This window comes from Schistocerca serialis, chromosome 2, assembly GCF_023864345.2.
Source record: "Schistocerca serialis cubense isolate TAMUIC-IGC-003099 chromosome 2, iqSchSeri2.2, whole genome shotgun sequence".
Lineage (NCBI taxonomy): Eukaryota > Metazoa > Arthropoda > Insecta > Orthoptera > Acrididae > Schistocerca > Schistocerca serialis.
In genome coordinates this window covers 304,606,205-304,678,293 of record NC_064639.1, presented here as the reverse complement: position 1 = coordinate 304,678,293, position 72,089 = coordinate 304,606,205, and the positions used below count along the sequence as shown (strand labels likewise).

Below are 72,089 nucleotides of genomic sequence, written 5' to 3'. Positions count from 1 at the left end.
CTGGTGTGAACCTGTTTTCCTCTACGGTCTGCTTCCGTGGTTCCCGCCATTTTGGTGTTGTGCCGCGGTCCGCTCAGTCGTCTGATGTCCATCGCCGCGGGCAAGAGGGCCGCACAGGAGGGCCCCGTCAACGACGCCAGGCGCTGCACGCGTCTTCCGGCTTCTCCACCGCGCACCATACCTCATCCCTCGGCCTGCATCTCCACACGCAACAGTTGTCATCTTAGTAGGTCGTCATAAATGCTAAAATAGGCGTTATGATTGAATTCGCTTTGCTCGTTGAGGATTAAATCCGGTTCTTTATTTTTGTGGGTGTATATTTCAATCTCTTCCAAAATGTTAAAAAACCGTCCCTTATGAGCTCTATGCAGGATGTCTAAATTGTGTTCAATGTTCGTGACTGAGTGCTTTGTCGCAGCCATATGCGCCCCAAAAGCTGTTTTGTTTTGAGAGTAGGTTTGCTCCCTGAATCTGGTTTCAAAGTTCCTACCAGTCTGCCCTATATATTGTTTACAGCAGTCATTACATTTGATTTTATATACACCTGAATCCTGAAATTTATTCCTACTATTACATATTCTATGCCGGAGCTTAAATTTTAACGTGTTATTTGTTCGGAACCCTATTTTAAAGTCGGATTTACGAAAGCATCTTTCAATTTTGTCTGTAATTCTTCCATTGTAAGTGAGAGCTACATATTTTTTCTTGTTGTTCCTCTTAACTGCTACTTGACTTCCTTCTATTTGTTCCATTTGCTTCTTCTTTATCTTCCTATAAATGTTCATCACCTGCTTACACGTATATCCGTTCGCTACAGCCACTTGTTTCAAAATACTTAACTCCTTTTCTACTTCCTGTTGGTTTAGTGGCAATCTTAGTAGCCTGTATACCATCGAAGTAAAATATGCCCATTTGTATCGCGGTGGGTGACAAGAGTGCTCATTTATAACTAGATCTGTACACGTAGGTTTTCTGAATATGCTAAATTCATGCTTCCCATCTTTCTTTATTAGTGTTAAATCTAAGTAATCTATACGGTTGTTTTCTTCAAATTCCATGGTGAATCTAATTTTCGGGTGTTGAGAGCTCATTTTTTGTTCTAAGTTTTCGATATCATTTTTATCTCCTTTGTATAATGAAATGGAGTCGTCAACATATCTCCTGTAATATACAATTTTCTCAGCGATATTAGGATTTTCATCAAGGAATTTGTTTTCTAAGTGATTTCCAAAAATGTCAGCCAGCGTCCCAGCTAAACTGTTCCCCATTGCCAGCCCGTCTTTCTGTTGATAAATTTTACCATTGAAAGTAATGTAATTGAACGACAAGACTTGTTCCAACATTTCCACTAGTTCAATCACTTCCCCCAGTGCCAATTTACCATGAGTAAGGAGATTGTTCTTAATGATCTCAATCGTTTCTTTTACGGGAATGTTTGTGTACAGATTGCTGATATCCAATGAAGCTAGTGACGCATTCTGAGGTATAAGTACGTCTTTAATTTGCTCGACAAATTCGTAGCTGTTGCTAATGTTGAAAATCCGACGATATGTATATGCTGCCTTCAATCTGTTGTTTAGCTCTTTGTTTAATTTATAACTTGGGCTGCCGGTGTTATTAACGACTGGGCGAATCGATTTTTCAACTTTATGGAGCATTATTTGTGACCGTAATTCGGGCATTCGCAGATTCATTACTTTGTTTAAACTTCTCCTCCTCTGTGAATAGAAACACACTTATCTATTTGTTTCCTTATTTCTGTTTGAAATTTCTTGGTTGGATCTTTCTTGACTTCTACTATTCCGTTTTCCATAAAGAACTTTTCAGTTTTCTCTATATAGTCTGTATCATGTATTAAAACCATAGTGCCACCCTTACCTGCCTTTGTGACGATAGCCTTAGGTGATTCTAACTTCTTATTCAAGCCCTTAAGAGTTAGTAGTTCGTTTCTGTTCTTGTGAGCAGAGTGCAATTCATCTATAATCGACTTCTTTACTTTAACTGCCGTGTTTGTCTGTTCGTATCTATTCATATTTGCGATATCACCTGCAATTTTCATTTCTGCGACAGTCTTTTTTATTGTATTTGAGTTAATTGCAGGATTTAGGTTATACGGATATACGTGTAAGCAGGTGATGAATATTTATAGGAAGATAAAGAAGAGGCAAATGGAACAAATAGAAGGAAGTCAAGTAGCAGTTAAGAGGAACAACAAGAAAAAATATGTAGCTCTCACTTACAATGGAAGAATTACAGACAAAATTGAAAGATGCTTTCGTAAATCCGACTTTAAAATAGGGTTCCGAACAAATAACACGTTAAAATTTAAGCTCCGGCATAGAATATGTAATAGTAGGAATAAATTTCAGGATTCAGGTGTATATAAGATCAAATGTAATGACTGCTGTAAACAATATATAGGGCAGACTGGTAGGAACTTTGAAACCAGATTAAGGGAACAAACCTACTCTCAAAACAAAACAGCTTTTGGGGCGCATATGCCTGCAACAAAGGACTCAGTCACGAACATTGAACACAATTTAGACATCCTGCATAGAGCTCATAAGGAACGGTTTCTTAACATTTTGGAAGAGATTGAAATATACACCCACAAAAATAAAGAACCGGATTTAATCCTCAACGAGCAAAGCGAATTCAATCATAACGCCTATTTTAGCAATTATGACGACTTACTATCGTTGACGGGGCCCTCCTGTGCGGCCCTCTTGCCCGCGGCGATAGACATCAGACGACTGAGCGGACCGCGGCACAACACCAAAATGGCGGGAACCACGGAAGCAGACCGTAGAGGAAAACAAGTTCACACCAGCACCATAGATATATAAATCGCCCTATGTTTTTTAGATCGTATAAAAATGATAATTTTACTGTTTTTTAATTTTGACAAGTACAGATTTTAACCTTGACATCTACATATTTTAATTACGTATTTTTAATACAAAAAAAGATCTACTGAATACAGTATGTGCAAATGGAATGTAACAAATGTGCCAGACGCCACCTGTCGGTTATAGTGTTATAATTAATATAAATGACGTGCACTCTGCCAACCAATTTTATGTGACGTAGCATGTGAAAGTTGCTGGATATGGACGGGTTACTCCTGTAACTGAAATATCAGGTACGTTCTGGTACATTTGATGTTGATTAGATAGGATGAAAAAGATTTGCTTCCGTGAAATAGTAAATTAGTATAATTATTTTTACAGATCTGAAGATGGTTCTGAATGAACCGAAACAGGTCATATGAATAAAACAAAAATTTGCAATCAAGACGTATTTTAAGTAACAGCTGCTATACTTGCTACACCCACTGCAGCACCCGGCGCCGCCAATGGTCTGCAAGAATCGCTTTGCGCCATGTAATCTTGTTCTTATGGCAATCGTGGGCGCTGGGAAAGAGGCGTGTCCAGTAAAGCATTGTCCCTTCTATGTATGTGATTGTAGGTCCCGATGGTTTGCAGCGCCGACATCAGGACCAAATTCGTGCATATCATTTCCCCCAGATTCACGGCTTCAGAGGACCTCGCAGCCTTCGCAGCCGCCCTCTGGTGCCACCAGGGCACCCCAGGAGGAGCAGATGGACGATGCGCCCTCGCCCCTGCCGTCCCCTCTCCACGACCCAATGGACCTGGACTCTCCATCGCCGTCGCCGTCGCCGTCGCCGTCATCGCCCCACGACACGTCCTCAGGTATGGACGTGTGCCCTGGCTGCTGTTTTCCGGAAGATGTTCCTGTTTCCTCGCAAACCAGATGGCAGGATATGGTTGGGAGTACGCCGTCCTCCACAGCTATGGCTCCCAGCTCATCTCTACGTCCAGCGTCCTGCCTCCCTCCCCATTGTCGTTCACAGCCTCTTTGCACGACAGCCGTGTGACATTATGGGGGGGGGCGTGGGGGTGGGGGGGGGGGAGGACTGTGCTGGCGTAAGCTGGCGCTAGCACACCAGGTGGCAAAGAGGTTGCGAGAAGGTCGGTAGTAGGCGCAAGCAAGGCGCCTATCAGGAGAGAGAGCAAAGACAGAGTCGCAAGAAACGCACCGCCAACGCCCTCTCGTCCGCCAGTATTTAGATCGTCGCCGTGGACGGGAGGGCCCAGTCAGTCATCCAAAGAGTAAACGAGCTGAGTCATCAGTCGCAGCCCATTGGAAGTCGCAGTCGCAGTTAGCTCAGCCTCTAGCTCAGTCAGTACCTAGTGACCAGAACAGTGTACATAGCGGGACTTGTACTTCACCAGCAGTGATGCTAACGTGGACTATTGTGGAAGAGTTTGTACCACAGCACCTGGACTATCTTAAGTAGCTATCTGTTCTGGTTATTAAAGAACCCAATTAACATATGCGTGCAGTTTGAGTAATAGAAAGAGGATACCAGCCACAAAACAACACCCTCTCTTTGCTTCCCATGATACAAGTCTACAGTGACAACACAATGACACAAAACGTAGCGTAATTTGTACTGGTGTATTTACCACCCTTTACTATTTATATACAGTATCTGATCAGGGATCACCAATTTAGTATTGGAGGGGAGCGTGGAGGGTAAAAATCGTAGAGGGAGACCAAGAGATGAATACACTAAGCAGATTCAGAAGGATGTAGGTTGCAGTAGGTACTGGGAGATGAAAAAGCTTGCACAGGATAGAGTAGCATGGAGAGCTGCATCAAACCAGTCTCAGGACTGAAGACCACAACAACAACAACATCTGATCAGTATCAAAACATGCCTATGTAATGCAGAATTGACCACTACATGTCTCGAGAGGCGCGCCTACCAGTATAAAATGAGTCGGGGAGTACAGTGGTGTCAGCAGAGAAGCAGCAACAGCTGAATGGATCGATAAGGCAGAGCTCAGTAACTTCAAACGTAGACCAGTTATTCGATGTCAGTCGAGTAATAAATCCACCAGGGACATTTCAACCTTCCAACCTGCCAAAATCGAGTATTACGATTGTGAAGTGCAAAAGCAAAGATACAACCACAACTAAAACAAGACCCGAAAGAACTCATGTACTAACGAACAGGGAGTGTCGATGATTGCGGAGGGCAGTTGTAAAAAATCGCATGGAATCAGCGGAAAGAATCACTCCAGATTTTCAAAATGCTACCAGCAGTCCAGCTATCTCAACGTTCGTCGGTAGGCAACTGAAAGGAGTGGGAAGCAACGGTCGAGCAGCTCCTCTTATACCAATCGTTTCTATACTCAATGCTAAGGGACGCTTGCGTCAGTGTGAGGGGTGACGGCACTAAACAGAGAATGACTGGAAATGAAGGATGTGGTGTGGTGGGCCACGCTGTACCCTGTGGCAAAGCGATGGAAGGGTTGGAACTTGGCAATAATCTGGAGGACGTTACTTGTCATCTCGTGTAGTTTTTCATCCTTAGCAATAATTATGAGATTATACCAGCTGAACTGTGTGCGTCGTACAATGATATATTTTTGTTGGTACATTGACCAGCCTATGTCGATACTGTCTGTGAAATGTTTTTGCGAATAGACGTAGTAGCATAGGAATAATAAATCTGAACGTCATGCACGATGCTGCAGTTTTTCTCGCATCTCACAGTCAGTGTTTATGATGTCATACTCCAAAACTGTCGCGTCCATTAATATAACTTTGTAGGTACATTTAGTGGTAGATGTGAACACTGTCTGCAAAATGCGTCGTCGATGAAGTTAGTAGTGAAGAAGTAATAAATTAAAGCATCATGTCTGATGCGGCAAATTTACCCCATGAACAAAACAAAAACAAAAAAGGAAAACAAAAAAAATTGCAGTAAACGGTAAACTTTTTTCCTTTCATCATTTTTTGGAGGTTGTCAAAGAGAAACAGTTTCGCAAGAGTGTGTTATGATATACAGTGTATTTGTAGTTAGGATGTGATCCCCTATTGTGCTTAAGAAAACGTTGAACGTGGAAGGATATGAATACAGTTTACAGGTCTATGAATGCGAACATTAGAGGTACAGACCGGAAACGATTATTGTATCAGAATGCCAATGCACCCTGTCATAAAGTTGCATCTGTAAGGCAATTGTTTGTGGACAGTAAATTACCAGAAATGGAAGGACTGCGAAGTGTCCCAACCTGGACCCTGCAAGAAAATTGAATTCGCTCCCTCCCTAGCGTCCAACATCACTACTTTGTCTGGTTTCGTCTCTTGGGGCAGAATGGGATGTATCACTGTTGTTGTTGTTGTTGTTGTTGTGGTCTTTAGTCCAGAGACTGGTTTGATGCAGCTCCCCATGCTACTCTATCCTGTGCAAGCTTCTTCATCTCCCAGTACCTACTGCAACCTACATCCTTCTGAACCTGCTTAGTGTATTCATCTCTTGGTCTCCCTCTACGATTTTTACCCTCCACGTTGCCCTCCAATACTAAGTTGGTGATCCCTTGATGCCTTAGAACATGTCCTACCAACCGATCCCTTCTTCTAGTCAAGTTGTGCCACAAGCTCCTCTTCTCCCTAGTCCTGTTCAATACTTTCTCATTAGTTATGTGATCTACCCATCTAATCTTCAGCATTCTTCTGTAGCACCACATTTTGAAAGCTTCTATTCTCTTCTTGTCCAAACTATTTATCGTCCATGTTTCACTTCCATACATGGCTACACTCCATACAAATGCTTTCAGAAATGACTTCCTGACACTTAAATCTATACTCGATGTTAACAAATTTCTCTTCTTCAGAAACGCTTTCCTTGCCATTGCCAGTCTACATTTTATATCTTCTCTACTTCGACCGTCATCAGTTATTTTGCTCCCCAAATAGCAAAACTCCTTTACTACTTTAAGTGTCTCATTTCCTAATCTAATTCCCTCAGCATCACCCGACTTAATTCGACTACATTCCATTATCCTCGTTTTGCTTTTGTTGATATTCATCTTATACCCTCCTTTCAAGACACTATCCATTCCATTCAACTGCTCTTCCAAGTCCTTTGCTGTCTCTGACAGAATTACAATGTCATCGGCGAACCTCAAAGTTTTTATTTCTTCTCCATGGATTTTAATACCTACTCCGAATTTTTCTTTTGTTTCCTTTACTGCTTGCTCAATATACAGATTGAATAACATCGGGGAGAGACTACAACCCTGTCTCACTCCTTTCCCAACCACTGCTTCCCTTTCATGCCCCTCGACTCTTATAACTGCCATCTGGTTTCTGTACAAATTGTAAATAGCCTTTCGCTCCGTGTATTTTACCCCTGCCACCTTCAGAATTTGAAAGAGCGTATTCCAGTCAACATTGTCAAAAGCTTTCTCTAAGTCTACAAATGCTAGAAACGTAGGTTTGCCTTTCCTTAATCTATCTTCTAAGATAAGTCGTAGGGTCGGTATTGCCTCACGTGTTCCAACAATTCTACGGAACCCAAACTGATCTTCCCCAAGAACGGCTTCTACCAGTTTTTCCATTCGTCTGTAAAGAATTCGCGTTAGTATTTTGCAGCTGTGACTTATTAAACTGAAATTTCGGTAGTTCTCACATCTATCAACACCTGTTTTCTTTGGGATTGGAATTATTAATTCTTCTTGAAGTCTGAGGGTATTTCGTCTGTCTCATACATCTTGCTCACCAGATGGTAGAGTTTGGTCAGGGCTGTCAGTAGTTCCAATGGAATGTTGTCTACTCCCGGGTCTTGTTTTGAATTAGGTCTTTCAGTACTCTGTCAAACTTTTCACGCAATATCATATCTCCCATTTCATCTTCATCTACATCCTCTTCCATTTCCATAATATTGTCCTCAATATATATCACTATCAGATCAAATGTATCTGAAAGACCTATTCGATTGGGTACTCCCACCACGCTTCACCTTCAGGGCAGCTTTAACCTTACTGGCGACATTTTCAGCGAGGTGTCTGAGTAAGAACGGTAGCCATTCTTCCTCACGAGCCGAAACCAGAGAAGGCAATCACGTTGGATGCCGAGGTTTGCAGCGAAATCGCCGTTCAAACTCATCCCAAAGATCTTCCGTTGGGTTAAGTCCGAGCCTCAGAGCAGTGCAGTCCATGCCATGCACTCACAGATACCGCTTTAAGAAAAGGTGAACTATCATATTGATGCAGTCATCACCTTCGAACTCTTCCACTACTATAAGCAGTGCTGAATGTTGTAAAATATGTTCATATTCTTCACAATTTAGGGCTTTCTTAAGAGCAATATGGGAACCACGTACTAATGACGAAAAACGTCAGCATAGCGTAACACCACCTCCTCCGCACTTCACTGTTGATACTGTACGTTACGGCAGGTAACGTTGTCCAGAACGTTCTCCAGGCAACTGCCAAGCCCAAACACTTCCACCGGATTGGCACAAGGCACAGCGTGATTTGTCACTTCGAAACACTCATTTTCTGTCGTCTGTTGTCCTGTCGCGTCGTTCTATACACCATCCTCTGTTGGTAGAGAAACGCTGTGAGAGTAAGATCCACGTACCTACCAAAGGCGAGGGGGTGGGTGTGGAAAAGTAGTGTAGCTCGCGACGTGCGAATTTGCAAACTTTATTTATCCAGTGAGGTGTCACCGCCAGACACCACACTTGGTAGGTGGTAGCTTAAATCGGCCGCGGTCCATTTAGTACATGTCGGACCCGCGTGTCGCCACTGTGTGATCGCAGACCGAGCGCCACCACAAGGCAGGTCTCGAGATACGGAAGAGCACTCGCCCCAGTTGTACGACGACTTTGCTAGCGACTACACTGACGAAGCCTTTCTCTCATTTGCCGAGAGACAGTTAGAATAGCCTTCAGCTAAGTCCATGGCTACGACCTAGCAAGGCGCCATTAGCCTTACATAGTTTGATAGTGATCGTATGAAATGTCTCATCAAAACGTTGTATTCACAACAAGGATAAATAAAAGTTAAGTATTCGAGGAGCTGCATACTTTTCTTATTAGAATTCACTACATATCCTGTTCCAGAATTCACGCCCGTCTGCGTTAGATAGCGTGCATTTCGGCCTCCTCTATCTACAAGGTGTTGGCACATTTGCCAACACATCATCCAGTATCTGAGAATCGGAGTAGTTACTGGCTGCATCAACCTTTCCACATAATTTCAAACCAAGTGAAACTGTTTCTCGCTGACCAACCCCACAAAATTATGAAAGGAAAACATTTTACCGCTGACTGCAATGTTTTTGTTTTCTTTGTTCTTGTTTTTGTTTTGTTCACCTGGTTAATCTGCCGCATCAGGCATGATGCTTTAATTTATTACTCCTTCACTACTAACTTCATTGACGACACATATTGCAGACAGTATTCACAACTACCACTGAATGTACCTGCAAAGTTATATTAAGGTACGACACGTAGTTTTTGAGATATGACGTCATAAACACTGAGATGCTTGAAAAACTGCAGCATCGCGCACGACGCTCAAATTGATTACTTCTCTGCTACTAAGTCTATTCGCAAAAAAAAATTCGCAGACAGTATCGACATATGCTGGTGAATGTACCTACAAAAATATAGAATTGCACGACGCACACAGTTCAGCAGATTATAATTATTGCTATGCTTGAAAAACTACCATAGCATGCATGGCGGGTTAATTTATTATTTCTTTTATACTAACTATATCATCCGCACCTCGTGGTCGTGCGGTAGCGTTCTCGCTTCCCACGCCCTGGTTCCCGGGTTCGATTCCCGGCGGGGTCAGGGATTTTCTCTGCCTCGTGATGACTGGGTGTTGTGTGATGTCATTAGGTTAGTTAGGTTTAAGTAGTTCTAAGTTCTAGGGGACTGATGACCATAGATGTTAAGTCCCATAGTGCTCAGAGCCATTTTTTTAACTCTATCGGCTGTCAGTACTCCCATATATCACTGAATGTAGCTACAAAATAATATCATTATACGACCATAGTTCAGGAGGAACGACGTCATAAACATTGAGTTGTGTGAAAATAAAACTGCAGGGCGAAATTCGCAAGGGATACAGGTGAAATACAGGGTTATTACAAATGATTGAAGCGATTTCACAGCTCTACAATAACTTTATTATTTGAGATATTTTCACAATGCTTTGCACACACATACAAGAACTCAAAGTTTTTTTAGGCATTCACAAATGTTCGATATGTGCCCCTTTAGTGATTCGGCAGACATCAAGCCGATAATCAAGTTCCTCCCACACTCGGCGCAGCATGTCTCCATCAATGAGTTCGAAAGCATCGATGATGCGAGCTCGCAGTTCTGGCACGTTTCTTGGTAGAGGAGGTTTAAACACTGAATCTTTCACATAACCCCACAGAAAGAAATCGCATGGGGTTAAGTCGGGAGAGCGTGGAGGCCATGACATGAATTGCTGATCATGATCTCCACCACGACCGATCCATCGGTTTTCCAATCTCCTGTTTAAGAAATGCCGAACATCATGATGGAAGTGCGGTGGAACACCGTCCTGTTGAAAGATGAAGTCGGCGCTGTTGGTCTCCAGTTGTGGCATGAGCCAATTTTCCAGCATGTCCAGATACACGTGTCCTGTAACGTTTTTTTCACAGAAGAAAAAGGGGCCATAAACTTTAAACTGTGAGATTGCACAAAACACGTTAACTTTGGTGAATTGCGAATTTGCTGCACAAATGCGTGAGGATTCTCAACCGCCCAGATTCGCACACTGTGTCTCTTCACTTCACCATTAAGAAAAAATGTTGCTTCATCACTGAAAACAAGTTTCGCACTGAACGCATCCTCTTCCATGAGCTGTTGCAACCGCGCCGAAAATTGAAAGCGTTTGACTTTGTCATCGGGTGTCAGGGCTTGTAGCAATTGTAAATGGTAAGGCTTCTGCTTTAGCCTTTTCCCTAAGATTTTCCAAACCGTTGGCTGTGGTACGTTTAGCTCCCTGCTTGCTTTATTCGTCGACTTCCGTGGGCTACGCGTGAAACTTGCCCGCACGCGTTCAACTGTTTCTTCGCTCACTGTAGGCCGACCCGTTGATTTCCCCTTACAGAGGCATCCAGAAGCTTTAAACTGCGCATACCATCGCCGAATGGAGTTAGCAGTTGGTGGATCTTTGTTGAACTTCGTCCTGAAGTGTCGTTGCACTGTTATGGCTGACTGATGTGAGTGCATTTCAAGCACGACATACGCTTTCTCGGCTCCTGTCGCCATTTTGTCTCACTGCGCTCTCGAGCGCTCTGGCGGCAGAAACCTGAAGTGCGGCTTCAGCCGAACAAAACTTTGAGTTTTTCTACGTATCTGTAGTGTCGTGACCATATGTCAATGAATGGAGCTACAGTGAATTTATGAAATCGCTTCAATCATTTGTAATTGCCCTGTATATGTACACATAAGTGCGAAATATGTTAACAACATGTGAATTATATTTGTCATGAGCGCATGTGCGCAAATCCACTTGTAAAAAGCTCATCCTAAACCTCTGGAACGATTTCAACCCAGTCTGGTACACATATTGGTTACCGTCTGGAAAGAAATACTGTGGATGTTAGAACTACCAGCTTCCTGTTAGGTGAGGGTGATAACGTGTTGAGAGAAGGTGGGAGGAGGAGATGGACAGACAAAGGAGGAGATGGACATAGATAAGGAGGAATTGGGGGGAGAAGATGTACACAGAAAGTGGAAGACGGAAATGGACAGAGAGGTGGGAGAGCAGAAGATGATCAAAGAAAGGAAAGATGAGATGGACAGAGAGAATGGGGAGGAGGAGATAGGAGATCAACAGAGTGTGGGGAAGGAGGAGATAGATTAATGGAACATTGGAATAAATACATAACCAAGCAATGCTGAGACTCAGATACTATATTTATTTATTTATTTTCAGCATGTCAAAAAGTAAAGTGCCCAGAAGACATGGCCAGAAGTCAATGTAACTTCGTACACCATCAGTAGGTATGAAAATGTTACACTTGAATTCCTTGTGAATGGTAGAATGGTCACCACAGTGTGGTGCGTCAGTGTAGTTGTTCATGTTTAGTGTTGTTAGCAGACCTGGAGAGGTACACAAGCGATGGGAACTGCATCAGATGTTGAGTGATTACTGTGAAGTACACAGAGCTGCCACGTACTCATGGGAGACAGTGTTATCAGGGCTTAAAAGGGCCCCTATTGTCGGTGTCCGTTGGGCCAGCTGTTAAATCATCCAGTATCTAGATTTATGGAGCACTCGTATGTGACACCAACCCTATATTGGACTGTAGAGGAACTTGAAGGCAGGCACTCTCATTGCCAAGGCTACTGCTTGCACCACAACACCAACAGTTGCGTTTGGAGTGGTACCACGACAGGGATGTGTGGACTGCTAGTAAACGAAGACACATTGTGATCAGCGATGATTTGCGGTTCTGAAATACCCAGGATTGCCATCGTCAGAGAGTATGGTGGTGGTCAAGGTACCATTCTTCGAGTATTTTGGACAGCTGTAGAAACGCTTTCCCTGGCGTTCTGATGTGAGGAGACGTTGATATGACCTCAAGTCAGGCATGACATTGACTGAGGGAGTTTTTAAGGCATAATAGAATATTATAGATATCCTGGGTCCTCACGAGTTACCTCTCGTGTACCATTTTGCAACAGGACAGTGCTCACTCACACGTAGTACATGTCTCTATAGGCTTTCAGCATGATGATGTGATATTCCCAGGGCCACCAAGGTACCCATATCTGTCCCTGATAGAACGTGTGGAAACAGCTTGGACACTAACTCTATCCCAGTGCCAATAGCTGGGAAGTGAAAAATGAATTACAAACCCAAAGCTTGTAATCATTCCACAGATAAGTGGGCTCATACTACCAAGTTCTATATATATATATATGGTGAACATTAATAAAACCGACAAACTGCAAGGACGGATTCCTGATTGAAAATGTAGGAGAAAAGGTTATATGAACATGTGTCCAGAAATGATTAGTATACGTGCGACGACAAGTTGTCCCAGAACAAAGCTAAGAGTTGCATTGCATCTACGTCCCAAAAGACGTTCAAAATGGCCTCCATGGGGTTACAGGTAATGGGGAATAGTAGCGGTTGTCATGCAGGACACACACAAACCTATTCTGGCTTACACCATGTTGATAGGCCACTTGCCTGGGGCCTACACTAGGGTTCGTCTCAATGTCCTGTAGAATCTGGTCCTCTGAATCTGGTGTATGCACAGTCCGCCGCCTCCCTGCATGTTCGTCTGTCAGAAGGGACCCTTTGTCACACAAACGCCCAAAAAGGACTTGAAATGATGGGTAACGCGGTTGATGTCTCTGAGGGTACTTGTTTTGGTACAGCCATGCTGCTTCTCGATCATTTCCATCTGCTTGGTCAAACACAAAAACCATTTCGACTTGTACCTGACACGAATACCAGACCGTTCTGCTGCTTACAGTATGCTGCATCAATCACACAGCCTGCAACACACAAGGAACACGCAGCACTTGGTCAGAGGAGCTGTCATTCATCAGCACCATCTACCGTGACCATGATGCCTTTCTTGACACATGTAAATAGGACCCTTTTCCTCCATTTCCAGTGAGGAATCCGTCTCTGCAGTTTGTCGGTTTTATTAATGTTCACTGCATACATGTACATGCTAGCTGAGTTTCAATATCCATCATTCGCCCTGTTAACATAATAAGTTCTTCTTTTGCACCATAACTTCCCAGTACTGGTTTCTTGTTTTGTATAAATTTTGTATCATTTGTATAAATTTTGTATCAAAATTTCAGCTCATACAATCACATACATTCGCATATGAGCCTGGGTCACACGACCGTATTTGTCTAAGTTATGTACTGATGAACTAATATATTGTCACATTGTTTTTTATTTAAAATACTCCTCGAATTTTCGATAGTGCTGTCCTTTCTTCAAATGTCGCATTTTAACTACGACCAAAAGCCAGTATTGCGTGCGGTTCCAGCAATCTAGATGTAAATTGGTTAAACATTGTGTTTCCATATGTGCGTTATACATATATTTTAAATTCATATTATCTTTTTTGAAAGTGATAAGGCATGTATTACTCTACACCAGATGCTTTGGAATTCTAGAGTACGTTAGACTCAAATAAAAAACATCCACCCTCATGAGGAAACCAGACAGAAATAGTTTTCGTAACCGTTGCTGATTTTCAGTAGTGATGTCTGACAAATATAAACAAAATATTTCACTACTTCCTGGTCCGGTGAAGGAATTCTGTCACTTTCGTGGAATGTGTGGTATGTTACCTCATCAATTTCTGGTTGCAACTTTTGTAGTAGCTAGTACATTGACTGAAATAATGTTTCTGAAAATACTATATATGTTCAAAGTGAACTCCATCATTTGTGTAAGTAACGACATGTCAACGCTCATCTTACCGCAATATGAATTATTCACCACAATCACTCTTATATTTACCGGCAGTAGCAGTCCCGTCTGCCTTTCCGTTGCAAAAGGATTATCACTGCATGTCCAATCATCTACTACATATTCATTGCGAAGCAGTTGTTTCATTTACCGAGCCACAATAATAACATTAACACTAACATTAACAAGTGGTTGATTTTATAGCGAAAAATAAATGATTTTCATTTTTTATGTTGTTTTATTTGCTGCACATGATACATTATACACTGAAGGGCCAAAGAAACTGGCATAGGCATGTGTAATCAAATACAGAGATATGAAAACAGACAGAATACGTTACTGCTGTGGGCAATGCCTATATAAGACAACAAGTGTCTGGCGCAGTTGTTAAATCGGTTACTGCTGTTACAATGGCAAGTTATCAAGATTTAAGTGAGTTTGAACGTGCGATAGGCTTCTTCGAGGTAACGATGAAGTGGGGATTTTCTCGTACGTACATGTCACGAGTGTAACGTGAATATCAGGAATCTGGTAAAACTTCAAATCTCCGAAATGGCTGCGGCCGGAAAAAGATACTGCAAAAACGGGAGCAACAACTGAAGAGGATCCCTCAACGTGACGGAAGTGCAGCTCTACCGCAAATTGCTGCAAATTTCAATGCTGGACCATCAACAAGTGTCAGCGTGCGAACCATTCAACGAAGCGTCATCGATATGGGCTTTCGGAGCCAAAGGCCCACTCGTGTACCCTTTATAACCGCACGTTACAGAGCTTTACGCCTCGCCTGGGTCCGTCAACAAAGACACAGGACTGTTGATGACTGGAAACATGTTGCGTGGTCGGACGAGTCTCGTTTCAAATTGTATCGAGCGGGTGGAAGTGTCCGGGTATGGAGACAACCTCATGAATCCATGTACTCTGCATGTCAGCAGGGGACTGTTCGAGCTGGTGGAGGCTCTGTAATGATGTGGCGCGCGTGCAGTTGGAGTGATGTGTGACCTCTGATACCTTCAGATACGACTCTGAAAGGTGACAAGTACGTAAGCGTCCTGTCTGATCATCTGCATTGGGCATTCCGACGGACTTGGGCAATTCCATCAGAACAATGCGACACGCCATAAGTCCAGAACTGCTACAGAGTGGCTCCAGGAACAGTCTTCTGAATTTAAATACTTCCGTTGGCCACCAAACTCCCCAGACATGAACATTATTGAGCATCCAGAACTAAATTTTCACTCTGCAGCGGAGTGTGCGCTGATATGAAACTTCCTGGCAGATTAAAACTGTGTGCCGGACCGAGACTCTTTGGTAGAGCACTTTCCCGCGAAATCCAAAGGTCACGAGTTCGAGTCTCGGTCCGGCACTCAGTCTGCCAGGAAGTTTTATTATTGAGCATATCTGGGATGCCTTGCGACGTGCTGTTCGGAAGAGATCTCCACCCCCTCGTTCTCTTACGGATTTATGGACAGCCCTGCAGGGTTCATGGTGTCAGTTCCCTCCAGCACTACTTTAGACATTAGTCGAGTCCATGCCACGTCGTGTTGCGGCGCTTCTGGGTGCTCGCGGAGGCCCTACGAAGTCTTAGGCAGGTGTACCAGTTTTTGGCTCTTCAGTGTACTACATACGCATGTTTTGTTAACCTTAAAATCAGAAATTACAGTACACTGAAAGAAACATTCAGTGCAACATCACTCGTAAAATTCTCCTGTTGGCCGGATAATGATGTCGTGAACCTGAAACAAATTAAACACATTAGTTAAGAGGGGAAGTAAGGAAGAAATTAATGATAATGCCAAATACATTCGGTTTTCATAGCTGCTCTTTTTTCATTGGCTTAGAGCAGTAGTGGTGGACGTTTTTTACCTATAGCCCCCTTCGGTATCTCTGATAGCAGTAAAATTTTCTATCTGCTCATTGGCCCCACAATAATGGTGGTTTATAAAGTAGGGAAGTAACCGTACTTGGAAGAAATGATAAAGCAGAGTTATTGCAAGTTAAAGCGTGTAACTGTTACTATTTAGCAATTATTTTATGTCAAATTTTTATGGAAAGCTAATGGAAATGCTTTTAACACCCAAACCGCCTACGACCCACCATGAACGCCAAAACGCCCACTAGTGGGCAGCAGGGGCCAGGTTGAGTACCACTGACTTATTCTATGACGTAGCATTGGAACAGTGACAGAGGATGACATCAGAAACTCCTTCCACTGTTGGCTGGGTATATGCTGCCGAATGCTTATGGAGTAAACGTTACGTTTTCTTTATTGTGGGCTCCAGGCAGGGCCGTGGTCGGTGTACAGCACGGCGGCTCCCTGTGCCACGTGGCTGCCCACCGGCAGTGGCCGGCCGTGACACGTGGACCTGTTAAGACTCAAACCAGCAGGCGCGACGTCACTTCCGCCGCTAGCATGCACTGTGGGTTCCCTTCCACCGTTCACGTTTGCTCTCATTACGGCGCAAACCACGACGGATATGTCAAATGAAAGAGGAGATCAAAGTAATTCTGTCAGCATGCAGTCGAGATTTACAATTCATATGTATGAGAAGATACAACTCCGAGAAGATGTATGTACCTGAACTTCAGCATGTAATTAACAACTTTAGTAATACTTATTTACAAAAGAGATCAAGCACTAATTGTAGCTCTTAGTATCGCACCTTGGTTGAACTACTCACATGTATCATATCATAATTAATTGAGCTGTGAGACACTTTTTTAATTTAACTTTAATTAAAATCTGCATCTAATTTAATATATGATACATATGCCATTAGCAATGCAGCATGTCTTAGTGGTCATAATGACAAACCTCGTCCAACATCTGGTCCGTACGATTTTCCTTCTGTTAATTTGCTGTTTATTTATTTGCGTAGTTTCGCCTGCAAGCTAAAAACTACTTCACCTAGCATAATTCTGAGTAGTTCAATGGAAAGAAGAGGAAAAATCCAATAACAATATGGCGCCATATGCATATTTACTGTAATAAGTTACAGCACAGAGATTACGAACTGATTTTCAGCACCGCAACAAATTTTGCATTTATTTAACTTTAAATTTTGGGCTAACTAGTGCACGTAAAAATAAACGTATGGTTTCTGTCCTGCTTAGAATTTTAGTGCACAGGTAATGGCGCAATCAAATTTTATATATCATACATGTATTAAAAGTTGTGAATCAGGCTGTTGAACGTACAACATATCAAGTGACGTAGATTCTGGGTGTTTCCATGAGGGGGGAGGTCTGGGGCCTTAAAAGGGCGACAGTCATCTCGCAGTCGCTCACAGTTTGGTATGAAGCTCAAGACGCAAGAGCTATGTTGGTATGGGTGGTATATCACCGGTCGTTTGCTGCTTGCGTAAATATTGGACGACTACCACTCCATAATTACAAGTTTTATAAGTAATCTTTAAACTGCCCATACCTGCAGTATTAAAAAACTTTAATTGGAAATTTTCGAACATTTCTTAAATAAGGTAATTTGAAGTAGCAGTAGAAAACTCACCTGAACCCTTGGGGGCTGGGAAAGCATGTAGACCACGGCTTTTGCTATGTCTTCCGCTTCCAGGTAAGGCATTGTCTTGAACGTCTGTGCCCACCTTTCAGACTGGTTCATCGCATTGGTTTTCACGGCCCCTGGAGAAATTTGCTGCAAACAGAGGAATTAATTGTTAGTGTTCCATATATGTACAATGATAAGGTGATGTTTGTAATTCTGTTTTCGATACGAAGGAATGTTTTATGTATTGTAAAAAATATTGCAATTTTTAATGGTTACAGAATTATACAAGCGTAAGCGCGGAAGACCACGACGTTCTTGGACAGACCACATAAATGGAGTAATGGAAAATCAATGCATCGACAAGGAAGATGCGCTGGATAAAGGGGCTTGGCGGAGAGCAGCAGGAATACAACAAGATGTTGTTACTAATTAATCTTTTTAATCCTGTAATAATAATAATAATAATCTTTTAATGAATGGTATCCATACTTTTTTTTAAATTCAAGCCAATGTAATTCAGACACAGGACGACAACATGGTTTGTTATTATACCTACCGTGGGAAAGGTATCTTTTTGCTAAACATACCTATACTTGAGCTCAAATCTTTTCTTCTAAGCCAGAGTAATACCCACGCTTAGCGATTTTGACAAAATTATGTCTGAGACGGAGACTCTAAGTCGCCTTTCCCATGGGAAGGTCAAATATGTGGCTTAGAGTCTCCATATAGCACACAGTTTTGTTACATATGTGCTTGTCTACTACTTGTCTATTACTGCAAAATATATTTTTCACTAGCACACTGGACTCACATTCGGGAGGACGACGGTTCAATCCCGTCTCCAGCCATCCTGATTTAGGTTTTCCGTGATTTCCCTAAATCGTTTCAGGCAAATGCCGAGATGGTTCCTTTGAAAGGGCACGGCCGATTTCCTTCCCAATCCTTCCCTAACCCGAGCTTGCGCTATGTCTCTAATGACCTCGTTGTCGATGGGACGTTAAACACTAACCACCACCACCTATATTTTTCACTGTTCATATGTAACGTTGTTGGTAAAACTTACAATTACCAAAATTATGTTTTTGTGTTCATTATGAAGGTGGAACTTATTTTACAGCCGATATATCACTTAATTGTAGATTACAGGCTTTGTAACGATAAGACACGTACTTCGAAACTAGATGCCTATGTGTATTACGACCATAATTTATTGATTATGAATTCCAGAATAAAACTCAATAAAATACACAGACGTAGGAAATTAATTCCAATGCCAAAGAAAGCACTAACTGACAGTAGCAAATACTACCGAACCGTCATTCCAATAAGTCATGGTTGAAAGACACGAGCGCAAGTTATTTACGGAAGAAAGGGAAAACCTGGTAGACTCAACCTTGTGGAAGGTCAGTTTGAATTCCAGAAAGGTGGAGGAACACTCGTGGGAATACTGACTTTACGACGTGTCCTACAAGATAGCCTGAAGAAAGACAAGTCTGCTATATAGCATTCATAGAATATTTTGACATTATTTACTGGAATACACTATTTGAAACTCTGAGAGTAGCGGGAATAAAATACAAGGAGCAAAATGTTATTTACGACTTGTACAGAAGCCAGACTGCAGTTATAGGAATCGAAGGACACGAAAGGGAAGCAGAAGTTAAAAAGGGTCGATGAAAGAGATGAAGCCAAAGTTCAGGATGAAGAAATAAAAACTTTGACGTTTAGCGATGACATCATAATGCTGTCAGAAACAGCAGAAGTCTTGGAAGAGCAGTTAACGGAATGGATAGTATTTTGAAAACACACAATGAGAACAAGTAATAGAATGTTGTCGAATTATATCAGGCGATGCTGAAGAAATTGGATTAGGAAGTGAGACACTAAGAGCAGTAGATGAGTTTTATTTGGGCACCAAAATGACTGGCGATGGCCGAAGTAGATAAAATACAAAATGCGGACTGCCGATAGAAAGGAGGGCATTTCCGAAAAGCAGAAATCTGTTAACATTTAATATAGATTAAAATGTTTGGAAGTATTTTCTGTAGGTACTAGTCTGGAATGTGGCTTTTTATGGAAGCAATACGTGCATATTAAACAGCAATTGCAAGAAGAGAATAGACGCTTTTGAAATGTGGTGGTACAGGAGAATGTTGAACACTGGACGGGTGGTTCGGATAATTAATAACGAGGTAACGAGTCGAACTGGGGAAAAATGAAGTGCATGACGCAGGTTAACTAAAAGAACGGAATTATTGATTGGACACATTGGAAAATTTGGAACTTTGTGGTAAGATATGGGACCAAAGTGCTGAGGTTGTCGGCCCCTAAGCTTACACAGTACTTAATCTAACTTAAACTAAATTACGCTAAGGACAACATACACACACCCATGCCCGCGGGAGGACTCGAACCTCCGACGGGAGGAGCAGCGCGAACTGTGACAGGTCGCCCTGGACACTTTCTGAGACACATAAAGAAGGAAAGTGTATGTTGGTAAAAATTGTAGAGGAAGAACAAAGCTTGACTACAACAACCGTGGTCAAACGGATGTTGGTTGCAGTAGTTGTTCAGAGAAGTGCTCAGGATAGCTTAGCATGGATAATTGCACAGAACCAGTCTTCGGACTGAAGACCACAGTGACAACACGTTAATCAAAGAATTTCTAGGTACGTATATGTTACTGACAGGACGAGAAATGTTGTCTTACCCCAACACGAATATTGCTCTTTTTGGCGACGAGGTCCTTCCTGAGTCCTTCAGCCATGACCCTCACGGCTGATTTGTTGGCTGAGTGCATCCCGAGGCCGTCACTCAGCGTCGGGATATGGGCCGAAATGCTGGAAAGGAAAGTCACTCATACAGCGTCGCCGAAGCTCAGGTTGCTCCGCATCAAATTCAAATTCTGCGAAGTGCTGTGAAATTAATGGCAGAGCAAAGGAGGGCGGCAATATTGACTACCAGTCTGCCTCTACGCGAGCTGTAATTAATCTAGCCTTGTCTTCGCAGTGCCTATGACAACGATACGTCGGGGGTGCTAGTGTATTCCTAGACTCCTCAACATTGGCTCTTGAAATTTTGTAGCTAGTCTTTCGCGGGATAGTCTGTGTCTGTCTTCACGTGCCCAACAGTTCCGCTGTTTCATCGTCCTACCAAGAAACCGAAGTCTGCCACGTGCCTTATCTCCTACTGAGCCTATGCGATCATTCCTTTTCATATCGCGACAAATCCCTACGTCAAGATATTTGTATGATTTAAAAAAAAAAAAAAAAAAACAGACATAATGTTTGATGGGATAACCGCAGCATGCGAAGGTTGCTGTGTATGGACGGGTTACTCCTGTAACCGAAATTGCAGATCTGAAGATGGTTCTAGAGGAACCGAGACCGGACATGTGAATAAACATTTTTTGCAATCAAGACGAATTATAAATAACATTGGATATTTGTATGAGTCGACTGTTTCCAGCTGTGACTCATAGTAATTGTACTAATAGGATATTTTGTTTATGCATTTTGTAAAGTGCACAGTTCTATATTTTTGAATATTTAAAGCAAGTAACCAATCATAGCATCTCTTTGAAACCTTATCATTATCCTACTGGACATTTCTGCCGTTTCTTTTCAGGTAGTACGTCGTTTCAGATAACTGCCTCATCTGCAGAAAGTGTGACTTTACGGTAATGTCTGCCAGATCATCAATAAATAACGCGAATAGCAAGGATCCCAACACACTTCTCTGGGCAGACTGAAGTTACTTTTACATCTGTAGATGACTCTCTACCCAACATGTTGGAACCTCCTCACCAAACAATTCTTAATCCTTTCACAAGTATCGTTTGATACTCCATATTGTCGACCTTTCTGTAATAAGTGCTGGTGCGATACAACGTGAAATGCCTTCCAGAAGGTAATAAAAATAGCATGCCACTCGTTGGTCCAATCCTTCGTTTTCGCGATGTGATATGAGAAAAGCGCGAGTTGGGTTCTCATGACCGATGTTCGGAAGTCCAAGCCAATTAAAAAATGGTTCAAATGGCTCTAAGCACTATGGCACTTAACATCTGAGGTCATCAGTCCCGTAGACTTAGAACTACTTAAACCTAACTAACCTAAGGACATCACACACATCCGTGCCCGAGGCAGGATTCGAACCTGAGACCGTAGCAGCAGCGCAGTTCCGGACTGAAGCGCCTAGAACAGCTCGGCCACAGCGACCGGCTCACGCCGATTAGAATAGGGGAAGCCATTCTGTTCTAGATACCTCATAACGTTTCATTTCAGAACCGTAATGTATCCTCTCCCTCCAGTGAGGATTTTTGTGATTTTTAAATTTAAATAAGAATGTACCATGCTGACGAAGGGAAGACAAATCACAACGCCAACGAGAAAAGAAAACGTACAGTTATGAAAATTGGGAAGAAGACGTTGAACCTTACACTATTTTTGTGGTATAAAATGAATTTATAAGAGATTATTTCTTTACTCTTGCGGGTTTTGCTACAGGACCAGAAGTGGTCGTTGGTGACGTAAGACTGTGTCATTGTTTTCAGTGCAAAGAAATAGCCTGCATAGTAATAATAATAATAATTACAATTAGACATCGTTAAAAATATAGGTTCAATTTACAAATGTCGGAATGTGAAAACGACAGCGCGCTTATGACGAGTGATCATTGTGTCACAAAACTGACTACTCCTAACTAATTTAAAAGGCCAAAAGTATACGAAATATTTCATTTTACAGGAATGACAGGGTAATGCACTTCACAACCAAAATAAAGTCGTAAATGGCGTACAACAGAAATCATGGTACCAGAATGATACAACATTCTAATAGTGAGGTCCGAAGAAAGAGAAAAAGAGGAAAGACTGTCATTTCTCTTATTTTTTAAGAAAAATGATCGAAAATTTCATAGGTGGTTATGGCATCGAAATATAATTACTAATGCATTTTAAAGCTACATCTATGAAAATTGCTAACTGACTTCTCGCTTAGAAGCAAAAAAAAGGAAACATCTTTCAGTGGTTTTGGAAATTCAGCCCCCTAAAGAGGTGAAATTGGGGATGAAAATTTTAAGATATTATTTCATTATGAAAGCATTTTCAAACCTAAATCAGCGAAAATTTGTATTTGGGTCCTCTGTTAGTAATAAAAATCACATGTTTCACGGGTTTTGAAAATCCAGTCTCACAAAGTATGAAATAGTGGATAAGTATTTTTAAGAAAATATTTCGTCATTTAAAAAAAAATTTGAATATAGTTTTATGAAAACTGTTACTTCACTTCTCGATTAGGTATAAAAAAATATGTGTTAGAGGACGAAAGTTTTTATTGAAATATCACCGCAAGAACGCAAAAGTCATGACTAACCAAAAACGTTGGACTCCAGCTACCAGAATCGCTTTTTGGGAGGAAGTACAATCGGAAAAAACCATTCTTCTATGGCTTTAATTGGCGTGAAAAGTTTAGAAGGTTTTAAAACTTGTAACTTATAAACTCGATTAATGAAAAAGAAAAACCCTCTGTGCATACCACACAGTCTATGCAAGCGAAGCAGCGAACGATAAGCTAGTTATTTAACAAAATAGTTAAGAAAAATTTCCCAGTATTCTTTCTGCAGCTCTCGTAGGTGCCCGACCTTTATTGATCGTTTCCATACGAACTCAGTATTGTCGAGAAATACCGTAAAACACTGTTCACCAGGTAGATTTTTAGCAACTGTAATAAAATAGTGCAGGTCACATTTTTCTTGTAAGTTGTATGAAAGGTGCCGATGCGTTATGTTTACAGTGCGCTTTTAATTTCATCCGTAACAGTTTTATAGCGTTACTAGCCGACTGTAATATTCTATAACCGTGGATCAAAAGTTAGTGTTCGGAATCATACTCTTGTCAGTAGATATTTTGATACTTTTTATTAGTGTCAGCATCATTCAGCAAGTGTTAAAGAGAATTACGGAATAAAATTGTTGATGTCAGGCATCTTCCCTGGTTCCAAAGTAACACATGTTGTCACTAGCGTTTCTATCATAGGATGAAAAATTCCCACTCCCACTCAGACACTAATCAACAGCGATATTCAGAAAGATTTAATAATTAGTACTAACAGCTCGACTAACACTATTTTAAACCAATTAACGGACATATACGTACGTTTTCCGTTGTATCATGCATCCTTGGTGTGTGACATACAGCATTAGAACCATATATCTACTACCGATACCCTCGGAAAAAGTACACAAAAGTAATTACTCTTCAGTTAAAGATATTCCTACGACAGTTTTGCAGACAAGAAGCTATCAGCCCATAAAACACGCCGGGATGACCTGTGTAGTCTCATTTGTAAAATTAATACAGATCAAGTGAGTATTCACAAGAAAATATAAGTGCCTTTGCTACAATTTTTAGGTCTGAAGCAGAAACTCAACCAATAGTGTTTAGCAATATTTTACAGATAAAGAAACGAGATAACACTTAGTTGTCAAAATATCTTTGTTTTAATAGCTGCAACTTCGAGCACTTGACAAGTACGCAATTTTCAATCTAAATCCACAATAGTTCGAGTGTGTCAGTCGGTATGAGTAAGGACTCTTAGGACTTATGTTGATCCATTAATATATTTTGTCCTGCTCTGTGTCAAGAGACGACATATTTTGCAGATTTAGATCAGGTCTTGCATCCGTGTAAGAAGCCTGAAGTTCGAACCACTTGGGACTGAAATCGAAAGTACACTCCTGGAAATGGAAAAAAGAACACATTGACACCGGTGTGTCAGACCCACCATACTTGCTCCGGACACTGCGAGAGGGCTGTACAAGCAATGATCACACGCACGGCACAGCGGACACACCAGGAACCGCGGTTTTGGCCGTCGAATGGCGCTAGCTGCGCAGCATTTGTGCACCGCCGCCGTCAGTGTCAGCCAGTTTGCCGTGGCATACGGAGCTCCATCGCAGTCTTTAACACTGGTAGCATGCCGCGACAGCGTGGACGTGAACCGTATGTGAAGTTGACGGACTTTGAGCGAGGCCGTATAGTGGGCATGCGGGAGGCCGGGTGGACGTACCGCCGAATTGCTCAACACGTGGGGCGTGAGGTCTCCACAGTACATCGATGTTGTCGCCAGTGGTCGGCGGAAGGTGCACGTGCCCGTCGACCTGGGACCGGACCGCAGCGACGCACGGATGCACGCCAAGACCGTAGGATCCTACGCAGTGCCGTAGGGGACCGCACCGCCACTTCCCAGCAAATTAGGGACACTGTTGCTCCTGGGGTATCGGCGAGGACCATTCGCAACCGTCTCCATGAAGCTGGGCTACGGTCCCGCACACCGTTAGGCCGTCTTCCGCTCACGCCCCAACATCGTGCAGCCCGCCTCCAGTGGTGTCGCGACAGGCGTGAATGGAGGGACGAATGGAGACGTGTCGTCTTCAGCGATGAGAGTCGCTTCTGCCTTGGTGCCAATGATGGTCGTATGCGTGTTTGGCGCCGTGCAGGTGAGCGCCACAATCAGGACTGCATACGACCGAGGCACACAGGGACAACACCCGGCATCATGGTGTGGGGAGCGATCTCCTACACTGGCCGTACACCACTGGTGATCGTCGAGGGGACACTGAATAGTGCACGGTACATCCAAACCGTCATCGAACCCATCGTTCTACCATTCCTAGACCGGCAAGGGAACTTGCTGTTCCAACAGGACAATGCACGTCCGCATGTATCCCGTGCCACCCAACGTGCTCTAGAAGGTGTAAGTCAACTACCCTGGCCAGCAAGATCTCCGGATCTGTCCCCCATTGAGCATGTTTGGGACTGGATGAAGCGTCGTCTCACGCGGTCTGCACGTCCAGCACGAACGCTGGTCCAACTGAGGCGCCAGGTGGAAATGGCATGGCAAGCCGTTCCACAGGACTACATCCAGCACCTCTACGATCGTCTCCATGGGAGAATAGCAGCCTGCATTGCTGCGAAAGGTGGATATACACTGTACTAGTGCCGACATTGTGCATGCTCTGTTGCCTGTGTCTATGTGCCTGTGGTTCTGTCAGTGTGATCATGTGATGTATCTGACCCCAGGGATGTGTCAATAAAGTTTCCCCTTCCTGGGACAATGAATTCACGGTGTTCTTATTTCAATTTCCAGGAGTGTATTTAAATTTGGCATCAATGAACGCAGCTAGGTCGAAAAAGAACTTCTTTCTTGTGTGAAATATCATAATGTACCATTGACACCCACACTTTATGTACAAATGTATACGGACGTCGTATGACAACAAAGAGTGTAGCAACGTTCATCATCAGTATCGAGATTGCGAACTCTTTACGTCAGTAAGCATTTGATTATTGGTTACCAAGAATTTTGGGAACGTTAGTATCACTAAAAGAAGAAAAGTAGTATATATCTAAATGTCAACAAGGATGTAAAGTACTGCTTGGGTGACAGATGAATCACTACTAGAATTAGTCCCACTACAGTCACTACTGCAGCATCTACTTACCAAATTATTCACAGAAGTTTGTACATGTGTGTGTGTGTGTGTGTGTGTGTGTGTGTGTGTGTGCATGGCCGCTTGTAGGGGCCTCATCAAAGTCCTGGCTCCTACCTGCTTACGTGAAAGTGTGTGTGTGTGTGTGTGTGGGTAGGAGGTGTGGGAGGGGGGAGTGGGGGCGGTCGCCTTTAGGAGCCTCATCATCTACCTGCTTACGTGTGTGTGTGTGTGTGTGTGTTACGAGCGTCGCCACGTAAGCGCTGGCTCCTACCTGCTGATGTGGATGATGAAGCCGTCGTCGACGCCCCTCCTCATCATGTCCTGGACCGCCTCCCTAGTACAGATGGCCAGGCCAAGCTCGTTCACCTCGAACATCTGTCTCCAGTGTTCTGTTTTACCGGCTGTAAAAGTCAACACAGTTGAACATCAGTCACTTTTCTAAATATGGTTACATAATTTAAATCGCAGTTTGGCGCAACAATTTCAGAGCAAGAAGCAGGTTATAAAAGTATGCTTAAAAAAAGAAATCTATCAAGAACAAGTTAAAAGGAGCCGTGGTACGTGTTGTGCTAATGTTGAATTTTCATTGTTCATGACTCGTTACTTTGGTTTTAAGGTTCGCCATATTAGAGGGAGTGAGAATGAAGTAGCCGACGCTCTGAGTCGCGTATTTTCAGGCCATTCTCCGGAAGATGAGGAATCAGTAGAACCTATCCTTGAGACCAATTTTCTTCTGTCCGAAACTCCTGGGCTATTCTGTGACCTAGCCGCCAAACAGGCCCAAGATCCGCGCTGGGGACCCATCAGGCAACAATTGGCTGATGGAGAGGTTGTCCCGGGTTATTGTCTTCGAAAGGGGAGTCTCTGTAGACAGGAAGATCAGGATCAATTTAAAGTATGTGTCCCTCAGGAGTTAATTGGCATGGTACTTAGGTCTTTCACGATTCGGCCGTTGGGGGACATTTAGGATTCTATAAAACTCTGAACCGCGTTCGTGAAAGTATGTTTTGGCCCAAGCTCTACCGGGACGTTAGGCAATTCGTAGGGGACTGTGTTCGATGTAGGCGTGCCAAACCGGATGCGGGTCCGAGCAAGGGGTTGTTACAGTCAGGTAGGGAAGAGTACCCCCTGGATCGGATTTTTATCAATTACATCGGCCCTCTGCCCCGTACTAAAAGAGGAAACAGGTACATACTGGTTGTTGTTGATGCCTTCACCCGTTTCACGTGGGTTCTGCCCACTCGTGGCGTTACTGCCGAAATTACGGTGCAACAGCTGTCTAGGATCATCTCCTGGTTTGGGCCTCCAACAACGCTCCCACCTTCTTATCTAAGGTGTTGAAAGGGTTTTGCCTTGCTAATGGGATCAAACACATCGCAACTACTCCCTATTATCTGAAGTCATCCTTCGCAGAGGGTGTCAATCGGAATTTGAAGGCCGCTCTCTGCATTTATCATTCACGAACACCTACGCATTGGGATGCTACCTTACCCTGGCTAAGCCAAGCCTTCAACTCTGCCAGGCATGAGTCCACGGGCACTGCACCTAGCCGTTTAATGTTTGCTTATGTCCCGAACTCGCCACTCTCCAATTTATGGGACATTAACGTCCTTCATCCACGCCAGGTTACTCCAGCGAGTTTACGGGAAAATTGGAAACGGGCTAATATCGATCTGGCCCACCGGCGCCAAGCCACTCGGTATAACAAAGGTAAGGTCGGGGATCTCGTGTTCGTCAGGGATGTTGCTGGCGGTACCGGGTTTGGTCCAAATGGCAAGCTTATGCCACGATTCAGGGGCCCGCGCCGGATACTGAAAATCATTAGTCCGGTCAACCTTGTAGTCAAGGATCTCTCGTCTGGCCGTAATTCCAGGGTGCATCTCAGTCAGGTTAAACCAGGTTAAACTCAGGAACCGGGGTACCCCACAGTCTGCCGCGGTTCCTAACAAACCCCCCACCCCCCCACCCCCGGTCATCTTTGTGGGGGGGAGATTGATCCGGTGGGTTTCTGGCGCCAGGCGATATCGTTTCTTACTTCCATCTTTGATCGTTGTCCATGTGCCTTGTTCTCTTTGCGTCTTTGAGGCAGGATTTTTATGGTGGCGCGCGTGCGCAAGTCGAGGAGGGTGGGTCCGCGCATGAACCGAGTCAGTCTGTGACGTGACGTGCTTTCGATGTTGTCGTTGTGCGGAGTGGCCGACACGATGTCACGTGGCACGGCCGTATGCCGTGAGGACCAGTTGAGTTGGAGCAACGAAAAAGCATTGGCCGCTGCCGGAAAGTATTAAAGTTGTATTGACATGGCTGGCCAGTGGCGAACAGGATTTGCTAATACCTCGAGAGCTATGTGGATGGGTGGCGTGTGAATTTCACATGAAGAAGAAAAAGTTAATCGCCAAGCTTTCGTGGTGGAGTTCTCCTTCTATATATAGTGAATATTATTGTGTACTTAAGGACTGTTGTCTGTTGCAGTTGCTCGTGCTAGTGGCCAGCAAAAAATTCACTACAGTGGTGGCAAGGCGAGTTATGTTCTGGAACGGCCATGAAATTATGTTACTAAAGTGGCTAGAAATAGCGCCTCGCATTTGTAAGTTTGGATTTGGTGCTTAGTCGCATGCTGAAGGTAGCTGGATCACTTGAACGTCATTTCTTAATTTAGTTATAGATTTATAATTTTCTGGTTTTACGAATTAGTGGTAGTTGCTGTTTCTTAATAATTTCTTGTGTGTATGGAACGCAAGTGGCCATGATAAGTATAGGTCACATTGTGTTTTATCGTCGGATAGAGGCCGTGTGTATTTTGGTCTGTGGTCATAGGGGCCGTGCTTATTGCATTAGCGAGCTATTGAAGTGACATTAGTTTTCTATTGCAATTTCATGTACCTATCTGAACGTTGATTTCACGTTAGGTACTGCACGAAACAAACACATTTTTAAGTCCTTTTTTTATTTGGCCTTTGTGCTACTTTCGATAGGTATCACTGAGGAGGCGCAATCTCCAATTCATAATTTGTAACTCACCAGACATTTTTATGTTAAATACAGATCTGAATGTCATTTTCACCACAGTTGTCACACACCACAGTAGAGGAGATCGTCCTGTGAATCATATAAATTGTGTTAAGCATTTATTGTGTTTCTGTGGAATAACAGCTCAGGAAGTCAACCTGCCATTTACCATACGAGTGTGGACGAGAGATCTTGAGGCTGCACCCAACCTGGCCAGAGTGCCGGACCAGTAGGCGTTAATTCTGTTCGCAGTGGCGACACACGTGTATCGTACTTCTTTGTCGATATTAAAATGTATAGATACGCTGCAATATTAGTAAATTTTTACTGTAGCTGATAATGCATTCAGAATGAATTTTCACTCTGCAGCGGTGTCTGCGCTGATGTGAAACTTCCTGGTGGATTAAAACTGTGTGCCGGACCGAGACTCGAACTCGGGACCTTTGGCTTTCGAGAGCAATTGCTCTGCCAATTGAGCTATCGCAAATGGATTCACGTTTCGGAGGTCGCGCTTTGGCATTTCAGTTTGTGGAGCACTTGCCCATGAAAGGCAAAGGTCCCAACTTCGAGTCTTGGTCCGGTAAACAGTTTTACCCTTCCAAGAAGTTTGATAATGCATTTTTCACATTTTTGATCATTTATACATTAATTCAAGGAAAATTCTTTAAAATCTGAAATATTTGCATACATACATATAAAATCAGTGTCGTAGTCGGTACCAGCGCTGTTGACCAGGATGTCGACTCCATTGAGGTTTTCCCTAATCCACTTGAAAGCTGAGAGGATGCTTTCTTCTTTTCCCACGTCTCCCTGAAGAGCGTACAGTTTTCCTGGCGACCCCTTCACTTCAAGGGCCTAAGGTGAAACACAAAGAACGCTTGTAAATGCTTCATAAGACAACAATGGCACAGCGATATGAAACACGGCCCTGATATGTTGCTCTACTACAGAATGTTAGACATGTTGTTTCATGCACGGTGCAAGCGCTGGTGCTCTGTTGTGTGGGCAGCCTTGCGGTCGTTGCCTGCCTCTTGGGCCGTCTGTGCGGACACTGTGGCGGGTGGCGTACCGGTTTTAACTGAGAAAGAAGTAGACGAGATAGGAGCGGCCTTGGAAAGAGGAAAGGGAAAATCGTTGCGCTGTGAAACTCGACATACTGTTGTGGCAGTGACCTCTGCTACAAATATCGCTGTTCACGAATTCAAACAGAAACTTGACAAATCAACGGTAGTGTGTCCATTCACCAAGTCACATACTGCTAGCGCGAAAAATAATTGTCGGTACGCCTCTGTATTGGCTCTTATTTCTCTAATTTTCTCGCCGTAGTCATCACGCGAGGTGTATATGCTGTCAGACTCTTCTCGGAAAGCGCTTTCTCGAAATTTCAGTTGTGAACCTATCCATGATGCGCAACGCGTCTCTTGTAACGTCTCCCAATGTAGTTTGTTGAGGATCCGGGTAACGTTCTGGCACTGACTAAACAATCCCATGACGAAATTATTAATTGAAGCCAAAAAGAGGCGTATTACTGTTAATAATATAATTGAACTATAAAGTTCGAATTAAGGAAATGTAAAGCCAATATGAAAGCTGCTAACTTTTTATATTAGCGGTTAAACTCCGTTAACATTTCTAAAATTTATATAGTTTAAATAAAACATTACATTTTCACTGTAAAAATAATATATCTATATTTATAAATACCTAAAAGTAAAAATACTTCCTTAACATCTTCAGTGTCACGCTCTAATTATAAGCTATTTAAGTACACGAAAAACAACATCACTAAAATAAATATTCAAAAAATAAAAGTTAAAAGATAAATCTTGAAATTAGAATCATATCAACCCTGAATATGTCCAATTAAATAAATAAATAATCTATATAAACCATGGCCACCAAATAACTCACCTCAACCATAATCAAATGATTTCGATGAATAATAACCTAATTTTAAAGGAATATATCTAACAAACTTAGTTGAAAGAAAAGGTATAAATCATATAGAACCAGCAAATCTAACAAAAGGAAGCATACTTAAAGAAAACAAATTATGTGAAAAATCAAACTTAGAAATAAGATAACCCAAATAAGCACCTAAAACAACAACTGTAATAGTCTAAAACTTTAAATAATAAGGTAAAGCAATCATATGAGGAAAAGGAAAAATTAATCAAGATAAAAGACTACCACCAAAAACAGCAACAAACAATAAACCAATCATACCAAACGAAATATAATAACCCTTATCATCAAACGAAAATCTAGAATAAAAATTATTATCCCCAGATATCGAATAATAAAATAAACGAAAAGAATAAGAAACAGTTAAGCCAGTAGAAAAAAATAAAGAAAAATAAATTAAACAATTAATTCATCTTAAACAAACCATTTCAAGAATCAAGTCCTTTGAGTAAAACCCTGCCAAAAAAGGTATACCACACAAAGATAAACTAGAATCATTAAAACAAACAGAAGTTAAAGGTATAAAATTAACATTGAGCCTATAAAACGAATATCCTGAGAATCCTTTAAATTATGAATTATTGAACCTGCACACATAAATAATAATGTCTTAAATAAAGCATGGGCTAATAATCTCTCTCTCTTCTATCAGTTCCTACCTGGTCAGGATCCTATATTGATGAACAACGCTCAAGTATCGGTCAAAGAAGTGCATTATGAGCCACTTCCTTCGTGGGTGAGCTACATTCGCATGAATATCAGCCTGACACGCACTTTTCCTTCCAATTGTTTTATGCTACCATTCTACTAAACGTCCCTCTGGATAGTTACTCCTAGATATCGTTTCCAGCAGTCTCTCACGAATAGTGTAGTTGTACTGTAGTGGCTTTCTTGTCCTACGTATGCGCAACTAGTTACAGTTATTTACGTTCAGGGTCAACTGCTAGAGCCTGAACCACTGATCAGACTGCTGTGAACGTCATTCTGAAAATCGCTACTGCCTTCTGGCGTTGCTATTTTGTTATAGATAATCACATCATCTGCGAACAGCCTTAAAGAGCATCCAACGCTTTCTACTGGATCATTTACATACGGCATATTTTAAACAGCACTGGTCCAAGCAAACGCTGTAGTTTTGAAAATCCTCATCAGTTACATGTAGAGGATTTATATTATGTAAAAATCTGACTGTGGTCAGTAATTAGTGTAATATAAATTACTGCAACAATTTTTTTTTCCGCCTAGTTCTGGTAGGCACGCGAACAATATATTGCAGCCTTTCCTCAGAGATCTAATAACTGAGGAAAAGAAAGTTATTTCAGGGAGGGAAATGCTAGAGCACACATCGCCAACGCGTTTTTGACAGTATTACGAGGTGTTATTATGGTGGGATTGTCCAACGACAGGATAGTTCTTTGTGCTCGCAGCCTGCATGCTGCGTCACTGATTCCCACGCATCGTCATAGCGAAATATCCTGTTTATGCCAGCTAGTTTATTTGTACTTTAGTGTAATTGAAGGGGACGGCTGAAAAAAGTGATAACTCACATGAGCATATTTTGAGGTATTCTGCACAAAACCTCCCCGTTCTTTACCTTATCAGTCCACCTAATTTTCTACACTCCTCTGTAGAGGTTCATCTCAAATCCTTAGATTCTCTATTGTTCCGTTTTTCTCACAGTCCATGTTTTTGTAGCATACAGTGCTGTGCTTCTTCCTCAAATTTAGCTCTATGTTTGACACTAGTAGACTACTCTTGGGCAGAAATGCCCTTTTTACCAGTGCCAGTCTGCTTTTTATGTCGTCCTGCTCTGTCTGTCATGACTAGGTAGAAGAATTCCTTAACTTCACTTACTTCCTGACCATCAATTCTGACGTTAAGTTTCTCGCTATTCTCATTTCTGCTACTTCTCATTACTTTCGTCTTTCTTCGATATACTCTCACAAGGGAACCTCCCCATCACACCCCCCTCAGATTAAGTTATAAGTTGGCACAGTGGATAGGCCTTGAAAAACTGAACACAGATCAATCGAGAAAACAGGAAGAAGTTGTGTGGAACTATGAAAAAAATAAGCAAAATATACAAACTGAGTAGTCCATACGCAAGATAAGCAACATCAAGGACAGTCTAAGCTCAGGAGCGCGGTGGTCCCGTGGTTAGCGTGAGCAGCTGCGGGACGAGAGATCCTTGGTTCAAGTCTTCCCTCGAGCGAAAAGTTTAATTTTTTATTTTCAGACAATTATTATCTGTCCGTCCGTCCGTCCGATGCGAGGTAACTGCGCCATAGTATGGGGACGCTACACCTAAAGAAACATCGAAACATCCACAAGAAAACCTAAATCGGGCAAGGTAGAAGAATCTTTTTACCCATTCGCCAAGTGCACAAGTTAGGTGGGTCGACAACATATTCTTGTCATGTGACGCCCATGCGGTCACCAGTGTCGTATAGAATATATCAGACGTGTGTTCCTATGGAGGAATCGGTTGACCTATGGCCTTGCGATCAAATGTTTTCGGTTCCCATTGGAGAGGCACGTCCTTTCGTCTACAAATCGCACGGTTTTGCAGTGCGGTCGCAAAACACAGACGCTAAACTTATTACAGTGAACAGAGACGTCAATGAACGAATGGACAGATCATAACTTTGCGAAAATAAAGGAAGTAAATTTTTCACTCGAGGGAAGACTTCAACCGAGGACCTCTAGTTCCGCAGCTGCTCACGCTAACCACGGGACCACGGCGCTCCTGAGTTAACAGAATCCTTGATGTTGCCTATCTTGCGCATGGACTACTCAGTTTGTATATTTTGCTTATTTTTTCATAGTTCCACACAACTTCTTCCTGTTTTCTCGATTGACCTGTGTTCAGTTTTTCAAGGCCTGTCCACTGTGCCAACTTATAACTAAATCTGACCGGGGTGCGATGGGGAGGTTCCCTTGTCAGTTCATATTCTACACTCATTAGACTGTTCATTCCATTCAGTAGATCATGTAATTCTTCTACGCTTTCGCTGAGAATAGCAACGTCACCAGCGAATCATATCACTGATATCCTTTCACTATGAATTTTAATTCCACTCCTGAGCCTATATCTTACTTCTATTATTGCTTTTTCGATGTATAGATCGAGCGGTAGGAGCGAAAGACTACATCCCTGTCTTACGCTCTTTTTAATCTAAACATTTCATTCTTGGTCTTCATAGTATCAGAGAATAAATTATTTTTTTAAATGTAGAACTTGTTTGGAATATAATAAATGGATGTGTCGTTTAGAACAAGTGTGCCGTGAGTTACGACAGACTGCATTTCCGTCCGTTGCGATGAGTCTTCCTGCCACCCAGTCAGTCAGAGGTCGCCACGCTCGAGCTGTGTGAAGCCTTGGCCGGAGAGGAAGGCAGTCCGTGCAGAGCCACTGTGGAAGGACAAGAAGGGAGCAACTGAGATGGGCGAGAGCTGTAAGGGCGGAGATGCAAGTTCGCGTGGCCAACAGTGGAACAGGGTGGTTGAGTCGGGCGAGAGCTAGCAGTCAACGAACCTTGTTGTCAATGCGCGGACATGGGTTCCTGTTTGGAGTAGAAGGACGGCGACTTGCGTCTTGGCTCCAGAGGTGGCTGTGCTAATATACTCAAGTGGACAATCGCAGTGGTGTGTCCTCTTGAGCAGCAGTGCACACGAAAAGTATCGTGCCTGTGGTACTTGACGAAAACATTGGCTGTAGAGTCACTTGCATTCTGGTTGCGACTCACCTCCAGTCTGAGCCAGCAGTTGGAGGAGTCAGTGATTTCCTATCTACTACTGTCAGTGGGGCCGCTGCAAGGCCTATGTGTGTTTAGATGGAATACGTTTTAGTTGTTAAATGTTTGTGTGAATTGGACCTAGAGGGGATGCTCTAATACACTATAAGACACACACACAAAAAAAGAAACGAAGCACCACCAAGGGATTATCCGAACGCGCCGGAAGTCGGTAGAAGTGATGTACTAGTACAGACAAGCAAATGATGACAATTCCAGAAAAGTCGGATGATTTATGCAAGAGAAAGAGCTTCACAAACTGAACAAGTCAATAACGCGTTGGTCCAACTCTGGCCCTTGTGCAAGTAGTTATTCTATTTGGTTCAAATGGGTCTGAGCACTATGGGACTTAAGTTCTGAGGACATCAGTCCCCTAGAACTTATAACTACTTAAACCTAACTAACCTAAGGACATCACACAGATCCATGCCCGAGGCAGGATTCGAACCTGCGACCGTAGCGGTAGCGCGGTTCCGAACTGTAGTGCCTAGAACCGCTCGGACATCCCGGTCGGCTATTCTATTTGCCACTGACGCATTTGCTGGATGTCCTTCTGAGGGATATCGTGACAAATTCTGTCCAACTGGCGTGTTAGGTTGTCAAAATCCCGAGCTGGCTGAAGGGCCATGCCCATAATGCTCTTAAAGTTCTCAATTGGGGAGAGATCCGGCGACCTTGCTGGCCAGGGTTGAGTTTGGCAAGCACGATGACAAGTATCGGGAATGTAAACGTAGGCTTCCGCGACCGTTGTCACGGTCATTAAAATTCTTCTGGGTTTGAAGCCGCATTGTCATCTGTAAAATTCCGACGTTTCGGCGACTGTTGCAAGGCGCCTTCCTCAGGGTATGTTGCTAACTGCTGAATGAGCAGTAGTTTGGATACTTATATACTATGGAGGAGTGCTGTCATTGGATGTGAGGGTGAGGAGAAAGCGTATTAGGAGTTCATTTTACTGGTCTTTGCATTACGTATTGTCATGGGTGGAAATGGGCATTTTCCATTGGAGTTTCCTTTACTGCTTACCATTGGTGGAAATCGGTGAATAGGAGACTGAGAGGCGACTGCAACTTCCTAGTATCGGCTAGGGCGCGTCAGCGCTCTGTGTACCCTCCACCGCTGTGGCCAACCGCGCGCTTGTTGCTCTGCGATAGCTGTCCTTCCGCAAAGCTGTCACTGCTCGCTTGCAGACGCGGAAGTGTTAAGACGTGCTACGCGGTCGCTCTTCCGTGTGACGCAGCTTTCGTTTGGTACGGTTTTCTGTTAGGCACATTAACACCTGACATTACTATCGGTGACGGCAAGCCCCGCCATGTATGGTGGGGTGTATGGAGAAGGGGGTGGTGACTTCGACGCCCCTATGGGACAACATCAACAACAACCACCTGCCCAGCGGCGACATCCAGATGCAGCACCCTTACCAGCTCCTCCAGGAACTACATTGGACAACACGGCGGCTGTGATCAGCCACTCGTTAGCAGTTGTTCGGGGAGAATCTGGAATACAGCCGGCAGAAGAGTATATGGATTTATCGGAACAGGATTCCTCCAGCTTCTCCGCTACGAGAAACAAGCGACAAAGTGAGGTCAGTCTGGATTTAAGAAATTCCAAAACCTTCACAGCAGACGCTAATCAACTCTTACCTGTAACTGACGTTTCAAATGTAGCTGACCCCCTGTAGCAACTGCTTCTGGGCTCACTCCTAACCAACATGCTGCAACTAACACCCCTCCTGTGAGACCTGCACCTACTCCGAGGTCTCTCAACTTTTACAAACGTACAGACAGGGGACCATTCGTAGTTTACATGGAATGTTTGGACAAAAACTTAGGCCGCTTGCACCCTGTGGCACTAGGGAAATTATAGCATATTTCCATGGAAGAAGTGAAGAAATCTATACTTAACATCTCTTCAGCAGGAAAAACAAAAGTTAAGGTGGAACTGAAAACCCCAGACAAGGCTAATTTCCTAGTTACCAGTGAGGTACTAAAATCAAAAAATATAGAAGCATACATTCCTTCCTTTGTTGTCCATAAGATCGGAGTAATCAGGAAAGTAGACACCAACTTTGAAGAATCGGAGATTTTGGAAGTCGTACAATCTCCCTTCCCTGTTGTAAGCGTTCGGAGGTTTACGAAGAGATATGGTAAAGACCAAATCGTTAAATTGCAGACCTGTTTGTTAACCTTCGACTCTCAAACCTTACCGGAAGCCGTGTCTATTCACGGAACAAGATGTCCCGTAGACCTTTATGTACCAACTGTCAGGCAGTGCTTTAATTGTCTTCGTTACGGGCACATCAGCAAACAATGTCGATCTCAGATGAGATGCATTAAATGTAGTGGTCCTCATAATGTTGAATCCCGTGTCTCACCTATCACTATTTGCGCTCATTGCGGGGGACAACACGCATCCACGGACCGTTCCTGCCCGGAATACCATATACGGCGACGAGCTCAAGAATTAGCTACGTTCAACAACATTGACTTCAGGGATGCGCTGTCTATTGCTCGTATGCCAACCTATGCATCCGTCACCGGGGTTCAACAACATCACTTGCCGGCTCCTATCATTCCTGCTCCAACAAATTTGAGCTCTCCGGACTTTCAAAACCCACAACTCTTCCCGCCGCCGCCCGCCGCAAGCATGCAGAGTCAACAACGCGGAAGTGGGGACGCAACTCAGTGTGCAACTGTGCCCCAGCAGACACACGTCGCTTACCGGCCTCCCCAGCGGCAGGCGCAAGTAAACAACCAAAGTAACGTTCGTGAGTGGTCTCAGTACCGCAAGCTGTTATATCCCATGCAACATTCATTCACTCTTATCAGCCAAAATCCATACCAGCCTGCTGCTCACAGATTAGCAACCCCACAAGCGCCGAATCAACGACAGCCTCAAGGTCATGCTAAACTTATAGATAAGATAATAAATGTGATTGATATTGTCATGCAAAACATGAGACGAAATAGAGCTATGAACAATTCCGATACCCGGCACCTCGTTACTGGCATATTTAAATCTCTCTCTCCCTAAATTATGGCGGCTTTAAAAGTACTGCAGTGGAATGCGAGATCGGCTAATTCTAATAGAGAAAGCTTGCAACGAGAACTGTTCGTAAGTCAGCCTGATATCGTTCTGTTATGTGAAACTTGGTTCAAATTCGAACGAACTGTTCGCTTTCAAAATTATTCTATAGTAAGGGAAGACCGCCTCGAAGGGTAGGGCGGCGTAGCTATACTGGTAAAAACTTCGCTGCCGCATCGATCACACCCGTTACACGTACCTGTCACCAACCTTCAATTAGTTGCTGTGGAGATACGAACTGCCCACAAAACCTTTACAGTTGTCTCGTTGTATAACGCTCCCCACCACAGTATCGTGGAAGATGACTGGAGACAATTAATAAGTCAGCTTCGTCCTCCCTTTATCGTAGCTGGAGACGTGAATGCCCACCATGTAGTGTGGGGAGGAGACGTGACAGACAGGAACGGCAGGACCTTGATAAGCGTTATCGAAGATAATAACCTAGTGATACTCAACGATGGCTCTCCTACTATGATAACTTCACCTCTCCGTAGACCCTCCGCAGTTGATATAACTCTTTGCACCCCCTGCTTTACTGAAATATCTAATTGGTGCGTTAAAAAGGATTCAATGGGATCCGATCATCTCCCAATAGAGTTTCACATTAACATCGACGTCTATACTACGCACATCTGTTACTCTAATAGTGCGTGGAAAATCAAGGAAGCCAATTGGGCCTCTTATCAGGAAACGGTTCGGCGGGCACTCGCAAATATGAGACGTGACTTACGGGACGAAGATGCATACCCAGTTCTACTCAATGCTATGAACGTCGCAGCTGGCATCAGCATCCCTAAGAAAAAAGAGTTTACAGTAATGAAGCACCGTTCTCCTCCTTGGTGAATTCTGAATGCTCTCGGTAAATTGCGAAGCGACGACTCGCCTTGAAAACCTATCGTCAGAATCCTTCATTGGACAACTTCTTGGCTGTGCAAAAAGTGAATGCGCGAGTTAACAAATTCCTGAAGAAAACAAAGAAGGGCAGTTGGAAACAATTTTGCCTGTCCCTAAATAATGAAACCAGTATGGCAAGCATCTGGCATAAAATAAAAGCTTTTAGAACAAGAAGACTGTCTTCCTCCCCCCCTGCTACCACGGCCTGGTTAGAGGAATTCATAGATACAATCGCTCCTCCCACGGTGCCATTTTTAAGCCATCGGTTCCCTGCTGAAGAAGACCGCTATCATGTTCTCCTTCGTCCTTTCTCTAAAGAAGAACTCAACGAAGCTATTAAAGTATCGAGCGACAGTTGCCCTGGCATTGATCATATACACTACTCTATGCTTGCACAGCTGCCTATAGAAGCGAAAGACTTTCTCTTGAACATTTTTAATCAGTACTGGATGAAGAAAGACCTCATATCAACATGGAAGACGCAAGTAATAATTCCAATTCTCAAAAGTGGTAAAGATCCAAATGTCGGTACTAATTATAGACCTATTGCCTTGTCGTCGTGTGTTGCAAAAACACTGGAACGAATGGTAAAAAGGAGACTAGAATGGTGGCTTGAAAAAAGTAATTTGTTGCCTCGGAGTCAATACGGCTTCAGAAAAGGCAAAGGGACCATGGATAACCTGTTTTTGCTTAATATGGATATCACGTCAGCCTTTCAAACGAAAGAGACAGTAGTGGCAGCTTTTCTTGACGTTAAGGGAGCATATGATCACATACAAATACCGATACTCTTGGACAAACTGGCAGGATTCGGAATTCCTTCACGGATGATCTACGGTATCAGTACCCTGATTACTCAAAGAACGATCTACGTCCGTTTCAAAGGTACCATGATCGGACCTTTTTATGTCTCCCAGGGCTTGCCGCAAGGTGCAATTTTAAGGCCTCTCCTGTATACTCTATATACGCACGACCTAGAACGCATACTTACTCCCCCCACAAAAATCCTACGGTATGCTGATGATATATGTGTTTGTTCTACTGCTGCTTCATATCTTCAGGCCAAAAGGGCATTAACCACAACCATCGCACACATCGATGAGTGGCTCTCTCTCGATGGGCTGGAGATCTCGGCTGAGAAATCAGCAGTCGTTCCCTTCTCCAAGTCGACGACAGCTCGCACTGAAGATCACATTACCGGTGGCAAGTACACCTTCCAAATAAAATCTCACGTTCGATTTCTGGGGATGATTTTTGACTCTCGGTTAAGCTGGGCGCTCCACATCCGATCCACCGTTACCAAGTGTGAAGAAGGTTTAAATATAATCAGATCACTCACTCGTGTCTGGTGGGGAGCGCACCAGAGTGTTTTACTCACCGTGTACCGAGGAATAATTCGATCTCTATTAGACTATGGCTGTCAATTCTACCACACTGCGTCAAAGATTCATCTCTCCAAATTAGATTTCAATATAGAGCCATTCGTACCTGTCTTGGAGCCATGCGATCGACGCCCACCAACGCCCTTTTAATAGAAGCAGGGGAGATGCCCTTGAACACTAGGCGCCAAATGTTATCGGACAAACTCTACATTCAAGGCATGGCCATTATGGATAGTTCCGTCTATCAAAGTAGAGACTGCATTTATCGACTGTGGATTGCATCCCACGGAAGGAATAAAGTGCCAGCCGTTTGTGCCAGCTTTGACACTTGGTCACCTGTCATACATTCTATACGGCGTTCAGCGCATCTACCTGTTTTTGAATATGATCTTCAAACGCTCTGCTCCGAGATCCCAGTCCATTATTTAAGTACGACCTGGCTGGACAGTACTAATGTCAACGTTGGCTTCAATCGTCTCGTTCAAGCACAATGGCCGGGTTTTCTCTGTGTATATACCGATGGCTCCAAAATTCTGCAAGAAGAGTGTACAGGATGCGCTTTTTTCTGTCCTCAAATCCAGATCCGCAAAACCTTCAAACTGCCTACGAGCACTTCTATTTTTACGGCGGAGACAGTGGCAGTTTTAGAAGCACTTAAGTTTGTCTCTAGCACTTCCTTCCCCAAGATATTGATAGTATCTGACTCGCAAAGCATTCTTAAAAACATTCAGTACAGTCGATGGAACAAAACAACCAACAGTTATACCTTGGATGTGATATCTGAATATACTCGCTGCACACGCACGAGCCGGACGATCCATTTGTTGTGGGTACCTTCCCACTCTGGTATCCTCTATAATGATGAAGTTGATGCATTAGCCAAACAAGCGGCAACCTTAGGCACCGTCCTAGATCTGCACCTTCCTTATACAGACTACTTATGTGAAGTCAAGGATTACGCAAGACAACAATGGCAGGAAATGTGGAATGTTTCTCAACAGACAAAAGGCGGTTATTACGCAGTGCTACAACCTCGGATTCCTTCACAGCCGTGGTTCATGAGGACACATCTGGGCCGATCCACGATTTCTACCATCATAAGACTCCGCTTCAATCATGCCTCTTTCCCACAACATCTACATCGGATCAACGTTTACAGTTCACCACCATGTGAGTGTGATCCTGAGTCGGAAGCTGATGTCAACCACATCTTATTTATGTGCCCCAAATTTGACCGTGAACGGTTGGTCTTTCTGAAGACATTGCTGAGTATGGGCTACCATCTTCCTCAATCAGCTTCTTCTCTTTTGTGTACTAAAGACGTTCGTCTATATAAAGTGATAGTTAACTTCATCAATAGTACTGGTTACAATCTGTAGGTTTTAATGGTGTACGTAAATTATAAATATGTCTTGAGATGAGGATATTTCAGAATTGGTATGAATTGTAAGCGAAGACACTTTTAATTATTTTCCAATGCAATTCAATTCAATTTTTAAAACATTATGTACAAAACTGTAACAGTTAAGCTTTTTATTCTTGTAAATATGCATTTCTGTATTTGTTTATTCAATTATGTATACAGTGTCACTATGTGTTGCCGATGGCTAAATTGAGTACACACTCAAAGGCCAAATAAATAAAAAAAAAAAAGTTGTCACTGCTGGCAGCCAAGACGCTGGAAGTCGGTGCCAGTCTTCTCTATTCTGTCGGGTCACTTGGCTATTTCTATAGCCTCTCTAACTTCCTCCTCCAACTAAACGGCTGTTTCGCCTGTACGCGGGCCTCTCGAAATTCGATCTTCATCCTGCACTGTTCCTGATGTTCTGCCACCGCTGATTTGTTGTATTGTATTTGGGGCGGATAGATCTCTCGTGTTCAGTTAACCTTGTGCTTATTGGACTGGCGCCGAAACGTCGGTGTTTTACAGATGCGGCCTCAAACAGGAATTTTATTGAATTAGCGGAAAGTCTCGCAGTGTGCGGGCGATCACTATCTTGCTGAAATGTAAGCCCAGGACGGCGAGCCAATAAGGGCAGCAAAATGGGGCGTAGATTAACGTCAATGTACCGCTGTGCTATAAGGATGCCACGGATAACAACCGAAGGGGTCCTGCTATGAAAAGAAATGGCATCTCAGACCGGTGATCGAGGATCATTCAGAAGCAGGGCTCATACTGAAGACAATTCTACTCCCATCAATGACATTCCAGCCCGAAGACGTGTCTGGAGTCGACCCGGAGAATGGTGGGATACCAACCTGACTGTCGCGCCATACGGCCCGACAACCGCCAGTTATGGTCTGCGGTGCCATTTCTTTTCTTAGCAAGACCCAGTTGTTTGTCATCCGCGGTACCCTTACAGCACAGCGGTACATTGACGATACTCTACGCCCCGTTTTGTTGCCCTTAATGCCACGCCATCCTGGGCTGACATTTCAACAAGATACTGCTCGCTTGCACTTTATGAGCTTTCTACTGCTTGTCTGCGTGCTTGCCAAACTCTGTCTTGGCCAGCGAGGTCGCCAAGTCTCTCCCCAACTGAGAACGTTTAGAGCATTATGGGCAGGGCCTCCCAACCAACTCGGCGATTTTGACCATCGAACGCGTCAATTGGGCAGAATTTGGCACGATACCGCTCAGCAGGACACGCAACAACTAAATCACCTGCATAATGGCGAGAGGTGGACCAACGCCTTATTGACTTGCTCAATGTGTGAAGCTCTTCCTTTTGAGTAAATCACTCATTTTTTTCTGAAATTGTAATCATTTGTTTGTCTGCTTAGATAGTATTTTCACGTCGTAACCAGAATCAAATCCAAAACCGAAAGCAGGGTCATCAATGAAAACACTACTGAGAAAACGAAGTTATGGTTTACATAGCGTATGTTTTCACAACGAATTTGACTGGTCTTTCCAGACACTGCCTTACCTCTAGTCAGTTCCAGTGGGAAGATGAGTTTTATGAGCAGGTTGATGGTGTGACCATGGATAACCCATTAAGTCCTACGATTGCAAATTTTTACATGGAAAAATTCGAACAATTAGCTCTGGAAAAAGCGAGTAAGAAACCATGTCGATGGTATCGATACGTGGATGATACATTTGTTTTTTGGTCACATGGCAAGAAAGCTTTAGAGGAATTTTTTTGTTATTTAAATAGTATAAATCAAAAAATCCAGTTTACCATGGAAATGGAGAAAGACAATGCAATATCCTTCTTGGATGTCTACGTCACGAGACAGACTGATGGCAGCTTGAAACATAAAGTCTTTCAGAAGGTTACACATACCGACAGATACTTGCATAAGGATTCCAATCATCATACACAGCAGAAAAGAGGTGTAATTAAAAGTCTAGTGGACAGAGCTAAAACGATTTGTGCGCCGGAACACCTCGACGCCGAGTTAAAACATCTAAAGCAAGCTTTTGAGAAGAATGAGTACTCTAGTAAGGAAATAAATAGAGTTTTGCGACCAAATAACAGGAGGCCTAAGGGCAACGATAGGACACAGCTATGGAAGAACACGGTTTCTCTACATTTCATGAAAAAAGTAACGGATCAAATTTGCAAGATTCTAAGGAAACGTAACGTTCGACCGATTTTCAGACCAACTAAGAAAATAGGCCAAGCACTTCCTTCCGTTAAGGATAAACGTCCCCCTCTGTCTGCAAGTGGTGTATACAAGATTCCGTGTACGTGTGGCAAGGTCTACATTGAAACTACAAACAGAAGTGTGAATACACGGTTGAAGGAACATGATAGTCTTTGCCGACTAGGGAAAACAGACAAATCAGCCGTGGCGGAACATGCTCTTCAATAGTAGTAAAATTTTCGGAAACTGAAGTTTTATGTACTATGACGAACTATTATCCACTGCTACATAGAGAAGCCACCGAAATATATAAACATGGGGATAATTTTAACAGTAAAGAAGAAGCCATGAAACTCAGTGATATATGGACTGTGGCGCTACAGAATCGATGAGAAGTTTTTATCTTTGACGTACTACAATCGATAGTTTAAAAAAATTATCTTTGCTATCACGTGAACTCCAGACCACGCCCACTTTCCACAGTATTTAGGCCGCTCTCCGACGTCCGACTCTGCACAACCAGGAGCACCTGCGAAGATGTCCGTCGTAGCCTTGGACGAAACTTCAGGGATTGAAGAGTTCCATCGATCATTGAAAAATCCAATAGGCCACAGTCGATTAGAGATTCACACAACTGGTTTCACAACTTTTAAGTTGCTTCTGCTGCTGCATATAATGCTATGTAACGTGGTATAGAGAGCAATAACAGAATGCCGTTGGCGTTGGCGTGTCTAGGCAAAATTCACAGCCCGTAAGGTTTTCATGTGTTTTCTGCCATGATAAATATTTCGCGTTTACTGTAGTGGGACAAATATGCATGAGTGCCCTGTACGAGTAGTGGGTAAGATAGTTGACACTGTTTAATGTAACCTGCGGTGCGCTTCGTCGCCAGTCAGTTGTGCAGGGTTAGGACATTCTTATTAGAGGCAGAGTAGCGAGCAGTTGAGTTTCAGAGGAGGAGATCTGATATTTGTAAATCTGGAAGAAACTATTTGGAACTACGGAGATGAAAATATTTTGATAAAGATATTTTCTCGGTTCTGTGGATGGAGAAGATTTTCGAAGGAATATTTCAAGGTAAATAATGCATACGCAAGAATGAAATCCTTGTTGTAAGAACTATTAATTGAAAGAAATCTTTGTCTCTTAGGTAACTAATCATACTTATGATTAGTGTTAATCTTATCTGTTTGTTTTCATTACGTCGTAAATAATGCAATTGGTTTAAATGTCTGTTATTTTTGTAATGAGTGAATTTCGTAATTGTTAGAGTCTTCTGATGTTGTACAGTCTTTTTGCACAATGATCATAGTTTAATTTTTCTAGAACGCTTTTCTTTAAAGTAAAATCCTTCTTCATCATTCTTAGTAAAATTTAAATATTTTGTCATGTGTGCAATGCATCTTACGCCACACGCAGCCCATGTTGTTTCTGACAAGCAAAGCAAAATTTGGTAGTTAGTGGATTATTTTTCTTTAGTTGCTGCATTTCCTGATTTCAATTTGCTTTCGAGAACGCCAGTACACCAGACACAAAACAGGATACTTTTTTTTCAGGGTAGAAGTCACTTCGCATTCCTGTGAGCACACAATACGTAGTCAGAATTTTCAGGCATTGTGCTACGTAAGCAGATTAATTTACTATGAACAACGTAGATAATTTTAAAGAGTTATTTTTTCCGAGTTGGGCAGTATTATATTTTGTAGATACTTCAAGTCAGATATTGAACTTAATGTTATGTAACTTTCAGAACGTACTTCACTATTGAGTTTCAGCTGAATAATTTTCGCTGAGTACACAGTTAGTTTCTTTTGGATTTAATTAGATTCATTTCTATTGTTTCAAATTTAGCATTTGACTACGATTAAAGTTTAACTGTTCACAAGCGCAATATAGGGCCAACCAATAGTCAGTATTGCTCAGCAGCTGAATACAGACGCGTCACACGAGAAGAAAGTTTTTGAAAAAGATTGTTCAGTATTTCCTATATAACTAAATTAAATAGCCTTCAGTTGGTAAAAATATCATCAATAATGAAAGTCCAGTCTGTGTTAAAACCACGAACTGTCATCACTCTACCGATTAAAATACGTTCCTGTGAGCCTATGTCCAGCAAAGGACGGTGCCCTAGCAAATGTCATCCAGGAAAATATTGGGTCCGGTAACCGCCTCCAGACCCAATGTTTTCCTGGCTAACATTTACGAAGAGCATCGTCCGTTGCTTGACGTAGGCCCACAGGAACATACTTTAATCGGTAGAGTGATGACAGTTTTTTTTTTTTAACACAGACTGAACTTTCATTATTGATGATGATTTTACCAATTGAAGAAGGCTAAGAACATTGCCTAGCCAGGCCTATTGTTACTCTACAACATTCTGTAATAGCTCCCTATGCCAGAGGGCACAGCATTATATGCACCGGAAGAGGCAGTTTAGAAGTTGCAAAACCAGTTGTGTGAGTCTCTAATCGACTTCGATAAATACAGCTACTGGAGATGAATTTATATTTCAACAACTGTATGTGAACACCTGTGGTACTGTATGAATTGGTCAATCAAATGTTTTGTTTATAGTTTTGTTAGTATAATAGACATTTACTTAGCCCATCTATTTCCATATATCCTTAGAAACAGAGAACTGAAGATCCATATTTTCTCACATCCTTATCAAGTGAGGTGGCGTACTGGTTACCTCACTAGACTCTTACTCTAGGATGACGGTTCAAATTGGTGACCGAGCGACCCAATTTAAGTTTTCCGTGATTTCCCTAAATCGCTCCAGCCTAACGCCGGGATGGCTCTTTTGAAAGGGCACAGCCGATTTTCATCCCAACTGTAGAAATAATCCGAAGGTTTTGATCCGCCTCTTATGACCTCGCTGTCGATGGGACTTAAAACCCTAATCTTCTCTCCATTTCTCACATCATTTTATTATTCTCTCAGTTAAAACGGTGAAATGTAAATGGAAACACTTCAGAGACAGTTACAGAGGAAACTTTAAAAACTTGGCAAATTGAGGTCACGTGATCCAGGGAAAAGTGCACGGAAACTCAGTTCCACTTGGCCTTGGATTCAGCACATAAACTTTTTAAAAGACTTTTTAAATCCACGAGCTACGCGCAGTTCCTTGCTAGTGGAAACAAAACCATTGACCAAAATGAAATATCTCAAGAATTTTCAATTTGTCTGTGTCACAAGATGAAGAAGATCATTCTGAGAGGTCGTCATTAGCTCTACGCAATGCATCCCCGCCACTGCCAAGCACAGCATCATTAAGAGAAAAGAAAAAACAAATGGGAAAAATATTGAAGATTTTTTGCAGCTAAGGAGGACAAATTAGCTCGGATGAAGGCTCACGAGACATCGCCCATGATGACGACACATATTACTTCCTGAGAATTCTCAGGAGTGCATTAAACTCCCTTGCTCTTCAGACAAATGTTAAAAGTCAATAGCTTGTGTATAATGAATTGGAGACGGTGAATTCAGTATGAAGGTCTCCTTCAAAACAACGATTATGCACTAATTCCTCTTACCTTATCATTATAGACAATATTCCTGCGAAAGTAGATTCTGTTTTGAAATTTGTTATTTAGTGTTCTCCAGTAGATACTGAAATATATTATTATTCATTCTGTAATACGAATAAAAGCTTTCAGTCGAGTTTTTTAGTTGTTCGTGGAACGATAAGAACTCTCTGAGAATTCTTTTCGTTTCAGTGGATACTAATGGGATGGGTCTCTAACAACCTATTTCCTTTGCGTTTCAAAATTGGACAAGTAATTACACTCTCAAAATAATACCAATAAAGCAATGAAGGCATTGTTCTGTAAGGTGGCTCTGACTGACTGGTGGTAAACAGCTTTTGGTAGCAGCTGTGTTATCGCGGCCTTGTATGTTAGTTGTTTTTCATCTCGAAAGCAATTGAGCAGGACGTCATAAACTTTTATTATAGTCCGACGTTAGCGATGTATCAACTTACATTAATTTACTTACAGAATATTCACCACTTCTGGTTTCAAATAAGAAAACATACATTCCACTTAACTGTAGGATATGGAGAAGAAAACTGCTTGCCTTTTATAATGTAAAATGTGAGCTACTGTCAGACCATAGCAGATGATTTTGTAGTTTAAACAGTCGTCGCCGAGTGAATAATTCGTGTATATGTGGAGTTTTCTCTAAATGGATGATTAAAACATACGAAATTTCAACAGTAGGCCAGCAATGATCGCTAGTAATTCGTTTTTCTTTCCTGTAATGTCTGACGTTAATCTCAAGCCATGCGGACTCAAGTCGGCTCATGATCGCGGCCTTGACATCATTAAATAACTCGCATTTATTTCTAACTGATGGCGGCTATCAGTATCACTACCATTTCAAGGTCTTTTATACTTTTAACTACATTTCACTTGCAGTAATGTATGGTCTGAAAAAGTGGCAAACGGGAACCTACAAGCCATCACACTTTTTCAGTACAAGATTTGTAAGTCAGATGCACAAGCTCATCAATCAGAGTCATTTCACGATGATACTTCGGACGTATTTTACTGAACATCAAATATAAGCTTTTACAATTGATGATAGAAAGAAAGAGTGAGAGTAAAACAAGAAAAAGTCGAAGAAGAATACATTGAATACGAAACATAAAGCAATGGATGGGATTACCATGCATAAAGCTACTTACACTACTGGCCATTAAAATTGCTACACCAAGCAGAAATGCAGATGATAAACGGGAATTCATTGGACAAATATATTATACTAGAACTGACATGTGATTACATTTTCACGCAATTTGGGTGCATAGATCCTGAGAAATCAATACCCAGAACAGCCACCTCTGGCCGCAATAATGGCCTTGATACGCCTGGCCATTGAGTCAAACAGAGCTTGGATGGCGTGTACAGGTACAACTGCCCATGCAGTTTCAACACGATACCATAGTTCATCAAGAGTAGTGACTGGCGTATTGTGACGAGCCAGTTGCTCGGCCACCATTAACCAGACGTTTTCAATTGGTGAGAGATCTGGAGAATGTGCTGGCCAGGGCAGCAGTCGAATATTTTCTGTATCTAGAAAGACCCGTACAGGACCTGCAACATGCGGTCGTGCATTATACTGCTGAAATGTAGGGTTTCGCAGGGATCGAATGAAGGGTAGAGCCACGGGTCGTAACACATTTGAAATGCAACGACCACTGTTCAAAGTGTCGTCAGTGCATATAAGAGGTGACCGAGAAGTGTAACCAATGGCACCCCATACCATCAAGATGGGTGATACGCCAGTATGGCGATGACGAATACACGCTTCCAATGTGCGTTCACCGCGATGTCGCCAAACACGGATGCGACCATCATTATGCTGTAAACAGAACCTGGATTCATCCGAAAAAATGACGTTTTGCCATTCGTGCACCCAGGTTCGTCGTTGAGTACACCATCGCGGGAGCTCCTATCTGTGATGCAGCAACAAGGGTAACCGCAGCCATGGTTTCCGAGCTGAAAGTCCATGCTGCTGCAAACGTCGTCGAACTGTTCGTGCAAATGGTTGTTGTCTTGCAAACGTCCCCATCTGTTGACTCAGGGATCGAGACGTCACTGCACGATCCGTTACAGATATGCGGATAAGATGCCTGTCATCTCGACTGCTAGTGATACGAGGCCGTTAGGGTCCAGCACGGCGTTCCGTATTACCCTCCTGAACCCACCGATTCCATATTCTGCTAACAGTCATTGGATCTCGACCAACGCGAGCAGCAATGTCGCGATACGATAAACCGCAATCGCGATAGGCTACAATCCGACCTTTATCAAAGTTGGAAAAGTGATGGTACGCATTTCTCCTTCTTACACGAGGCATCACAACAACGTTTCACCAGGCAACGCCGGTCAACTGCCTTTTGTGTATGAGAAATCGGTTGGAAACTTTCCTCATGTCAGCACGTTATAGGTGTCGCCACCGGCGCCAACCTTGTGTGAGTGCTCTGACAAGCTAATCATTTGCATATCACAGCATCTTCTTCCAGTCGGTTAAATTTTGCGTCTGTAGCACGTCATCTTCGTGGTGTAGGCATTTTAATGGCCAGTAGTGTAGTTAGAAGAAGTGGACAAAACTGATGTGTTTTAATTGCTTACTTTCTTCAAAATCGTCTTAGAAACATTACGAAACTAAAAGATCACGCGAAATGAAAAGTACACGTTTTCTTACTTCACAAGGAAAGTAAAGCCTCTCAAAAAAAATAAGTTCATAAAACGATGTTGTGTAGCGTTATATACCTGCAAGTGTTTATACAGCGAGGGAATCAGAGAAGTGGATTTTGCCCTACCCAGCGCTCAGTGTGAACGCCCTGGTAGGCGGCTTTGTGCCGACTGGGCTGGCAGCTCCAGTGCATCGCATCCTGGCTCGGCCCGGTGCGCAGTGCGGCTGCAGCCTTACTGCGGCTGTAGTGAAGGCAGAATTTCGGATTTGGTCGGAGATCTACAGCTTTGTGGTCATGATATCAAACGCCGCATGTTGCATCCCTTGCCTCTGATCGACTGAAACTCCTAAATGGCAAATCTGTGATCATTACTACCAGATTACCATAACGTTCAACAACATCATCCACTCCTGGATTAACGACTCTAAATTTTTCCATGCACTGCGCTCATGGTCTGCACACATTAATGCTGTCACTGTTTTTTAGGGTTTCGCGCCTGAATCGGTAACCAACGGAACGTAGCATTGCTTTGTTGTCGGTCTGCTTGTCTCTCCGGCCGTTGCAAGCCCTTTTTCTCTGGAACGGGCAAACGTATCAAGTTGAAACTGATGTTACATACTGAGGCATGTGACTCTTTGGCTGTGTAAAACATTGAAACTTCTAAGTCAATATAATCGAAAGATACGGCCATTTATGTCACTCGTGTTAATACTCGCAAACTCGCGTATCAAAACCTACAGGGTACTTCCCCTTGGCTTAGCATCATGAAATATGGGAAGAAGCAATGTTTCACAGTAAAATGAAAGAAAAAAAACGGAAATCGTCAGTCTGTAATCATACCTCTCGAAAAAATATTTCTTTTGTCAATTGCTATCCGATGACAAACTTGAAAGTAAAACAGTCAGCAGTGTTGTATGCAGACCGATTGTGTCCCAGTGGTCTGCGAAAGTTCATTTCACACACAACTTGAAACGCCATATCTATGTGCAGTAATCGCCCCTGGATATCTGATGATGGATAAATTCCGATACGCGCCATATTAGTAATAAAGTCATTCCTTCCTAGTCTGGTGTTTCACTTTTACCATTGCGACCCAGCCAGTCTGAATGGAGGACTACTGATTATCATAATAATGGTCACCTGCCTCCTGCAAGACTTTAGGTCACGTTTCTATTATTGAAATTAAAATATTCCTGGAAATCTTGGAATACCTCACACCGATATCTTGCCAGTATCAACGTCGATAACAGGCAAAAACTGTCGAGATTCTCCACTCCCGGAATGCATGAACTGTCTATATAATGATGCGTAATGATCTTTGTACCGAGTACTACTAGCACCTGACCAGTTTTCTTCTAATATTTGTGTATCTTCTACTTCGTTTTCTTTTCGTTTTTTTATGCCTTGTAATCCAGAAAGCAACTTCCTTGGTCCATTTTTCACCCATTCGCCTCACTAGTGCCCCACCCAATCGCGTATCATTTTCATTACGGTCAGAACTACACGTACCGCACCAACCTGTTTCTCATCCACGTGCTTGTTTTATTCTCTCTCTCTCTCTCTCTCTCTCTTTCTTTCTTTCTCTCTTTCTCTTTCTCTTTTGCTCTTAGTAAACCGCAACGCTTCTCCCCGCTACTCTGAACAACTCTCAATTACACATACAAAGCGAAGACTGCGTCGTACCAGTGCTACAGATTTTCCGTCCTTTCATTCGCATATTGAAGAAAAAATGGCATACCCTTATAACTTTTATCTTAGAGAGGAATTCTATCTTCTGCGAGACACATTTGTAGTTTTGCTTTGATTCAGATATGCTTCAGCACTTTTCTACTATCGTTCAGTGGGTTTATTTATTTTCTTTCTAAACAATTGTTGTTAACTTCTAAAAGAAACCTTTGGTTTAAAATACTTATATTTGTAAAATGAATGATTATTGTCAAATATTTTACATTAGTTTGAATACTGCACGTAGTTGAGATATCTATCGCTGAGCTGAAGTTGTTCGTTTTCGATAAGTCTAAAAGTTCTAGTTTCATAGTAAAGCCGCGCGGAGTGGCCGCGCCGTTACAGGCGTCATGTCACGGACTGCGCGGCCCCTCCCGCCGGAGGTTCGAATCCTCCCTCGAGCATTGGTGTGCGTGTTGTTCTTTTATTTTTATGCTTATTATTATGCATTTCCGACTGATAATCGCTATACAGGGCGGTCCATTGATCGTGACCAGGCCAATATCTCACGAAATAACCGTCAAACGAAAAAACTACAAAGAACGAAACTTGTCTAGATTGAAGGGGAAAACCAGATGGCGCTATGGTTGGCCCGCTAGATGGCGCTGCCATAGATCAAACGGATATCAACTGCGTTTTTTTAAAATAGGACCCCCATTTTTATCACATATTCGTGTAGTACGTACAGAAATATGAATGTTTTAGTTGGACCACTTTTTTCGCTTCGTGATACATGGCGCTGTAACAGTCACAAACATATGGCTCACAATTTTAGACGAACTGTTGGTAACAGGTAGGTTTTTTAAATTAAAATACAGAACGTAGGTACGTTTGAACATTTTATTTCGGTTGTTCCAATGTGATACATGTACCTTTGTGAACTTATCATTTCTGAGAACGCATGTAAATACCACATTACTGCAATAAATGCTCAAAATGATGTTCGTCAACCTCAATGCATTTGGCAGCATGTGTAACAACATTCCTCTCAACAGCAAGTAGTTCGCCTTCCGTAATGTTCGCACATGCATAGACAATGCGCTGACGCATGTTGTCAGGTGTTATCGGTGGATCACGATAGCAAATATCCTTCAACTTTTCCCACAGAAAGAAATCGGGGACGTCAGAAATATGCTATTTAATACCGCTTCAACCGCACGTGAGCTACGTGCCGGACATCCATCATGTTGGAAGTACATCGCCATTCTGTCATGCAGTGAAACAATATTTTAGTAACATCGGTAGAACATTACGTAGGAAATCAGCATACATGGCACCATTTAGGTTGCCGTCCATAAAATGGGGGTGAATTATCCTTCCTCCCATAATGCCGCACCATACATTAACCCGCCAAGGTCGCTGATGTTCCACTTGTCGCAGCCATCGTGGATTTTCCGTTGCCCAGTAGTGCATATTATGCCGATTTACGTTATCGCTGTTGGTGAATGACACTTCGTCGCTAAATAGAACGCGTGCAAAAAATCTGTCATCGTCCCGTAATTTCTCCTGTGCCCTGTGGCAGAACTGTACACGACGTTCAAAGTTGTCGCCATGCAATTCCTGGTGCACAGAAATATGGTACGGGTGCAATCGATGTTGATGTAGCATTCTCAACACCGACTTTTTTGAGATTCCCGATTCTCGCGCAATTTGTCTGCTACTTATGTGCGGATTAGCCGCGACAGCAGCTAAAACAGCTACTTGGGCATCATTATCTGTTGCAGGTCGTGGTTGACGTTTCACATGTGGCTGAACACTTCCTGCTTCCTTAAATAACGCAACTATCCAGCGAACGGTCCGGACACTTGGATGATGTCGTCCAGGATACCGAGCAGTATACATAGCACACGCCCGTTGGGCATTTTGATCACAATAGCCATGCATCAACACGATATCGACCTTTTCCGCAATTGGTAAACGGTCCATTTTAACGCGGGTAATGCATTACAAAGCAAATACCGTTCGCACTGGCGGAATGTTACGTGATACCACGTAGTTACACGTTTGTGACTATTACAGCGCCATCTATCACAAACCGAACAAAGTGGTCCAACTAAAACATTCATATTTCTTTACGTACTACACGAATATGTAATAAAAAATGGGGGTTCCTATTTTTAAAAAAAACGCAGTTGATATCCGTTTGACCAATGGCAGCGCCATCTAGCGGGCCAACCTTAGCGCCATCTGGTTTCCCCCTTCAAGCTAGATGAGTTTCATTCTTTGTAGTTTTTTCGTTTGGTGCTTATTTCGTGAGATAGTTGGCCCGGTCACTATCAATGGACCACCCTGCATATCGGCTTATTACCTTGTTACTTAAGAGTTTTAGATGTTTGAGTGTTTTTCCTTTGTTTGTGTCGACGTAACATGCTCATTTCTTTCGCTATGATCGTTACACATGCACTTTCTAATATTTATTCTCCACGCTTAGAGTTTCCGCCGCCATTACTTGTTATTATGACCGTTTGGTGTTCTTTTGCCTCGTGGCATGTTCGTTTGGAATCTGGCACGTGGATTTGAAGTGTTGTTGACGTCTGTGGTGTTTAGATCGTGTGTGTGCGTGTGTGTGTGTGTGTGTGTGTGTGTGTGTGTGTGTTTGTGTGTTTGTGTGTCAATGACAGAGAGATAGGGAGCGAGGGAGTTAGGGATGGGCAGGCAGCGTGAATGGTGTGGAGTATGGGTTGAGGATAATTGGATTTTATAGGGTGATAACATGCACTTATTGGATGGGGGTTGTTTATGAAGTTATTTTATTGTGGCAAAGAGGGTTTTTTGTTGCACAGTGATGTCTACGCTTAGTACTTTTCTTCATTGGACTATTGATTGTTGAGTGTGATAATTTGTTTTTATTGTTAATTTTTGGTATAGGCTAATACTAGTTTTAGGATATTTTAAATCAGTCTCCATGTTTCTTGCGTCGTGAAGCTGTGCTATTAGGCGATCTGCAAATGTTAAGTGTGAACTAGTATTTTTCACTGTTATGAGGTGTTCTGTATACATGATTCTAAAATTCCTGCATGTTTGACCCACATATACAGATTGACAGCAGTTGCATGTTAGTCGAAATATACCAGACTGGCTGTATTTCTCAGTGTTGGTGGTATTTCTTCCAAATCTGTTCTCTATTGTGTTGCTGGTTCCGTTTCTCCAGAAGCTAAAATACAACAGTTTTGCAGAAAGAAATAAACAAACAAGTTCACTGAAGGCAGCACAAAAAGTGCTGAAACATGTATGGGTGAAAACAAAACTACAAAACTGTATCTGGCATAAGGCGGAATTTCTCTCCAATTTTCCTGGCATCAGTGAAAAAAAGCAGAACCGCAACATTCACAAGATAATCACTGTCTTATTTTCGTGATCCCTTCGTGACACATACCACAATGACCTTATAATGGTCGAACTGTATTCTTCAAATATAGTTTCTCTAAATTTATCTAACAGAATTTCGCGAGAACTAGTCGTAATTTTTCAAAGGATTACCATTTAAGCTGCATCGGATTTTCTGCTAATCTTCTGCATCGGCCAGATCGACCTGTTACGATCCTGGCAGCACGTCTCCATTCTCGTCCGATGTTCGTTGTTGTGTCTGCTTAATAGGGACTGCTGATACTGTAACGACACTTTGCAGTCCTCTGACGGTAAAAGCCGCAACACCAAAAAACAATTAATGTAACGTAATGAACTTTCATGGATAAATTTGTCGAGGTAACATAATTGACTAACATTGCAAGATAACAGATTAATGTAAGAGCGAGATACGCCATTGCAAATGACAAATGCTGGTACATTAATAATCGGTCTAACCGCCAGAACGTTGAATGCACGCATACAGCCGGCCGGAGTGGCCGTGCGGTTCTAGGCGCTACAGTCTGGAGCCGAGCGACCGCTACGGTCGCAGGTTCGAATCCTACCTCGGGCATGGATGTGTGTGATGTCCTTAGGTCGGTTAGGTTTAATTAGTCCTAAGTTCTAGGCGACTGATGACCTCAGAAGTTAAGTCGCATAGTGCTCAGAGCCATTTGAACCATTTTTTTGCAAGCATACAAAATGTGAATGCATTGCGTCGTACAGGTGCCGGATGCCACTTTGTGGGATCGAGTTCCATGCCTGTTGCACTTTGTCAGTTATTACAGAGACGGTTAGTGTCGGTTGTGGATGACGCTGGAGTTGTCGTCTGATGGTGTCCCATATGGGCTCGATTGGAGACAGATCTGGTGATCCAGCAGGTCAAGGCAACAGGTCGACATTCTTAGAGCATGTACGGTTACAACAGTTAAATGTGGGCGAGCGGTATCATGTTGGAAAACACTTCTTGCAATGCTGTTCATAAATAGTGGGACAACAGGTTGATTCATCAGATTGACGTACATATTTGAAGTCAGGGTGCGTGGGATAGTCGTCAGAGTGTTCCTGCAGTCGTACGAAATCGCATCTCAAACCCATAACTCCAGGTGTAGGTCCAGTGTGTCTAGCGCGCAGGTTAGTTGCAGGCTCTCAACTGGACTCCTCCTAACCAACACATGGCCATCAGTGGCATCTAGGCAGAACCAGCTTTCATCAGAAAGCACAACAGACCTCAGACCCTGACCTGTAATGAGCTCTCGCTTGACACCACTGATGTCGCAGACGGCGGTGGTTTGGGGTCAGTCCAGTGCACGCTACAGGGAGTCTGGCTCTGAGCTGACGGTGGAGTAACTGTTTTGTAACAGTTCGTTGCCACTGTGGTGCTAACTGCTGCTCAAATTGCTGCCGGAGGCACAGGACGATGCGCCACAGCCATACGCCGAACACTATGGTCTTCCCTCTCGGTAAATCCACGTGGCAGTCCTCAATCCTGCATGTTGCGCCCCAAATTCTCGTGATGCCCCTGCCAGCAATCATGTACAGTGACTACTTCCCTTCCAAGCTTTCTATAATATCGTAGAAGGAACATGGAGCTTCTCGTAGCCCTGTTACACCACCTCGTTCAAACTCGGTGAGGTGTTGAGAATGGCGTCTTCGTCGCCTTAAAGGCATTCTCGACTAACATCAACTCACCATGTCCAGTCTCAAACATAACTAAAGCTCACGAGCGTTACAGCGTATATTTGAAGTAAACCTGATACGTATCCTCATAGTGGCGCCATTAGCGCCTTCTTATGCGTCTGGTTTGAAATTTGAAGAGACATAATCTTTCAGATGTAGGACCACGCATACCAATTTTAGTTCATGTCGCACAGCTCCTTCCTGACGTTGCGATTTTTTTTTCCGTCAGTGTATTACGAGAACGCAGTCTGAACGAACCTCATTCGTAAACGTATTGTGTTTTAAGTGACCTCTATTACACGTGCTGACTGGCTGTATGAAAGGGGAATTCTTGTTTATGATGTGAATGGCTGACGCAATGTACTCAACAGTCTTCTTCGTTTCTCTTGTTTTGTTTAAAGCAAAGCGTTTATACAGTACGCAAGTGTGGTATCTTAAAGTAAAGTGACTGACGGTAGAATGTCGAAAGTAAAGTCAAATGTTCGCTCTCCTTTGCAACTATATGTTGCTGAATCTTTACAAGCAGTGGGAGAATTCTGTTCTGTCAGAAATGTGGGAACTCAGTAAGCGCAGACCAGCGATCTCAAGTACTACAGTATTTAGCAAAAATGGTTCAAATGGCTCTGAACACTATGGGACTCAACTGCTGTGGTCAACAGTCCCCTAGAACTTAGAACTACTTAAACCTAACTAACCTAAGCACATCACACACATCCATGCCCGAGGCAGGATTCAAACCTGCGACCGAGTATTTAGCAGGTATTAAACAAAGAACAATCCTTTCACGTACAACTTCTAGCCAAGCTTTTTTTAGGTGAAGCAGCTTCCTATTCACACACTCTAGTTTCAAAAAGTTCCGAATATTGCGCAGATATATGCACCACTTTTCTTTCGTGTGATATTTCTTTACGTAAATTGAGAAATCCAGCGCTCAGAAATTTTCTTACGAAATACACAAATTTTGAAACACCAGAAGAATCAACATTAAAAAAATTGTATGTGCCTGCCTGTCACGAATAAATGCTAAGAAAGATCAGAACAGAAGGTGAAAATTTAAAAAAAAATGGGTAAGCTTTCACGAATCATCTGACTGTAGAGGTAGCAAAGTGGGAAATGTTGCGCAAGGTGTGCTAGAAAATGATGAAATAGTTTCCAAGCTTTGTTTTCTATCGATATATAAAGAAATATCAGCATCGAATCATTTAACAATGGCTCGCTTACTCAACGAATCTCTGCAGTAGTTGTGGCCGAATGGGGTGAAATTTAATAGGGTTCTACTCTTACTTACGGAGCTGCTCCATATATGGAGAAGGCAGCCGAAAGCCTCTCTGTGAGCTTCCCACATATGATATACGTAACTTCACATGATATACGTAACTTGTATAGTACTTGGTTTACACACAGTATGTGAGCAGATATGTACATTGTATCCTAAAGTGGACAAATTGGTCTCAAATGGCAAAAAGGTAACTGTCAAAGCGCTATCAAGAATTGATTTGTTCAGTGCCAAAAATCCACATCTTGCACTTTCACCTATACCCATAGTTACTGGTTAGGGGACTTGGTTGGAAGCAGCAGTGTATTATGCAAACAATTTTGAAAATTTTAAATCGGTAATTTGCGAATTAAATAATGATGACTCTTCTTCAACTAAAATTCCTCAGAACTTGCTCAATGACAGTACACCAAAAGATGAATTGTCTTACATAACTGAAAATTTCAGTTTTTTGCTTCACGCTATCAAAAACTTTGAGACATCGACCAGCCTGTTAACTGGTACAGTTAATGAAGTGCATCGCACTGGAAAAAAATTAATGCTCTGGAAGCCGCAAAAGTGAAAGCTTCTAAACAGAAATTTAAAATTGCGTTCGAAAAAATAGTGGATTTCACGTTTACAGCTGCCGAATTCTAACAGCGACTACTTTTTGTAATGAAGCTATGTATATTTTCTCTAGCATTGAAATGAGCCTTGGAAGAGTAATTAGACATAACATTTACGGAACTTAATGAAACAGTTGCAATTTAATACCGTCTTGGATATGGAAACCAGTAAATAAATGATACCACGAAGAAATTTCCCAAAAAATGAGTCCGCTGTCCAGGGACGAATTATATTCCGCGATCGGTGAACAGCGCATTGAAAATATCCTGGGAAACAAGTCCAGCAGTCCTGATCATGGAAGGTGACAAGAGACTCAATCTCCAAAATGTGATACGGGCCGGCCGAAGTGGCCGTGCGGTTAACGGCGCTGCAGTCTGGAACCGCAAGACCGCTACGGTCGCAGGTTCGAATCCTGCCTTGGGCATGGATGTTTGTGATGTCCTTAAGTTAGTTAGGTTTAACTAGTTCTAAGTTCTAGGGGACTAATGACCTCAGCAGTTGAGTCCCATAGTGCTCAGAGCCATTTGAACCATTTGTGATACGGGGAAAAGGAGAATAAAAGCTCTATAATAAAGTGAAATATACACAAATTTACGTCCATGGAGGCGAGTGTGCGAGATGTAGTTTTAGTGTGTGTGTGTGTGTGTGTGTGTGTATGTGTGTGTGTGTGTGTGTGTGTGTGTGTGTGTTCCACCATGACTATGGCACGTCACATATGATTTCCTATCTGAAAATAACACTGTGATTATGGTAATACGTTTAGGGTGGGTTTGAGAAGGAATGTGGTGACCCATAAAAAGAATCGAAATCGATTACAAGAGCCGAATATCTGCTCCTTAAGGTCGGTAGCCTGATTTTTAAGGATTTGGTGTACATTTTGGAGGCTCAAGAACAGTGAATTAGAGGCCGCCATGTCACTCCCTCGGGTAATTTTAAGTTGCTTGCTGAAGGGTGGGTGTATTCAAGCAGTTTCTGTAATCTTGCTTCTAGATGAAAACTAACCACGTTAATTACAAGAAATTTAATTAAATGTTATAGTGACTTTATAACAGCTTCAGTTCATTTTCTTTAACTACACAGCAGAGAAAAATTTTAGTTCTATTTTATTTCTTTTCTTGCGAACAACGTCAGGTAATGTTAATACAAACATTTAGGTAAATGGGCATCTGTCGAGGAACTAGAACAATAGACAGATGCAACATGACGACACAGGCGAGATTTCGTGATCATTCTCTGCCGAGGACAGTTTGTTCGTATTTGCCACACATGTCTCAGGATTCTCTTGCCGCATATCTAAAGGAATAAATACGGATGTATCGTGATAAAGCGTGTGTACATGACTGGGTTCTCAATGCTATTGACAAGGGATTTTAGATCGATTTCGTACTTTCGGATTTTCGGAAGGCTTTTGACACTATACCACACAAGCGGCTCGTAGTGAATTGCGTGCTTATGGAATATCGTCTCAGGTATGTGACTGGATTTGTGATTTCCTGTCAGCGAGGTCACAGTTCGTAGTAATTGACGGAAAGTCATAGAGTAAAACGGAAGTGATTTCTGGCGTTCCCCAAGGTAGTGTAATAGGGCCTTTGCTGTTCCTTATCTATATAAAACGATTTGGGAGATAATCTGAGCAGCCGTCTTCGGTTGTTTGCAGATGACGCTTTCGTTTATTGACTATTAAAGTCATCAGAAGATCAAAACAAGCTGCAAAACGATTTAGAAAAGATATCTGAATGGTGCGAAAAGTGGCAGTTGACCCTAAATAACGAAAAGTGTGAGGTCATCCACATGAGTGCTAAAAGGAACTCGTTAAACTTCGGTTACACGATAAATCAGTCTAACCTAAACACCGTAAATTCAACTAAATACCTGGGTATTACAATTACAAACAACTTAAATTGGAAGGAACACACAGAAAATATTGTGGGGAAGGCTAACCAAAGACTGCGTATCATTGGCAGGACACTTAGAAAATGTAACAGTTCTACTAAGGAGACTGCTTACATTACGCTTGTCCGTCCTCTTTCAGAATACTGCTGGACGGTGTGGGATCCTTACCAGATAGTAGAGACGGAATACACCGAAAAATTTCGAAGAAAGACAGCACGTTTCGTATTATCACGAAATATAGAAGAGAGTGTCACAGAAATGATGCAGGATTTGGGCTGGACATCATTAAAAGAAAGGCGTTTTTCGTTGCGACGGTATCTTCTCACGAAATTCCAATCACCAACTTTCTCCTCCGATTGCGAAAATACTTTGTTGACACCGACCTACATAGGGAGGAACGATCACCACGATAAAATAAGGGAAATCGGAGCTCGTACGGGAAGATATAGGTGTTCATTCTTTCCGCGCGCTAAACGAGATTGGAATAATGTGAAGGTGGTTCTATGAACCCTCTGCCAGGCAATTAAATGTGATTTGCAGAGTATCCATGTAGATGTAGATGTAGATGAACAATATCTTCTACAATGGAATTGTGAAAGAGTGCATTCTGAAATTCATTAGTGGAGCCTTCCTCACACTAACTTACTGTAGTGATCATATAAACATTAATTGTGCCTCTCTGGGGGAATTAGAAAATTGTCACATGCAGCATGTCAGCACTAGGATCACACAACATAAGCGGCACTGCAGGATGGGGCAGGTGGAGAAATCAGCCGTGGCAGAGCACGCACTGTGTGAGGCCGACCACATAGTAAAATTCGCCGACACGGAAGTTCTGGCTGTAGAGAAACTCTATCAAATCCACTTCTTCAGAGAAGCTACAGAAATACAAAAACATGAGAATAACTTCAAGAAGAAAGAGGAAAGCCTCAAATTGAACGGATCCTGAACTCCCGTACCGCATCAATCGACAGTTGCAGGTAGCAAGAGGAGAACCGCACTGGAAATGACCACGAAGAAACCCTTGGACGTTGGCGGGCCAAGTACATATAATCTGATGCGGCGAGCTCGACCCCAGTCCACCACCAGCAATGGAGGGTGAAGCTTTGACAATGCCAGCCATTCGTGCAGGCGAAACGTCAGAAAAAACATCAAATAAACGTCGGCTGACGAACCCAAAACAGAAGCCAACAAGCAGTTTGTCAACAGGTGGCCACGAAAGCGTTGACAATTTTGTAGATATTATAAATCTTGCGGTGGGTGATCGTCTATTACTGTCGACTATGTGTAAAAACTTTGTTATACATTTCTCGAAAATGATGAACTATGGCAAAATGGCTCTAAGCACTATGGGACTTAACATCTGAGGTCATCAGTCCCCTAGAACTTAGAACTACTTATATCGGCACTTATGCAGTTTAGCAGGTACGGAAAAAATTTATCAATTTTTTTCAAAATTTGATCGATTATAGTCAAATTTGATACGCTGATTACGAATACGATATTTATTTTCGCCCGAGTCAATTATTTACATCAAAAAAATTGTTATAAATTTTTTTGCGCGGCGCTGCCGATGACGCAACATTGCGTAATACACTAACTAATCAGTATTTTCAAATCATAGGCGGCCGCTGCCGCGGCCGCATTCCAAAAAAAAAACTCCCAACCTAACCTCAAGTGGGCTACGCTACAGATCACTTTATTTATGAAAATACAAAGTACAATCACCAACAAACTTTACATATTCACCCACAAAGCTCTCCAAGCCAGATACATTTGGAATGAAAAATTTTTTCCGTACCTGCTAAACTGCATAAATTGATGTGTAGCGTAGCCCACTTGAGGTTAGGTTGGGAGTTCTTTTTTTTGGAATGCGGCCGCGGCAGCGGCTGCCTATGATTTGAAAATACTGATTAGTTAGTGTATTACGCAATGTTGCGTCATCGGCAGCGCCGCGCTTATCGGGCAGAAGATATCGCCGACGGTCAAGGGAAAATGAAAATGGATGTTATATTCGAAATCAGCGCATCAGAATTCACTATATCGACAAAATATTGAAAAATAAAAAAATTTTAAAAAATTTAAAACAATTTTTTTGATGTAAATAATTGACTGGGGCGAAAATAAATATCGTATTCGTAATCAGCGTATCAAATTTGACTATACTCGATCAAATTTTGAAAAAAAATGAAAAATTTTTTCCGTACCTGCTAAACTGCATAAGTGCCCTTAAACCTACCTAAGGACATCACACACATCCATGCCCGAGGCAGGATTCGAACCTGCGACCGTAGCGGTCGCACGGTTCCGGACTGAGCGCCTAGAACCGCTAGACCACCGAGACCGGCTGAGCTATAGCATATCTTGTTGGAAAGCTAATGGATTAGCTACGAATTTATCGTGACAATATACGGAAATTGTTTATAAAGTGAATAGCCCCTCCTGTGTAAAGATATAAGAGAGAGCCTTCCGAAAGGAATTGTTGCAAAGTGTCTTGTATTCTTCAGGAAGGGCCTAAATCTAGTTAGGAGTGTTCCACAGACTGACCTTGATGAGTTCCACCCTCCTGGCGAGGCCGACCACGTGAATGCCGTTCTTCAGCAGTTCCTGAGCGATAGCGGCGCCCATGCCGGAACTGGCGCCAGTAACCAGGGCAACGCGGCCAGCGTACTTCTCGATGCCCATGTCTGATGCTGCTGTCTACTGCTGCTGCTGTCTAGTGCTGAGTGTCTCCCCTAGCATCGACGGATGACATTTATAGTGCTGAGGACGGAGCGCGGACGTCACGCAGTCCCGTCCTCCTCCCACCCCCACTCCACAGCAGACTACGCCGCCAACGTCACGTGACCGCGCAGCGCCGCTCGCCAGGCGCGAAGGCCATTGGTACCGCTGCCTGACAGAACGGTTGAACATTGCCATTGCTTTCCTTAATCGACAAAGTAGCTGCTCTCGATAACTAAGAAACCCGAAAACCCAAATAAGAATGTCATGATAATTTAAAGTAGAGAAGTGTTATCCTGACAGGTACGACAACTTTGACAATAATATAACACCTTAAAGTTTTGATGAACACCAAATTCAATAATTACAGAGTATGTCATGATATAAAGCTAGAAAGAAAGAAAGGTTATTTTTAATTAGCTATCAAACATCTTAGTAATAACTGCAAATCAATACGACGAAAGTTAAGTCCAAAGTAATATGTCGATCAGAGATAACATTTATTGTGAAAGAGAGTTGTAAACGCGGCGAAAAGGAAATTCAATTTGTCTACGATGCTCGATCATGGTAAAGTTAGTCTCTTGCTAGCTTGCTTGCTATCAAGTCGAGAGAGAGCACCGTTTGTTATAGCACTACAAACGGAACGCTATGAGATTGTTTCTTTTTTTAAAAAAAATAATATTGTATGATACAGATGCGCGGACTTTGTTCTCAGTTATTCTGACTTGAGAATTTGAACTGAAGTGATATTCTGATAGTGTACGACGAGTTAATGAACTTTAATTATTGGAGGTATTATTGTTGGACTCAATCTTCATCAAAGTGAACAGTTACAACGAAGAATGGGCATAGTATCGAAGACTGCAATACCTGATTAGCCTGGAGTAGGAAACATTAATACGACCACACGAAGATAATACAAATACGCCGATTGTAAAAGTTGTCGTAATTGTCACGATCACCGAACTGAAAAGAATCGTAATTGATCTGATGTGTGGTGTGATGATTATAAACTAACTGCTAAGAAGGAAAAATAAAAAAAATTGTTCGTCAGTAATGGAAATCTCACGTGTTGGCTCCATCATTAATTGAACTGTGTGATAGTTGATGATCAAAATTAATTAACTGTGAACATTTTAATTGAAAGAGTGACTTGATGAACATTGAGCATTGAAAGGAGTGTTTTGCCGAAATAATATTACGACGCACGAAAGCAAGATAGTATTATAGATTATCTCTGGATTTGCATCGTGCCGTATTGAACATTTCTGCCTAGCAACGTAACAACAACTACTGTTACTGAACCGCAAATGAATTTTTCCTCGCTTCAGTGGTGTGAAACGACGCCGGTGATGAATGATTCACTCAATACTGCAATAACTAACTAACCGGGCATAGCAAATCATCATAAAGCCATAACAGACAATTAAAATCAGCAGTTCGCATCGCTGAGAAGACTGTACGGACTCGCAAACGGACTTTCATACATTACGCGAGGAACAATTTTCTTTAGAGATTTTCAGGTGCTGTCCCACGTTATCCGACGGGGACAACCATCACTGCGCGACGCGTCTCCATTCCACCGACCGAGCTGTAGCAGTAGCGGCTCAACATCAACAGCGACAACAAAAGAGGAGAGCGGACGTCATACGACGTTTAGTTACTTGCACAGGTCGGTGTCCGGACATTTGCCACGCCGGACATTTGCCACGCCGGACATTTGCCACGATTTTACCTGCTCCGAAGGGTCGGATCCCTTGCCTCCTCCTCCTCCTCCTCCTCCTCCTTACCCTCACCTGCCCGCCCAGTTTGCTTTCGAAGTTCCTAACGTGACCATCAGTATGGAAGTTATTACAACGCCTTCTGCTCATTACAATGGTTACGCGTATCTTAAACACAGGGAATCTAAAGAAGGTGCTGTTACGTGGATGTGCTTACGCCGAAAAGCGGATCATTGCAAGGGAAAGCTGCTTTCGGAGAACGGAGAAGTGTTGAACGTATCAGAACATCTCTGTGGACCACCTGACGATGTGGCTCTGGAAATGAGAAAGCAAGTGGAAAAGGCGAAGAGAAGGCCTCAAGAAGAAACTACACAGTTATCGGAGATATACGCGGATGAAATGGGAAATCTTCATAATAAAGGTTATGACTTTGTTACAGTGATGCCTAATTCAGAATCTATGAAGAGAACCATGCGTCGTCGACGGAGTCAAGCGCGGGGGAACCAACAAGAGCCTACGAACTCTTATGAAATTGATCTTCATGAAGCTCTATTAAAATGGGAGATGGCACTAGTTTTCTTCTAGAAGACGATAGATTAGAGGAGAGAATAATGATTTTTAGTGGAAGCAAGGGAAAAGAAAGTTTAAAAACATGTTCCCATTTTTTTTTTGGATGGAACATTTAAGAGCTGCAGCAAGCAGTTCGCACAAATCTACACCATACACGTAGACTTAGGAGGCCCGATTAAAGAAACAAACATTCTTCCTATTGTATTTGCACTGCGCCCAAATAAGAAGAAAGACACATACGTTCGTCTGTTCCGTCTGATAAAACGGGCAGAAGTGAATGTCGATTTTCAGGCAGCTGCGATATCGGCCATTCGTCAAGTTTTTCCCACAATTGAAATAAATGGATGCTATTTCCACATGAAGAAGAGTTTATGGAGGAGAATTCAAGTTCTCGGTCTAACTGAGGAGTACCGCCAGAACGAGGATTTAAGACTTAACGTCAGCATGTGTGCAGCGCTGGCAATTGTAAAACGTAGGACGTAAGCAATGGATGGATTGAGATTCATGCAGAAGCTCCTGATAACGGAAGGCTCTCGCAATGTTTTGACTACTTTATGGACAACTGGCTATACAATGAAGATATCGCAATAGAAATGTGGAACTGCTACGGAAAAAGGCACCGAACGACGAATGCTGTTGAAGGGTGGCACAACAAAATAAATGGTATTATTGGAAACCCTCACCCTAGAATCACCTATTTGGTGGAGTGCTTGAAAAAGGAAGCAGAGCTCACAAACTGCATGTACATGAAATTGGAAATGAATCTTGAAGGTAAGAAGAGGAAGAAGAAGTACTTGAAGCTGGACGACAGGATAGAGTGAATCGTAAAGAATTATGAAGAGACTGGCAACATTAGGCCTTGCTTGAAAGCCATTGCCCATATTCAGAAACTGGACTAAAATACGTTAAAAATAATGTATTAAAACTATGAATACCACTGAGACCTCACAGATTACTGAGTTAAAATTACTAAAACACTGAAGCAGCATTATCGGCGCTAATATTAACTTGTAATTGTAAATAGAGTGTACATTAGTTCAGCCTGTTTAGGCTGATTTTAAACACGCCAAAATGGTAAATGGGCGTTTATCATTTTGACAGTCCAAAGCCTGTGCAAAGTGTGATGGGAATCAGCCTTTATTGTAAAAATTAAAGAGTGTTTCAAGCCTCACAAAAGTATCCCTAAAGAGCTTAACGATTTAACTAGCTGGTCCCAGCTAGGTTTACTACCGCGTAATCAAGAAGCAGTGAATTAACGAAGCCAACATTAAACATCACTCAAATGATCCTCCTGTAACCAGGATTTACAGTTACATCTAATTTTTTTCAATAGCAATTTCCTTTTTAAGTAAGAGCTCCTATTGTTGTCACGTTAAGATAAATTTTTTCTACCTTCTAATATTATGGCCATACTATTAAATAATTGTGAGATCTAAAATTATTTTCTTAAGAATCAGAGTCGCAACTATCACCTAAAATATTTTGCTTTGTTAAACTGATAGTATAAGCTTTTGTAAAAGAAAATGGGAACTGAACCTTTGAATTGAACCTAAAATTGACATCCCAAAACTGATCTGATCCTAAGGTTGACAATTTTGGCATCTCAAATATTTTTTTATTTATGTTTAGCTGCAAACATTTATAGTAGATGTGAATCTATTTAAGTACATTTAGATACAGTCCTTTAAAAATTAAAATTCCTTACTAAATTGTTGATTATCTTTAAACAGGCCAGTAAAAGCAACTGAAACTAGGCAAGGAGCTACTACTGAAAATTAATTGTTATTGAAGAACATCAGAAACGTATTAGACCTACTTTTCGTATACATTAGGGACTTTTTGAAAAGATATTTGATGATTTCCTCTGTCACTGACAGTTCAGGCACCTCTGTAACATCAGTTATTTGATAGTGTAATTTGAACACCAGACATATCTACTTGTATATTATGTTTGCAGCTGTTCTCATTTCGAATTCTGCAATATTTACTTCGTCTTCTTCGGTGAAGGAATTTCGGAAAACTGCATTTAGTAACTCCACTTCATCAGTAACAGTACCGTCACTGTCGCGCAGTAAAGGTACTTACTGAGCCTTTCCGCTGGTTTACTTAACATAGGACCAGAATCTCTTTGGATTTTCCGTCACATTTCTAGAGAGACTTTCGTTGTGGAAACTATTAAATGCATCTCGCATTGAAATGCCCACCAAATTTCGAGCCTCGATAAAACTTCGCCAATATTGGAGATTTTGCGTTCGTCTAAATTATACGTGCCTTTTTCAAAGCTTCTGCAGCAGCTTTCTGTCGTGTTTTGTGTACCATGGGGGATCAGTTCCGCCTCTTATTAATTTACTCGGTATGAATCTCTCGAGTGCTGTTGATACTATTTCTTTGAACTTAAGCCACATATGGTCTTCACTTACATAGTTTGGAAGGATTGGAAACTGTCTCTTAGAAAGACGTCAACCGAATTTTTAGCTGCTTTTATAAATAGGTATATTTCACATTTAGTTTTGGTGAATTTCTTTGTTACGGAGTTGAGCCTCGTTACGACTGTGTTCACTAATCCCCGTATCCGTCGTGATGCTCAGGATTATCTGTGGCTAAGAGGTCAAGTGTGTTTTTCGTCACCATTTACAATTTGAATGGCCTCGTGAACTAATTGTTCAAAATAATTTCAAAAAAATTTTTTAGAACAATTACAGAAGTTGTTTTCTATCTACAATAGGGTCTGATAATGTATTTTTGTCAACATATGGAAGGTAGATTGAAGTCACTGCCAACTATAATTGTAGAATAGGGTTCCTATTTGTGATGAGACTCAAGTTTTCTTTGATCTGTTCAGCAACTGTTTCATCTGAGACTGGGGGTCAGTAAAGGGAGCCAGTTATTAGTTTATTCCGGTTGTCGAATGTAACCTCTGCCCATACTAAGTCACATGAACTATCTGCTTCAATGTCGCTTGTGAGCTGGAATACACATTACATTATTTTTCATTAAGTTGTGCTTCTTGTTTCTGTTGTAGTGCAGATCATTACAATTACGACTTTTCGCTCCAAAACCTAGGATGCTTTCTCTGTGACCCTGTAAATACCAGAGCTAAACAATGTAGAACAACAACGTACGTTACAAGCATAGCACTCTGTATTACTTCATTTGCTTATTTCTTACATTTTAAAATTGTACGTCGACTTTAGATGACATGCCAATCATAGATGTTCTATCTCTATTTAGTGAACGTACGAGTATTTTCAATCATGTTTTGAACATTGTCCCGCTACACTTTATTAACTAATGTTTCACCACAAGGGATATCGCATTTTAGAGAGTAAATTAATATAGGGTATGTCGTTCTTCTTTTCAAACATTCACATACACATTTCTTCTTTCCTTGTTGAGTTTGGGGCATGCAGTTGTAGTAATTAAAGTAGGCACAAATGCAGTGATCAAAAAGAAATGATTAGCGTACATTCGCATTCTCTTTACATCGCTCCTTTCTTGTTGCTCCCATGGCGATGGCCAGTTTCTATCGCAATCAGTAAGCGTGAAAGGAAGCTACCGTACAGACTGAGGAATCTATATTTATACTTGGCAGAACTAATTACATACTGACATAATCGTCGGTATTGCTTTCGCTTCCCAAAAGTTATAAATATTTCGATTTCGGAAAAGAAGCTCTGTATTTCGCCAAGATGTCGAAGAAGAAGGTCCCTTACGTACTGTTTGTATCGAGTAAGATGTGGAGACGGTGGTTTGAAAGCGGACAGAAGTAGTACGAGGAAGGGCGTCCCTTACCTGCGGGATCGCTATCTGGCGTAGGGGCAAGTGTGGCAAATGTCCGGCGTGGCAAATGTCCGGTGTGGCAAATGTCCGGCATTCGCACAGGTCAGCAAGGTACTTTCGTGGGATTGACAGTTACTTCGTAAATTAAATTTGTGCTACACTTAACCTTATCTTACTAGCCGACAAACTCGGCATTGCTGTTGTTCAAATGGCTCTGAGCACTATGGGACTTAACATCTGAGGTCATCAGTCCCCTATAACTTAGAACTACTTAAACCTAACTAAGCTAAGGACATCACACACATCCATGCCGAGGCAGGGTTCGAACCTGCGACCGTAATGGTCGCGTGGTTCCAGACTGAAGCGCCTAGAACCTCTCGGCCACCAGCGGCCGGCCATTCCTGTTGTTTTCATTTTGCCAATTTTCCATTAGGAACGAAAACAAAAAATGGACAGTGTTCGCAGTGTAGTATCGGAAAAATTCAATTTCCATGTAATCGTTAAAACATCTTTGAAACTGTGCAGCATTCTCGGTGTGACACGATCCCGGACAGTTTCTGGACGCTGGGCGCAGGTGCTTCGCGAGTCTTTAACGCGATCTTGTAAACGTCTCTACGGCAACACCTCTTCGTAGCTCTATAGAATGTTATTGTTTTCGCCTACAGCCATTTGCACTTCGTAGTTGAAAGTTGTCAAAAGCGTTGCTAGCTGTTTCCTTAAGTTGACTTCCTGAAGTTGATTTCCGTAAGTTGACTCGACTGCAGCCGTGTCTTAAAAGTAAACAATAAATGTATTAAAACTTTATGCATTCTGCGCCATTTTTTTCACACATCTCTGTGTTTATGATGTCATATCTCTTGAATTATGTGCCGTACAATGGTATATTTCTGTACTGTGAATGTTCAGCGGCATATGTGTATACTGTTGGTTGGTTGGTTGATGCGGGGAGGAGACCAAACAGCGAGGTCATCAGTCCCATCGGAATAGGGAAGGACGGGGAAGAAAGTCGGCCCTACTCTTTCAAAGGAACCATCCCGACATTTGCCTGGAGCGATTTAGGGAAATCACGGAAAACCTAAATCAGGACGGCCGGATGCGGGTTTGAACCGTGGTCCTCCAGAATGCGAGTCCAATGTGCTAACCTAGGTGGATACTGTCTGCCAGACATGTTGTGAACAGAGTTAGCACCAAACACGTAACAAGTTTAAACGTCATGCACAATGCGATAGTTTGTGACGCTTCTCAGTGTTTATGAGGTCATAGCTCCTGAACTGTGTGATATTATAACGTAATTTTGAAGATCGATTTAGAGGCATATGTGGATAATGTATTTGAAATTATTAAAAATAGACTTAGTAGCACAGAAGTAATAAATCCAAACCTCCTTGTCATGCATGATGTGGCACTTTTTCATGGATCTCATTGTTTATGACATCATATCTTCTGAACTGTGATAGCTCAGTGGTTTTCAACCCCACAGCGATTGCTAGCTGACAGTAAGGAATATTTGTAAAAGCTATGGTTGAAATCATTGAAATCGATCCAGTAGGAGGTGATGTGGAATATATGCGCACACATACACGCGCACACACACACACACACACACACACACACACACACACACACACGCACACACATACGCACATCCATTTTTTTAATACCTATAGATTAGTCTGCAATCAGTTAATCAGTTGTTATTTTTAATCCGACATTCAACATGTTTAGTTTCCAAGTACACTGGTGCGCAAAACTTAAGGAGGGAAGCGACTTTCGCATGATGTGTTACCGCCAACCAACATAGCTGGACGAAACTTTTGTTCAGAGACAGTAATTACTTGCAGTCACCGCGACTTATTACGATCTCCTGTACATTACAAAAGGGAAGACATGGTTCTTAAAGGGACGTGTGATCACCAATGAGGACCACACACGCTCTGCAAAATCTCCCATACTGGCCACAAGGCTGTTATGGATTTCTTGTGGTGGGTAGCTCCATTCTTCAACGAGCGCGGTCGTACATGGTCATTGGTGCGTGTGGACGTGCTGCAAAATACGTCCCCCCAACGCATCCCAGAGGTGCTCAACGGAATTTCAGTCGGGGACCCTGTTCTGCCCTGACTTTATTTTTATGGCTGACAAGGCGCAAATTGCATGGAACAGCCCTCCATCCCCCCCCCCCCCCCCCCGGCCACACCGCAGCGCACGACGATGCCCATTGGAAGTATGTGCCTACTGTATATCGGCCAATAAACTATCCAGCTGGTAGCCCTATCAACTACAAAAAAGGCTTCAGGACGCAACTCTGTAATCGTGGTACGAAATCCGTTGAGTTCCTGATGAAATGTATACATCGAGCTTCTAATGGACTCAACAGAGCAGCAAGGTGTTTCGTTAGTATACAGGGTGTGGTCCATCGATCGTGACCGAGCCAAATATCTCCCGAAATAAGCATCAAACGAAAAACCTACAAAGAACGAAACTTGTCTAGCTTGAAGGGGGAAACCAGATGGCGCTATGGTTGGCCCACTAGATGGC

At 42.5% G+C, this 72,089-nt stretch overlaps 1 protein-coding gene across 1 annotated transcript; it reads right to left on the bottom strand.

The window, feature by feature from the left end:
* Positions 1-14,539: 14,539 nt before the first annotated feature.
* LOC126457076 (dehydrogenase/reductase SDR family member 11-like) lies at positions 14,540-63,550 on the bottom strand. The gene is made up of 6 exons (XM_050093077.1): positions 63,310-63,550; positions 30,018-30,180; positions 26,588-26,717; positions 20,534-20,663; positions 17,827-17,970; positions 14,540-16,054 (listed from the first exon to the last, which is right to left on the bottom strand). The coding sequence occupies exons 1-6, from the start codon at positions 63,445-63,447 to the stop codon at positions 16,010-16,012; spliced, it is 750 nt and encodes a 249-aa protein (XP_049949034.1). The 5' UTR covers positions 63,448-63,550; the 3' UTR covers positions 14,540-16,009.
* Between the last annotated feature and the right edge of the window lie 8,539 nt (positions 63,551-72,089).

Excerpts from the sequence above, each read along its gene's own strand:
- LOC126457076 (XM_050093077.1), bottom strand. The coding sequence starts at position 63,447 with ATGGGCATCGAGAAGTACGCTGGCCGCGTTGCCCTGGTTACTGGCGCC. Across the intron at positions 20,664-26,587 it reads TTCATCATCCACATCAGCAG|CATTTCGGCCCATATCCCGA; the intron begins GTAGGAGCCAGC and ends TTTCCTTTCCAG. Across the intron at positions 17,971-20,533 it reads AGAGCAATATTCGTGTTGGG|CAAATTTCTCCAGGGGCCGT; the intron begins GTAAGACAACAT and ends CTCTGTTTGCAG.